At 40.2% G+C, this 68,837-nt stretch overlaps 8 protein-coding genes and 1 non-coding gene across 34 annotated transcripts in view; 5 read left to right on the top strand and 4 right to left on the bottom strand.

Annotated features, from left to right (window-relative positions):
• LOC116246701 (protease Do-like 8, chloroplastic) overlaps window positions 1-17,294 on the top strand; it is a 28,456-nt gene extending 11,162 nt beyond the window's left edge. The window contains exons 10-13 of one of the 5 annotated variants that reach the window (XM_050076458.1): window positions 16,323-16,402; window positions 16,547-16,633; window positions 16,868-16,975; window positions 17,071-17,228. In XM_050076458.1, coding sequence (XP_049932415.1) covers window positions 16,323-16,402; window positions 16,547-16,633; window positions 16,868-16,975; window positions 17,071-17,199 — 404 coding nt within the window. In that variant the 3' untranslated portion in view covers window positions 17,200-17,228. Of the gene's footprint in view, window positions 1-16,322; window positions 16,403-16,546; window positions 16,634-16,867; window positions 16,976-17,070 lie in introns of all 5 variants that reach the window. The other 4 variants (XM_050076457.1, XM_050076456.1, XM_050076454.1 and 1 more) reach the window with 4 other exon arrangements.
• Window positions 6,419-14,533, top strand: LOC116249136 (uncharacterized). 5 transcript variants are annotated; one of them, XM_031622292.2, is made up of 3 exons: window positions 11,321-11,954; window positions 12,711-12,872; window positions 13,114-14,533. In XM_031622292.2, exon 3 carries the CDS (start codon window positions 13,500-13,502, stop codon window positions 14,466-14,468), a length of 969 nt encoding a protein of 322 aa, XP_031478152.1. In that variant the 5' UTR covers window positions 11,321-11,954; window positions 12,711-12,872; window positions 13,114-13,499; the 3' UTR covers window positions 14,469-14,533. The 5 variants fall into 5 exon arrangements, with proteins under 5 accessions (XP_049932417.1, XP_031478152.1, XP_031478154.1 ...); XM_050076460.1 differs by lacking the exons at window positions 11,321-11,954; window positions 12,711-12,872 and adding an exon at window positions 6,419-6,436; XM_031622294.2 differs by lacking the exon at window positions 12,711-12,872.
• A 4,816-nt stretch (window positions 17,295-22,110) lies between the features above and the next one.
• Window positions 22,111-28,609, bottom strand: LOC116249076 (uncharacterized). 4 transcript variants are annotated; one of them, XM_031622194.2, is made up of 10 exons: window positions 28,210-28,605; window positions 28,005-28,096; window positions 27,771-27,878; window positions 27,531-27,613; window positions 26,530-26,663; window positions 26,231-26,280; window positions 25,426-25,518; window positions 24,522-24,613; window positions 23,996-24,102; window positions 22,111-22,493 (listed from the first exon to the last, which is right to left on the bottom strand). In XM_031622194.2, exons 1-10 carry the CDS (start codon window positions 28,486-28,488, stop codon window positions 22,452-22,454), a joined length of 1,080 nt encoding a protein of 359 aa, XP_031478054.1. In that variant the 5' UTR covers window positions 28,489-28,605; the 3' UTR covers window positions 22,111-22,451. The 4 variants fall into 4 exon arrangements, with proteins under 4 accessions (XP_031478054.1, XP_031478056.1, XP_031478055.1 ...); XM_031622196.2 differs by having other exon boundaries at window positions 28,005-28,110; window positions 28,210-28,350; XM_031622195.2 differs by lacking the exon at window positions 23,996-24,102 and having other exon boundaries at window positions 28,210-28,607.
• A 781-nt stretch (window positions 28,610-29,390) lies between these two features.
• LOC116247850 (putative pentatricopeptide repeat-containing protein At1g74580) lies at window positions 29,391-34,737 on the top strand. Of its 5 annotated transcripts, none has more exons than XM_050076120.1 (4): window positions 29,391-29,659; window positions 29,748-32,917; window positions 33,059-33,116; window positions 34,273-34,737. In XM_050076120.1, the coding sequence occupies exon 2, from the start codon at window positions 30,167-30,169 to the stop codon at window positions 32,456-32,458; it is 2,292 nt and encodes a 763-aa protein (XP_049932077.1). In that variant the 5' UTR covers window positions 29,391-29,659; window positions 29,748-30,166; the 3' UTR covers window positions 32,459-32,917; window positions 33,059-33,116; window positions 34,273-34,737. The 5 variants fall into 5 exon arrangements, with proteins under 5 accessions (XP_049932077.1, XP_049932078.1, XP_031476077.1 ...); XM_050076121.1 differs by having other exon boundaries at window positions 29,391-31,178; window positions 31,284-32,917; XM_031620217.2 differs by having other exon boundaries at window positions 29,391-32,527.
• A 4,946-nt stretch (window positions 34,738-39,683) lies between these two features.
• Window positions 39,684-42,870, top strand: LOC116247852 (protein FEZ). Its single transcript, XM_031620220.1, has 4 exons — window positions 39,684-39,864; window positions 40,255-40,257; window positions 40,511-40,815; window positions 42,003-42,870. The coding sequence occupies exons 1-4, from the start codon at window positions 39,684-39,686 to the stop codon at window positions 42,681-42,683; spliced, it is 1,170 nt and encodes a 389-aa protein (XP_031476080.1). The 3' UTR covers window positions 42,684-42,870.
• A 2,196-nt stretch (window positions 42,871-45,066) lies between these two features.
• Window positions 45,067-51,611, bottom strand: LOC116248817 (pentatricopeptide repeat-containing protein At1g74600, chloroplastic-like). Of its 10 annotated transcripts, none has more exons than XM_031621806.2 (5): window positions 51,475-51,611; window positions 48,230-51,023; window positions 46,018-46,752; window positions 45,495-45,534; window positions 45,067-45,406 (listed from the first exon to the last, which is right to left on the bottom strand). In XM_031621806.2, exon 2 carries the CDS (start codon window positions 50,969-50,971, stop codon window positions 48,314-48,316), a length of 2,658 nt encoding a protein of 885 aa, XP_031477666.1. In that variant the 5' UTR covers window positions 50,972-51,023; window positions 51,475-51,611; the 3' UTR covers window positions 45,067-45,406; window positions 45,495-45,534; window positions 46,018-46,752; window positions 48,230-48,313. The 10 variants fall into 10 exon arrangements, with proteins under 10 accessions (XP_031477666.1, XP_049932301.1, XP_031477662.1 ...); XM_050076344.1 differs by adding an exon at window positions 47,306-47,695 and having other exon boundaries at window positions 48,185-51,599; XM_031621802.2 differs by adding an exon at window positions 47,306-47,695 and having other exon boundaries at window positions 48,230-51,599.
• Window positions 51,612-51,684: 73 nt separating this feature from the next.
• TRNAL-CAG (transfer RNA leucine (anticodon CAG)) lies at window positions 51,685-51,765 on the top strand. Its single transcript has one exon. It is a non-coding gene; the product is annotated as a tRNA-Leu (tRNA).
• Window positions 51,766-53,186: 1,421 nt separating this feature from the next.
• LOC116248320 (uncharacterized) lies at window positions 53,187-59,975 on the bottom strand. 2 transcript variants are annotated; one of them, XM_031621055.2, is made up of 7 exons: window positions 59,374-59,975; window positions 58,972-59,039; window positions 57,314-58,428; window positions 55,506-57,202; window positions 54,968-55,381; window positions 53,958-54,175; window positions 53,187-53,620 (listed from the first exon to the last, which is right to left on the bottom strand). In XM_031621055.2, exons 3-7 carry the CDS (start codon window positions 57,466-57,468, stop codon window positions 53,366-53,368), a joined length of 2,739 nt encoding a protein of 912 aa, XP_031476915.1. In that variant the 5' UTR covers window positions 57,469-58,428; window positions 58,972-59,039; window positions 59,374-59,975; the 3' UTR covers window positions 53,187-53,365. The 2 variants fall into 2 exon arrangements, with proteins under 2 accessions (XP_031476915.1, XP_031476914.1); XM_031621054.2 differs by having other exon boundaries at window positions 57,314-57,609.
• A 2,742-nt stretch (window positions 59,976-62,717) lies between these two features.
• On the bottom strand, window positions 62,718-67,332 carry LOC116246884 (uncharacterized). The gene is made up of 5 exons (XM_031618789.2): window positions 66,880-67,332; window positions 65,033-66,753; window positions 64,513-64,926; window positions 63,497-63,705; window positions 62,718-63,148 (listed from the first exon to the last, which is right to left on the bottom strand). The coding sequence occupies exons 1-5, from the start codon at window positions 67,032-67,034 to the stop codon at window positions 62,894-62,896; spliced, it is 2,754 nt and encodes a 917-aa protein (XP_031474649.1). The 5' UTR covers window positions 67,035-67,332; the 3' UTR covers window positions 62,718-62,893.
• Window positions 67,333-68,837: the final 1,505 nt, after the last annotated feature.

Genomic DNA, 68,837 nt, shown 5'->3' with positions numbered 1-68,837 from the left:
GTATACATTTAGACATGAAAATTCTTTTTTCTCTCTTTACTCGTGGCCTCGTCCGTTCAAAGCTTATTCATGGGGATGAGCTTCTCGTTGTCCTCACCATCCACTGGGCCATCACCAGCTTCTAGTAGAAATATTAGGCCACTTTTTATTGCACGATAGTGTTCACTGCTTGTTCGACCTTCTTAAAACATTTTCTACACCATCCGTTAATCTCATTTAGATTAATTTGATTCAGTCAGTCAAACATTATGCGTGTCTATACCTTATCGTCTCTATTAGTATAATATCTCCAACAAATACAAGAAAGATTTCAATTTTGACGTTTGTGGCTCCATTGTATTCTGCGTTTTCTGAGTCCCATATACTCATCAAAGATTTAAAACTTGACAGGTCGGCATTAAAGAGTATTCTAAGGAAAAAAGAACTATCTTCTCGCGAGTTGCCAAAATAATTCATACAAATCAATCCGATTAGAAGCAATTACCTAAAGCGGAAAAAACCAGCCGAACACCTGTGCGAATAATGAATACCAGAGCATGCGACCACTCTAATACAAATACATATATATATTAATGATATAATTACATTACTCACCACGGATGTAAATTTGTATGAATGTTCAGCCATCTATTCCATTCTAATTCATTCTTCTTTTGTTCTTCCTTTTCAGAGTTCTTCATTTTTTCTTTGTGTTTTCTTTAATCGGACAGATATGCTAAGTACGCTGACGCTTCATTTTCTCAATGTAAATCTCTACAAATGACCCACTCATTGTTTTTCCGTGACAAATCTACCATGGGTATGCGTGCGATCTTTAGTCCTTCGTGCTTGTTCTGTGTAGAACAAAAACATGACCTAGCTTCGATTGTTCTTCATTACTGGAAAAACGGGTACTTGTTTTTTCTGTGTAGCACAAGCAATGCAGTGCATAAAAAATGTCGTCTTCTCTATATACAATCCAATTCATTAAATTTTTTCTTTTTCCAAGTTCGTGCCCTCGTTGGCTCAAAGTTAAATCATGGGGATGAATTTCTCACCTTCTACTTGTTACGGCAGTTTGAGTAGGAGATCTTAAAGACCTTTACATATTAACATTGGTGAAGATAAAGACTGGTAGAAGTTACCGGTCAGATCATCTCTCATTATCTCAAATATTATCTTTGAGGAAACTGTATCGATTTTTTGGGCGATAACTCTAACTCCGTTTTTTGAGATGAGTGCTCGTATCCCATCCTTACAAGGGAAAATAACAGAGCTCCCTCTCGCGCATGTGGACGTACGCATGAGAGCGGGACCATGTAAATGATACCCGTCTCTCTTTCTCTACTCGTTTCTTGATCCTTCAAATGATATCTGTACTCTTTCGCGAATGTGCCCATGAAAAGGACCCGCAGAATACGTCTATGCAAGCGAATTATATTTAATTAACATATACCAAATGTTTAATCAGTTTCATGTTAATTCATGGACATAATTTTCCGGCTAAGCATACAGAAAGATGATAACAAAGATTCTCCTTTTAGTCAGGGAGACCATCAGGAATCCTCGAAATACAGTCTCTTCTGCAACTGTCAAAGAGGAGCTAGGACACCTGTTATCCCCAACAAACATGGAGTGCTAATCGAACGACAAAAAGAGAAGGAAATACACTTATCAGAATGTTTAAGGGGTAAGAGAAAGAAATGCAGGAGGCCTAAAGCCCCTCATAATCCCCAAATAATAGCAGCAGTGTACACTCATAGGTACTTCGCTTTCTCACCTTAAAACATAGAAGCACAATGCCCACAAGAATCAAACCTACTTTCAGCAAGGTATGTTAAATCCTCTAAAACACCTTGCGTCGTTAAAAATAGTCTTCGTATAAAATATTTTTTTTACACCAATGAAATTTTTTAAAAGAAAATATAGAATTTGTTGCTGGGGCTTTTACTAGAGGCGTCTATAGAAAAACAGCGTAGGAGCAAAGCAAACACAAAATATAACGTGGTTCAGCTTAAGAAAGCCTACGTCCACGGTGAGAAAACACGCCAAGAAATTCTTTGTTAATTTAGTACAGATGGCGTGAAGGGTATATATAGCGTACTAAGGATCTACGCTATAATGCAATTTGCTACTGCCTTTGTTACGAAAGATTTCTTCCTTGTCCTGCCAAGATCTGGTTTCCTTGTTTTCAGAATTTTCCCTTATCGCTGTGATGGTTGCAACAACATCGTTGCCATCTTTATTGCTAACCAAAAGATTAGGACGTTGGCTGTTATGTAACTGATCTTCTCTACAGTCTGTGGTGATATCCTTTCCATAATTGCTAACACTCCCCTTCAAACTAGGCCGCGAAACAAGGCCGAGTTTGTTCCGTAAACTGTTGAAGACTTGCTTGGCTAGACTTTTGGTAAAGACGTCCGCAATCTGATTTTTGGAACAGATAAATTTTGTTGCAAGCTGTTTTTGAGCAACACGTTCTCGAACATAGTGAAAATCAATTTGAATGTGCTTGCTTCTTCCATGAGCTACAGGGTTTGCTGCCATAAAGAGGGAACTTTTATTATCACAATATAGCACGAGAACCTTATCTATTCGAATCCCTATATCTTTCATTAGGAACTGAACCCAAGTAAGCTCCACTGCCGTTGACGCCATGGCTCGGTACTCAGCCTCAGCACTGGATCGAGAAACAGTATTTTGTTTCTTGGCACTCCAAGTAATGCAATTAGCACCAAGGTATATACAGAAACCGGTGGTTGAGCGTCTGGTATGGGAGCAACCTGCCCAATCAGAATCTGAAAAGGCATATATATCCAAGGTACATTGCTTCAAAATTTGAAGCCCAAAATGTAGAGTTCCTTTCACATAACACAAAATACGTTTAACCATTTGAAAGTGAGAGTGTAACAGGGCTTGCATAAACTGGCTGATGTAATTGACGGCCAACGAGATGTCCGGACGAGTAAGACAAAGATACTAAAGTGAACCAACAACTTGCCTGTAGAAGGTAACATCATCAAAAGCTTTATCTTCTGCTTGTAGTTTATGTATTTTTGTACTCATGGGAGTGTTACAAGGCTTAGAGTCTTCCATCTTAGACTTTTTCAAAATATCTTTTGCATACTTTGTTTGACAAAGTATGAGGCCCTGATTTGTTCAGGCAACTTCAACGCCTAAAAAATAAGTTAGGCGACCAAGAACCTAAACAGGAAACTCACTGCAGAAAATATCAAAGAATTTTTGCAAGGCTAAAGCGCAGCTCCCCATTAGAATCATATCATCAACATATATTAAAAGTATGAGAGTAACAGGTCCTTGATTCAAGGTGAACATGGAGGGATCGGCAAAACTGATAGAAAACCCATAATCAAGGAGAAAAGTACTTAACCTGGCATACCATGCTCGTGACGCTTGCTTCAAACCATATAAAGCTTGCTGTAATTTGCAGACATGATCAGGTTTGGATTCATCTATGTATCCAGGGGGTTGCCGCATGTACACGTCTTCACGAATCATCCCATGCAAGAAAGCATTTTTAATATCCAGCTGTCTAAGAGCCCATCCTTTAACAAGAGCAACGGTGATAACCATTCGAACCGTGGTTTGTCGCACAACCGGAGAAAAAGTCTCATGAAAATCTATACCCTCCTTTTGAGAGAATCCCCAAGCAACAAGTCTGGCCTTCAGTTTGTCTAGGGTCCCGTCGGATTTTAACTTGGTTTTAAACACCCATTTGGATCCTACCAAGTTCATCGTGTGGTCATAAGGAACTAAAACCCAAGTTCTATTTTCAATGAGAGCCATCATCTCATCGTCCATAGCTTTCTTCCATCCAGCGTGATGCAAAACTTGATTGACATTAGTGGGTTCTTTGGGAATGTTCTCATATAAGATATGAAGATTAGCATACCTTGGATTAGGCTTATATGTCCCCACCATTGATCTGGTGGTCATGGTTCTCACAGGACTAGCGATAGAATCCGTAGAAGTCTGAGTTGAAATATTTGCTTCAGGGCATGCAAGGTGGTTTGTCTCCAGTGGCACATTATTGACGTCTTCATGTTGATCCACATGAGTAGATCTATCTGAACTTATATGATTGACTGCTGCTATGGAAAAGAGATCACCACAGACTGTAGAGAAGATCAGTTACATAACAGCCAACGTCCTAATCTTTTGGTTAGCAATAAAGATGGCAACAATGTTGTTGCAACCATCACAGCGATAAGGGAAAATTCTGAAAACAAGGAAACCGGATCTTGGGCAGTGTCAAGAGGCGTTCCAGCACAAGACGCACAAGACTGTATGAGAATGTCTTGAGAGTGACCAGCATTTTGTTCATGAATAGTAGGCTGATCATCAACTACGGTGGATGGGGAATGTTCCACTGATTTCTGACTGTGTGAACCATGCAACTCAGTCCATTCATCAAAAGAAATTAAATCAGGAGTTAGTCCACGTCCATCATATAATTTTGCAGGATTCTTATAAGGAAAATACTATTCATCAAAGCAGACATGACGAAAAACGAAAATCTTCCCTGTCCCCGGATACATGCACCGATATCCTTTATGATGTATACTATAGCCAAGAAAGATACACAGAAGGGATCTGGGCTCAAGTTTATCCTTTGCATAATCCCTTAAGTATGGAAAGCAACGACAACAAAAAATGCACAGGAAATCATACTTAGGTTGCCGACCAAAAAATTTCAGGTATGGCAAATCCATATTCAAGGAGGATGAAGGCAGACGATTTATGAGAAAAACTGCACTGCTAAATGCTTCGAACCAAAAACGTTTAGGAACTCCAGAATGAAAAAGCATAGTCAAGCCTAACTCAGTAATATTTCGATGTTTTCTTTCGGTCATGCCGTTTTGTTGTTTCGTATGAGCACAAGAAAATTGCTGTTTGATGCCAAGACTGCCCAAAAGTTGAGTAAATTTTGAACTAGTGTATTCTCCTTCCATATCTGATTGAAAATTTTTTATTCTTGTATTGAACTGAGTTTCGACAAATGTACGAAAGTGATCAAAACAATCAAAAAATTCAGACTTTCATTTTAATGGATACAACCATGTAAATCATGACCACTCGTCAATGAAAATAACATAATAGCGATACCCAAGATGCGATGCAACATGTGCCAGTCCCCATAAGTCAGAATGAATTTTTCCAAAAACTTCCATAGCACTATTATCTCTTTCAAGAAACGGAAGTTTACACGGTTTTCCTAACTGACAACTGTGACAGATGGTAGATTGAGGAATTGAAGAATTGACGTCAATTAAATTATTTTGATCAAGGTACTTGATGACGCCAAAATGCGGATGACCAAGCCTGGAGTGCCAAAAATAAGCAGAAACACGCCTAAATTTGGATGAAAAGAAAGCTTCATGGAAATGACTAGAATCTTTAACGGTGCCATTAGAATATCCAATGACATAAACTCCATCTTTCTTACTGCCTTGCGCCACTGTCTTGCCCGTTCTCCTGTCCTTCAAGCAGCAAGATGAAGAGGAAAACTCAAAGGTATAAGGTAAATCTGTAATTATTTGATTTACGAACAACAAATTTTTCTTCAATTGAGGAACGTATAACACTTTAGAGAGAGGAATATAAGAACCATGACCGACCAAATTTCCTTGACCAGTATGAGTTATGGGCAGAGATTTACCATTTCCAATAATCACACGATCAGAACCATGATAAATAGACTTGTTAGAAATCTTACCCGCATCGCCAGTCATGTGGCTGGAGGCTCCCGAGTCGGCTAACCATTCAGCGTTGTTTCCATCATCAAGAGATAGAGCGGTCATGGCTTGTTGAGCGTCTTCTGCTTGATAACCATGATTGAAACGTTCAAAACACTTAATAGCGGAATGATATTTTTTTCCGCATATTTGACAAACAACAACACTTTTGTTTTTCTTATCATCAGATTTGGGAAAGTAGGAATCGTTGATTTGAAACTGATTGTAATTGCATCCTCTATTATTATTGCAGTTGCGACCGCGACCGTGCCCGCAACCATGACTATGGTTAGGTTGATGGATTCACCATAGCCATAAGAGGAGGCGTGGGACTTTTGAGGGGAGTGAGTATCAAAACTTTGAAGGAGTGGAACAACTTTTCATAGGATGGAGAAGGAGGTCGAATCATGGCAGCGTCATTGCCCCCAAGCTGCGTCAATCTTTATTCATCACCGAGTTTTCAGGAACTATTGTTTTTATTGACTATTTTTCAATCCAAAACTCTGGTTCTGCTGACTGTTGGACGTTTTGCGTTACAGCAGAAGAGTCCCTTTTGTGGATGCAGCAAATCTCCAGCATCCCCTGTGAAGAACAGCAGACAAGAGCAAAAGGACAAGGAAGAGGAAGATAACAAAGTCAGTTTTGGGGTTTTCTTCCAAAGGGATTATCACGGATTAAAACCTCTCGAGAGTTATAGCTAGGTATTTAATGCCTAGCCCCTTAGGTTTTCCCCAAACCCTAGCTGCGGTTACTTGGGAGATATTTTAGGTTCGGATAGGGCTCAATGGCCACTATCCAACATCTCCCACTTGGCCATGAGACCGCCAGTTTTCTTCCACTATATGTGGGTTTTCTTTGCTCAGTTTGTTACGTGGTTTTCCTTAATTGGCTTATCCAACGTAATCCAAACCTTTTCAAGGTTTACAGCGAGGTTTTCCATTCAATGGTTTTTCCTTCGCAACCTTCAAATATATCTTAGCCCCATATGGGCTACATGTTTTGAAAACAAATCTTCAGATATCCCCTTAGTTAAGGGATCAGCCACCATATCATTGGTAGGCAAGTAATCAACCGAGATTTTATTTTTCTCGATCATTTCATGAACATAATGGTATTTCACCATTATATGTTTACTCTTTGAGCTAACAACTCCATTTTTCATCAGAGATATTGCTGCCTGATTATCACAGTACAGTTGGACCGGTTCATGAGCAAGATCTAATTTCAAGTCTTTCAAGAACCGATTTATCCAGACAGCAAAAGTAGTTGCAATATTGCATGCTACATACTCTGCTTCTTGTGTGTGCTGAGCAACACATCCCTGTTTCTTACAGGACCAAGCTATCGCCCCACCTCCAAAGAGAAAAACATACCCTAAAGTGGATTTACTATCATCTTTACAGCCTGCAAAATCTGCATCAAAATAGCCAACTAAAGTTAGCACATCTGCTTGATAAGACAATTTCAGTCCTTTTGTTCCTTTGATATACCGAAAAATTCTTTTGACTGTTTGCCAATGAGGCCATCCAGGATTACTTTGATAACGACTTACCAGACCGATAGGAAAACTTATGTTCGGTCTGATACAAAGCATTAAATACATCAGATTACCAACTGCTTGTGCATATGGAACATTTAATTTTTGTTGTCCTTCATTGGAACAATCACTCCTGCTTAAGTTTGCTCCTTTAGCTATAGGAGTCCCAATTGGTTTGCAGTCTAACATACGAAATTTCTTCAAGATATAATCAATATACCGTTCCTGGCTTAAACTCAGGATTCTTGAGTTTCTATCTCGAGTGATTTTTATTCCTAATATATAGGATGCTTCACCCAAGTCCTTCATTTCGAAGTTTTTATTTAGCAAAGTCTTCGTTTTGTATATCATATCGTTATCATTTCCTGTTAATAATATGTCATCAGCATATAATGATAGAATACAGAAAAGACTCCCACTTTTCCAAACGTATACACAGTGGTCTAGTTGGTTTGCTACAAACCCAAGTTTTGTAATTGCTTTGTAAAAAGTAAAATACCACTGTCTTGGAGACTGTTTCAGTCCATATAACGATTTATTCAACTTGTATACTTTGTCTTCTTTTTCTTTGATGACATATCCTTGTGGTTGAGTTATATATATAGTTTCTTTCAATTCACCGTTCAGAAAAGCAGTCTTCACATCCATCTGACAAATATCCAGGTCATAGAATGCCGCGATAGCCAAAATTATTCTGATTGATGCGAACTTTGCAACCGGTGAATAGGTCTCTGAGTAATCAATTCCTTCATTTTGGGAAAAACCTTTCGCTACCAGTCTGGCTTTGAATTTTTCGACTGATCCGTCTGCTTTATATTTCTTCCTTAGTACCCATTTACATCCAATGAGTTTTCTGTCATTAGGAAGATCTACTAATTCCCAGACTTTATTCTTTTCTATGGATTCAATTTCTTCATCCATAGCATTCACCCAATCTGGCGATTCATGTGAGCTTACCGCTTCATCATATGTCAGATTGTCAGACATTTCGTCAATGTCTGCTAGGTAGCATAGCTCCTCTGCCAAATATACATAATAATCATTTAAATATGAAGGAGGAGCTCTAGGCCTTTTATGACCTGATAACGTCTGAGATGATGAAGTATTCATATCAATTGGTTCATTGCCTAACTGATCTTCAGTCGGTTCATTTCCTGACTGTTCCTCAGACGATTCTTGTTCAGTTGGTTCATTGCCAAACTGAACTCCAGTCGGTTCATTTCCTGACTGACCTCCAGTCGGTTCATTACCAGACTGTTCATCTGAATAAATCAGATCATCCAGTGTATCATTTCGATATTCCACTGGATCATAATCTTTATTATTGAGTTCTTCTATGAACTCTACATCTCTGCTTTCTATAAGTCCCATAGATGAATGATATAATCTGTAGCCCTTGGATCCTTTTGGGTATCCAATAAATATACATCTCACTGATCTATTATCTAGTTTATCCAATTTTGGATCTAGAATTTTCACGTGTGCTACAGATCCCCATCTCCTTAAATATCTCAGATCTGGTTTTATACCAGTCCATCTTTCATAAGAAGTGGTTGGGACTGCTTTGCAGGGCACTCGGTTTATTGTATACATAGCTGTCAACACAGCTTCTCCCCAAAAAACTTTTGGTAATTGTGCTCCTGCCAACATGGATCTCACCATGTTCAAGAGGGTTCTATTACACCTCTCAGCCACACCATTTTGTTGTGGTGTCCTATGCATTGTCTTTTGCCTATTAATTCCAAGGTCTTTGCAGTATTTGAGGAATTCACTAGAAGTGTATTCTCCTCCTCGATCAGACCTTATAATTTTGATATTCCTTCCAAGTTGTCTCTCAACTTCAAATTTGTATTCCTTGAATTTCTCAAGTGCTTCAGATTTATATCTGATTAAGTATATGTAACCAAATCTTGAGAAGTCGTCAATGAAAGTTATGAAATATAACTTGCCACTATGAGTTTGGATCCTAAAAGGTCCACAGATATCTGTATGAATTATCTCTAATAATTCAGTGGCCCGAATTACTTCAGACGGAAATGGTTTCCTTGTCATTTTTTCGTATACACATGATTCGCATTTCGCAAAATCATTTATATTTATGTTAGGTATTAAACCTTGTTGTGCTAGAGTCTGCATCTTTTTGATGCTTATATGGCTTAATCTTTCATGCCATAAGTTTACATTCACACTCATTGCACAATCGAAATAAGCAGAACTTGAAGCTTCATTCATGTCATTCAGTTTGAACATACCATGTTCTTTTACAAATTTTTCACTAAACATGAGCCTTCCATGTTTTCCCACTGTTACTTTTCCTGGAATAAAACGTACTTCAAAAACTTTTCCTGTTAGTGCAGGAACTGACACTAGATTCCTCCTCATGGAGGGGACATACAAAACTTCGTTAAGTACAACACTTGTACCCCCAACATTTAAACGATATGCCCCAATTCCCATGACATCACAATAAGAATTGTTTCCCATATAGACTTTGTGGGTTCCCAGACTCAGATTTTTCATGTGGATCACTCCTTCTTTCGTCTTCGCAATGTGACGAGTTGCTCCTGAATCGACCCACCATCCAGTTAGATCTCCATCTGCAAACAGACATTCTGATACGACACAAATGACTTCTCTATCAGAGTCTCCTTGAGGCTTCCTTCTGTTGTAGTTGCCTCGACCAATGTTGTCTTTCTTACTCGGGAATTTTGTCCTGCAATTCTTCTTTATATGTCCAGGCTTCCCGCATCTGTAGCATTTCACTACAGTTCCTTGAGATTTCTTAGTACCTGCATAATTGCTCTTGAACTTGCCATCGTTTCGATTTTTAAATTGTTTTGATTTTATAGGCACATGACTACCAGTAGGTTTTTCCTGGACTGTCATCAACTCTGTTCTATTTTTCTTGGTCAGTCGTTGTTGCTGTAGAGCTAACTGTATAGGAATCTTTTCTAACGTAAGGGTATCAAATTGAACACTCAAAGCAGTAACTGCCATATCCCAAGAAGGAGGTAGGCTGTTCAGGATTGTGCTGATCTGCATATTGTCAGATATGACATTGCCTACCATGGCTAAATCTTTAGCCATGACCAACATCTTATTGACATGGTCCATTACATTATCTGACTCTTTCATCCTATAGGAATTGTATTGTTCTTGCATTAACTGTATGTGCATCGCAGTCATAGTATTGTATTTAGAAGCGATAGTATCAAACATATCATTGGCAGTTGGACAATCCTCAAAGACTCTGATTTGATCATCTTCCATGAAGGCTAACATAATAGTTTTAGCCATTAGATCATCAGAAGAAAATGACTCATATATCTTTTTCTCTTCATCTGTGTGTTTGTCTCCTAAAATTGGAAAAGGCTCGTTGATCAGATAAACGAGTCTTTCTAAAGTCAAGGCCAACATTATTCTACGCTTCCATGCATGGAAATTTGTACCATTCAGTTTCTCAGTCTTAGCTAATTTAGAAGCTCCGACTCTTGATGTCATTTCTAAATTAATTTCCCATGGCAAGTTAAGAACAACAATAGCAAAGGGAAATAAAATTTACAATAAATATCACATCAAGAGGTCTTAAAATAAATATGCATATACATCAATCTCAAACAATATTCTAAAGTAATATTTAGAATAAGAGAATTATAGTTTAAATTTAATACGTACATAACTCTTTTCAGAGTTATTTTCATTTTTAGAACCCTCTTTCTCCACTGTTTAACACGCTAGAGGGTGCCATACGTAATTTCGTATAAGAGCAAGGTTTTCCGCTAAAATTGCTAAATAAATTTTTCGGAACCCTTTATAGCAATTTATAATAACTCTGAGGGTCCCCACAAGCAATTTCTTATAAAGTTCCAGGTTTTTGATGCAAATAACTTTTGCGAGCCTTTTTTGAAAAGTTTTCAGCAAAAGTGTTGCGTCTTTAATTTTAAGAAAATATAACAGCTTTGTGAGAGAAACTAACGAAAGATATGGACTGTTTTCATAATTTTCAAGTTTAAGTATAAATACCCCTTCGAATGTGTTATTTTTTCATTTCACCGGTTTCCTTCTCTCTCCTCTTAGGAGCTTCTCCTTCCTCTCCAGAGAGCTCCGCTGGATTTCTTCCGTCACAAACGCAGGCTCTACACACGTCTCTGCCTGTCCCTGGACAGGGAGGGCGACGGAACCCCACAGCAGTACCTTGTTCCCAAGGCTGCAATTTCTGCAGAAGTGGCCCGGGGACTTTCCTCAGTCGGAAGAATAAATTGACCAGCGCACTCCATCCCGTGTCCCACAGTTTTGGTCACCAGAAGAGGTAGATAGGAGAAAGGAGTGGCAGACATCAGGGAAACGAGAGGGAGCGTGCGACAGAAAAGGAAAAACGCGTGGCAGAGGTGATTCGATTTACGAACCATCCAGAAAGGGGCCAACTTTCTTCTTGCTCCGTCGGTGTGTAGGCGACAGAGGGAAAAACCCCAACTTGGGAACCTGCTGTCGACGTCTGTGACAGAAGCAAGAGAGTCGTGGGTTTGGGTATCCACGAAAAAGATGACTGAACAAGGGTATTCGTAACAGTGTTTTGAATCGCCTGCGTTCTAACGCGTCTGGATGTTTCTAGAACAGCAGAGGATTTTGATTAAGTTCAGAGAGTCGGTTTAAATTCAAAAAACGCAGAGAACTACACGAAGGTAATCTTTCCTCGTTTCCTTTTTTTTTTTTTTTTTTAGGTTTTTAGGGCAGCAAGTGGTCAAAATCTAGATTGAAATTTTGTCAATTTGGAGTGTACCAATCTGATTTTGATCCAACCTCTAACACATTTTGCTGCATTCAATCCGACCTCTAAGATCCCATTGAACTATCACCTCGTCATCGAAGAGATAAAGGTAAAATTTGTTCCCTGGCCAGACCCTCGATGAGGGTCGAAACGGTTTCAATAGACTGGTAAAAAAAAACTTGACGTTGTACATGCTTAGGTCAGAGTTCGTCTCTGACTCTGTCCCCTTTGGGATACGGGGGCACAAAGAAACAACCATAGAGCAAAGGGTAACAGAACTCTATGACAAATTTCTAACTAGCATGCTTCATTCATTAGAGTAGCAGGTTCAAGCGTGCTCAAAATTTACAATCTGTAAGGGAAAGGGGCATGCTAACATAACTTTGAACTCTTAATTTGTAGACAAAGTATATATCTATGGCACTGCTATTTGATACCACTTGAGCATGCTTAATGCAGAATGTCTAATTGTTCAATATTATCTAGTAACTGCGTACTCATTAGCCATGATAAGAAGAATATCATGATAGACAGACGATATTCATGCCTATGTAGGTAGCGTCCATTTGTATACTTCACATATACCAACAAAGCCCGAATGTACTTACTTGGTTTCGAAGTCGAAGGGCAACCTGTCTCTGATACCAATGTTGGACGTTTTGCGTTACAGCAGAAGAGTCCCTTTTGTGGATGCAGCAAATCTCCAGCGTCCCCTGTGAAGAACAGCAGACAAGAGCAAAAGGACAAGGAAGAGGAAGATAACAAAGTCAGTTTTGGGGTTTTCTTCCAAAGGGCTTATCACGGATTAAAACCTCTCGAGAGTTATAGCTAGGTATTTAAAGCCTAGCCCCTTAGGTTTTCCCCAAACCCTAGCTGCGGTTACTTGGGAGATATCTTAGGAGATATTTTAGGAGCACTTCTAGTAACTGCTTTGCAGTTACTAGATATTCGGATAGGGCTCAATGGCCACTATCCAACATCTCCCACTTTTGTTTTTCTTATCATCAGATTTGGGAAAGTGGGAATCATTGATTTGAAACTGATTGTAATTGCATCTTCTATTATTATTGTAGTTGCGACCGCGACCGTGCCCGCAACCATGACTATGGTTAGGTTGATGGATTCACCATAGCCATAAGAGGAGGCATGGGACTTTTGAGGGGAGTGAGTGTCAAAACTTTGAAGGAGTGGAACAACTTTTCATAGGATGGAGGAGGAGGTCGAATCATGGCAGCGTCATTGCCCCCAAGCTGCGTCAATCTTTATTCATCACCGAGTTTTCAGGAACTATTGTTTTTATTGACTATTTTTCAATCCAAAACTCTGGTTCTACTGACATTACTCTGGTTCTACTGACATTACGTGAGCGCGAAGGTAGGAGGGTGTCAGAGAGGCGCGGCCTTTCCCTCCCCCGCTACAGTCGCCGCCCCCATCGCCACCAGTTGGCGGCCTGTTCGATATGCCGAGTGACGGAGTTCTGGCTGCATCAGCCATGCAGGAGAGCGAAGTGAGAGTGCGAGTGCGGGTGACGCATGCAACAGAGCTGCGTCACCGGATTCGGCGCCTCCTGTATGCCGGAACCGACTTCAGGTCACTCAAACGAGAACCCCGTCAGATTTTCCAGCAGCTGCGGCATCGGGTAGCCGCCTTGAGGCCGATGAGGAAAGAGCGGCTTCATCTCCCGCCAGCGTTGTCATGTTCTTCCTCGTCTTCGTCCTCTCCTAGTTCAGTGGCTTCCTCCGTCGGGTCGACGAATGGGCGCAGGGCGAACCCGCATGACGAGCTCCAGGTCCTCAACGGCAACCTGCGACTGTCCACGCAATGGTTTGTGAGGAAGAAGCGGAGTCGCGATCTCTCTTCGTGGAGCTTCATTTCCGGGCCGTCGTCCTGTCCGCCATCTCCCTCTTCCACTTCATCAGATCACCATTTCATCCCACTGAAGAGAAAAACACGGAGAACGTCTTCTGGGACGGCCTATTCCGACGATGCAGCTCTCTTTGGTTGTCCGTCTCTGGCATCGGTGTCGTCGGAGAGGTCCAGTTGGTCAGCCTTTTGGCCCCGAGAGTGCGTTGCGTCGAGACGTGGCCGGGCGTTGAGGAGAAAGGCGGAGAAGCTTATGTTTGTTCTGCACACTGTTGTCGGGTTGGGAGACGCTTCCTTCGCTTACTGCTCTGTCCCCGTCTGCTTAAGTCTCCTCATGTGCCTCATCCATTCATTATCCTTTGTCCGCCTTCTCTTCGTCTGCTTCATCGGCTTCATCCTCCGCCTAACTCTGTCTGCGTGTTTGCATGCCTCCATCAGACGATTCACCATGGATGTGAACTTTTTTGTATGTCAACTGACAAGTTATCTACTTCCCTTTCCTTTTCTTTTTTTTGTCTCTTCTGTTGAGAGTTGTTCTTTGTTCTCGTTGTTTTCTTTAATATGACAGATAAACCATGCATAAATCTGGGCGTCTTGCGGTGCATTTTATCAATGTGAAATTCTAAACCACTCACCGAATTACAGTGACAAATCTATCGTGGTATACGTGTGATCTTTGGGTCCTTAGTTCCCGTTGTGTAGAACAAAACATGACCCGATCTTTGGCATCAAAAGGAAAAATGAAAAAGAATGCATTTCCTCCAAAACAATCCATGGTTTTGATTACAGTTCCATTATGCACTATCAAAGAGCTAAACTTGATCCTTTTGCCTCTCGCAGCACATATCGAAATAATTGTTGGAGACCGAAGAAGTTCACGATGGATTACTTCTTTTGTTTATAGTATGTACATTCCCTTGCAATATTCTTTTTTAAATTCATGGCCTCGGCACGACAGTTGAGTTGTTTTCTTTATATACATTTACACATGATAAGTTCTTTTTTTACTCATGGCCTCGTCCGTTCAAAGTTTAATCATGGGACGAGCTTCTCGTTGTCCTCACCATCCACTGGGCCATCACCAGCTTCTAGTAGAAATATTAGGCCACTTTTTATTGCACGACAGTGTTCACTGCTTGTTTGACCTTCTTAAAACATTTTCTACACCATCGGTTAATCTCATTTAGATTAATTTGATTCAGTCAAACATTATGCGTGTCTATACCATATCGTCTCTATTAGTATACTATCTCCAACAAATACAAGAAAGATTTCAATTTTGACGTTTGTGGCTCCATTGTATTCTGCGTTTTCTGATTCTCATGTACTCATCAAATATTTAAAACTTGACAGGTCGGCATTAGAGAGTAATCTAAGGAAAAAAGAAATATCTTCTCGCGAGTTGCCAAAATAATTCATACAAATCAATCCAATTAGAAGCAATTACCTAAGGCGGAAAAAACCAGCCGAACACCTGTGCGAATAATGAACGCCAGAGCATGCGACGGCTCTAATACAAATACATAGAGAGAGAGAGAGAGAGAGAGAGAGAGAGAGAGAGATGCGCATGGAAATCGTAGTTCAAGCAACATCCTGCCTGGTCGAGGATTTTATGAGCAGAAGATATGGCTGACTGCAGGGTCCGACCAAAGCAAGAATGCAGCTCAAGAACAGGCTTCAACCATTGCTTCATGGAAACAAAAAATTGTACCATTTCTAGGGCGGCGCTTGCTGTAACTCCCTGATGTCATACCCTTGGAGCTGTGACATGAAAAAGTTAAGTAGAATGAGCAGATGCCAAGAAACTTCAACTGCTTTACGAGCTTGTCCAAATTCAAGGGAGCCTAGACACAAAATTTAGCCTAGGTTATAATGCATGATGAACAGAAGACTTGAGGTCTACATTTATAGGGCAACACTTAGATCAATGTTGGGTTGTGATCAGGTTTGAAGTTGAAACCTGAGCCATTGATGGCTTCTCCCCTCCCTCATTAAACCGCACCCGGAAAAAAGAAAGATACGGGGGATATTTGGTCAAGGATATTAAGATCGTGGCCTTGCATGTCCACAGACTTTTAGTCAAGAAACCATCTTTTCAAGTCCAATAATTCCGAAACTTTCTCAAGCGTCTTCAACTCTCCCAAACTTGCTCATCAATGTGAATCTCTTGTTTCCATCTTAATTTGGGCCGATGTTTTGGTAAATGATGCTTCCTCTTTTCTTATTCTTCTTCCTCTTTATGCCTTTACGGCAATTTTGCTGGAGAATTAAGATGGAGTTCTTTAGATGTCCCTTTTCCTCACCATGATCCATGGATGTACAAGCCTACACATCCATGTGTATTTTTTCCTTTGCAACTATTCAAATCTGTGTGCTTATTGGTCGTTTTTTTTTCACAAGACCCATCTATGTACTACAGGTACTTCAGCTGGCGTAGGCTTCGCTATACCATCTTCAACAGTGCTTAAAGTTGTTCCGCAGCTAATCCAGTTTGGCAAGGCAAGTTATTTTGACAAAGTGCTGCACTTTTTTTGTCATCCTTCCTACTTGGGCACTTACTTAACAAGCTAATTTGCTTATTAAGTTTGTTTCTTTGGTCTGTAATAGCAAAACCTCACATTCTGAAAGTATTCACTAAAACAGGCCATTCGGGCAGGTTTGAAGTTGGAGTTAGCACCAGACCCAGTTGCAAATCAGTTGAATGTTCGAAATGGGGCCCTTGTTTTGCAGGTATGTATTCGCATGTTATTTCTGTCTGTCATAGGCAGTGTCAAGTCACGATAACTTGTCTCAAACTGCAGCCTGTTCTAGCTAGCTCGACTCAAATCTGAGTTGGGAGTGACATGAACTTTGGAACCTGAAGCTATCAGGTTCCCTGTCATGCCGGTTATGTTCAAACCGACTGTAAGTTCATCGTGAATTAACGCTTGATATCACATGAACTAATTATTTGGAATTCTTTAGGTCCCTGCAAACAGTCTTGCAGCAAAAGCTGGACTCTTACCTACCAGGAGAGGATTTGCCGGTAATTTAATCCTCGGAGACATTATCGTGGGCGTTGACAACCACCCTGTATGCTCTCTCTCTCTCTCTCTCTTCCCACACACACACACACCCCTACAGAGAGACAAAACAACAAGATTAAGATCTTATTGGCACGTTTACAGGTTAAAAATAAAGCAGAGTTATCCAAGGTTCTTGATGATGATTATAGTGTTGGGGATAGGGTGCTCTTGAAGATACAAAGAGGTGATGAAAAGCTAGAGTTGCCCATAGTATTGGAGCAGGCTTCTTGATTTGGCCCAGCTCAGGCAGAATTTTGGTTTCTCATGTTCTGTGTCATTGGTTGAAACCGTGCAGATGATTGTGTATGCCCAGACTTTGATTTCTCAATTTCTGGAATTGTAAAATAAAGAGAATCTCGTGCAGATAGTGATGCGACGCTTAAATCATCGTTTTCTGCATGATTAGCATCTACCAAAATCAATTTCCCAATTTTGATGAACGACCCTACAAACTTGGCATATAGCGTCTTTTGGAATAATCTGCCAAGTGACAGTTCCACTTCATATTGCTAACTAAAAAAAAAAGGAAAAAAAAGTTTTTTTTTTTTTTTTTTTACAAAAGCATGCTTAAGTTTAGATTTCTTCGTGTAACTGCTTGTTCGACGTGTAATTTAGGCAAATAAATGACAAAATGCAAACTTACACGTTTTTCTGGTAATACTTTCAAAAGTTGAATGGTTTTTCCAAATTTTTTGAAAAGTTTAGAAAAATCCGCACATTTAATCCGTCGGTTTTTCTGAAAATTAAGAAACTGTACAAAGAAAATAAAAAGTAGTTTGGTTTGTTTGTTTTTCGTTTTTCCTTGTGAAAACGGAATGAGTTATGATGTCTAAATAATACATATTTATATTATTTTCTAGGGTCTCAAGAATGCAGATTTATTACCGAGAATAAAATAACAAAAAACCAATGATTCATTGTAGATTACAGACCTAGAAAGATTACAAAAAATCCAGTATTTAAACGGTTTCCATCTAAATCGGCCAAGTATCGGGCAGGTTGAAACTGGCCAGCTATTATCTCAAAAAAATATGTTTATATGTGAAAGTTATCGATTGGGTTGGGATGAATATAACATTTACCATGTCACAATGTATTCCGCAAAATCTGAATGAGAATCGGATATATAATAGGAGTATAAAAAACACAAAATCATACAATCTTTCATCTTGTCACTTTCTTTTCCCCAGTCTCTCTCTCTCTATAAAGGCAAGATTCTGAATTTTAGGAGATGAACTAATAAAGATAAAGATAGACACTAAAAAGCTGTACCAACGAATTTTGATATTATCTTTTATGAATTCTCATTGGATGGGTAAAAGATATTTCTCATTTTCATCAGGATAAACATGAAGAAAGCCCAAGACGGATGAATTCCTATAACTATTATTATTATGGTATATTGTTCTTCCGTCTTTATATAGCAGCACCCTCACATTTGGCCGAACGATTTTTTCCTGAGAAAGTAGAAAGTATTCAGGGCAAAATCTAGCGCTCTAATTACGTGCACCCGAAGATTGGGAGGGTGTCCGAGACTCTGCCATTCCCTCCACCGCTACAGCAGCTGCCGCCGTCGAAGCAGAGGATCCATCTTCACCGGCTGGCCGCCTGAGGAGCCAGTACGAGATGGGGAGATGCGGAGTTTCCATGCGGGAGAGAGAAGAGAGAATGCGAGTGAGGGTGGAGTGGGCGCAGGCAACGGAGCTGGGCCACCGGATTCGGCGCCTCCAGGAAGCCGGAAGCGACGTCGGATCACTCAAACGAGAACTCGGTCAGATTTTCGTGCACCTGCGCCATCGGGTAGCAGCCTTGAGGGCGATGAGGAAAGAGAGGCTTCGTCTCTTGCCAACCTCGTCATGTTCTTCCTCGTCTTCGTCCTCTCCTTCAGTGGCTTCCTCCGTCAGGTCGTCGAAGGAGCCCCGCGCCACCGCGCAGGACGAGCTTCAGGTCCTCAACGGGAACCTGCGGCGGTTCGTGCAATGGTTTCGAGATCCGGCGAGGAAGAGGCGTCGGAGCGGGGAGGAAGAAGCGGAGTCGCGATCGATCTCTTCGCGGAGTTTCATCTCCGTGCCATCGTCGTCTTCCTCTTCCACTCCATCAGCAGTCGATTACATCCCATTGAAGACGAAAACAAGGAGGACGTCTTCTGAGACAGCCGATTCCGACGATGTAGCTCTCTTTGGTTGTTCGTCTCCAGCATCGGTGTCGACCAAGGGGTCCAGTTGCCCGGAAGTTTGGCCCCGCGAGTGCGTCAAGACGTCTCCGGGCGTTGAGGACAATGGAAGAGAGGCTTATGTTTACTCTGATACACTTTTCTCAAGTTGGGAGACGTCGCCTCCTTCGATCTCTGCATTGTCACCGTCTGCTTCAGTCTCCACTTGTTCGTCCTCCATCCATTATCGTCTGCCCGCCTTCTCTTCTTCTGCTCAATCGGCTTCATCCTACGGCTAACTCTGTGTTAGGCCGACCAAATGGAAAATCATCAAAAACTTGGTGGCAAAGAAGTCACCGTAGTTCAAAACGTCAAAAGCGAAGAAAAACAGGAAAAGCAAAATGGAAGAAAAGAAAAGAAAAAAAAAGTGAAGAAAAGAAAACATCAAAAAAGAGGGAAGATGGAGATGAGGAAGAGGGAGGGGGAGGAGACTCAGCCGAAAAACAAAAAAAAGAGAAGTATGAGATGAGGAGGAGGGAGGGGAGGAGAATATCAAAGGAAGGGCGTTACCACATCAATCTAGATCCACAAAATCAGCCAAGTGTAAATGCTTGCATATCCAAAATATGTACTGAGCATAGAGGAATCTCTATCCCTCTCTCTCGACAAAGACGCTGTTGAAATTCAATATTGGTGAAATAAAAAAGAGGGAGAGAGGTGTTTATGATCGTGGATGTAGACTCACATATTGTGAGTTGAACCACGTTAAATCTGTTCTTAATTTTCTAACCCTTTTCTTCCACTTATACGCTCCGTCTGTCGTCGTATGTGCATGCCTCCGTCATATCATATGATTGATAATCTTACCGACATTTTTTCGGGTGAAGTTAAGAAGACGCAAATATATATTCGTGATATAATTACATAACTCACCATTCCTTTTCTTTCTTATTTTGTTCTTCCTTTTCAAAGTTCTTCTTTTTCTCTTTGTGTTTTCTTAATCCAAAAAATATGCTAAATATGCGAATCTGACGCTTCGTTTTCTCAATATAAAGCTCTCCAAATGACCCACTCACTCATTTTCCGTGGCAAATCTACCATGGGTCTGCGTGCGATCTTTAGTCCTTAGTTCTTGTTGTATAGAACAAAAACATGACCTGGTTTCGGTTGTTCTTCATTACTGGAAAAATGGGTACTTGTTTTTTTTTGTGGAACACAAACAAAAATGTTGTCTTCTCTTTAATATATATACAATTCAATTCGTTGATTTTTTTCCCCCAAGTTCATGCCCTCGTCGGCTCAAAGTTAAATCATGAGGATGAGTTTCTCACCTTCTGCTTGTTACGGCAGTTTGGGCGAGAGATCTTAGAGAGCTTTAAATATTAACATTGGTGAAGATAAAGACTGGTAGAAGTTACCGGTCAGATCATCACTCATTATCTCAAATATTATCTTTTAAGAAAACTGTACCTATTTTTTGGGCGATAACTCTGTCTCTGTTTTTTGAGTTGATTACTTGTGTAATCGTTGTATCCCATCTTCACAAGAGAAAAATAACATATATCTCTCTGGCGCATGACGCATGAAAACTGGACCGTGTAAATGATATCTGTCTTCCTTTCTTACTCTTTTCTTGATCCTTTAAATGATATCTGTACTCTTTCGCGAAAGTGCCCATGGCATTGCAAAAAGAACCTAAGCGAATTATATATAATTAAAATATCCCAAATGTTTAACCAGTTTCATGTTAATTCATGGCCATAATTTTCCGGCTAAACATAGAGAAAGATAAAACAAAGTTCCGCCATTTAGTCAGGAGATCATTAGGAATCCTCGAAATACAGTTTCGCCAGCCAAACCATTGCCACCATTGGCGGCCTGTCAGCCATCATTTGAGTCAATGATTTTTTTTATATTAAAAAAATAATATTTTTTAATTAATATATTTTTTGTATTAGAATTCAATTTGATCCTACCTGAATCTAGAGATCAGACTGAGCTTAGATCCAGAGGTCAGACTGGACCCACGGGGCGCCCGGAGGACGAAGCCACTTCCCTTTTCTTTTTCTTCTGTTGAGAGTTCTTCCTTGTTCTCGATGTTTTCTTTAATCTAACAGATAATAACCAAGCATAAATCTGGCGTCTTAATGTAACACTCTAATCCACTCACCGAATTACAGTGACAAATATATCGCGGGTATACGTGTGATCTTTGGGTCCTTAGTTCCCGTTGTGTAGAACAAAACATGACCCGATCTTTAGTTTCGAAAGGAAAAAAAGAAAAGAATGCATTTCCTCCAAAAAAAATCCATGGATTTGACTACAGTTCCATCATGCACCATCAAAGAGCTAAACGTGATCCTTTTGCCTCTCGCAACACATATCGAAATAGTTGTTGGAAACTCAAGACGTTCACAATTGGATTACTTCTTTGGTTTAGTATGCACTTTCCCTTGCAATATTCTTTTTTAAATTCATGGCCTCGCCACGACGATTGAGTTGTTTTCTTTAGTATATACATTTACACATCATAATTCTTTTTTCTTTTTTTACTCATGGCCTCGTCCGTTCAAAGTTTAATCATGGGGACGAGCTTCTCGTTGTCCTCACCATCCACTGGCCTACCACCAGCTTCTGGAAGAAAATAATAGGCCACTTTTTATTGCATGATAGTGTTCTCTACTTGTTCGAGCTTCTTAAATCATTTTCTACACCATCCGTTAATCTCATTTAGATTAATTTGATTCAGACAAACATTATGGGCGTCTATACCATATTGTCGCTATTAGTATACCATCTCCAGCAAATACAAGGAAGATTTCAATTTTGACGTTTCTGGCTCCAATGTATTCTGCCTTCTCTGATTCCCATATACTCAGCAAAGATTTAAAAATTGACGAGTCAGCATTAGAGAGTATTCTAAGGAAAAAAGAAATATCTTCTCGCGAGTTGCCAAAATAATTCATACAAATCAATCTAATTAGAAGCAATTGCCTAAAGCGGAAAAAACCAGAGAAAGGAGTTGACGGAAGTTAAAAGACTTCCCTAATAAGAGAATTTAGGCTTTATCCAAAATTTTCTAAAGTAAAACAGCCGAACACCTTTGCCAATAATGAATACCAGAGCATGCCACGGCTCTAATACAAATACGGAGAGAGAGAGAGAGAGAGAGAGAGATGCGCAAGGAAATCGTAGTTCAAGCAACATCCTGCCTGGACGAGGATTTTATGAGCAGAAGATATGGTTGACTGCAGGGTCCGAACAAAGCAAGAATGCAGCTCAAGAACAGGCTTCAACCATTGCTTCATAGACACAAAAAATTGTACCATTTCTAGGGCGCTTGCAGTAACTCCCTGATGTCATACCCTTGGAGCTGTGAACATGAAAAAGTTAAGTAGAATGAGCAGATGCCAAGAAACTTCAACTGCTTTACAAGCTTGTCGAAATTGAAGGAAGCCTAGACACAAAATTTAGCCTAGGTTATAATACATGATGAACAGAAGACTTAAGGTCTACATGTATAGGGCAACACTTAGATCAAGCCCATGTATAAATGGCCCTCTACGACATTTTGACAAAGCACAATCTCATTCTCATAATCTAAGTAAGAAAATAAGTGCCAGATTTATATAAATCGAGGCTGCAATTCACTCGGTTCTCCATATCTCCTTTATTTCATTTCAGAGTCAAGAACCCCTGCGACTGCACAAACTAACTCCACTTCAACTGCATCTGCTATTGAACCCACCAGCTGAACTTCCTATGATTCTATACTTTCACAACTGTAGAAACTTGAGCTCGCCTAGATCAAACTCATAGACAATAGACTTGGCCGTGCCTCGCATTCGCAACTCATTCCACTCGAACAATGAGAATGCAACATCAAGCACCGTGGTTCAGGTTGGTTGGGAAAGAAATGTGGGCAACCTTCTTCCGCCTGAAGGGACGAATGAGGTTTGAACCCATAACTTCTGACATTCTTGGGGAGGGAATCAAGTCTACGTACTTTAAGTTTAAGCTATTAAACCAATTTTTGAATTCTACGTTGGATCCTTAAGAAATACCAAATCCTCTTGAATTTGTCATCAATTGGTTTATTTTCCTTAAAAAGTATGACACTAAGGAGGATGAGTGACATTAGATAACCTGCTTGCATGCTCATTTTCCGAAACGGGAAGTTTCATATTAAATTTTTATACCCAATTAATCAACTCAATATATATAACAAATGAAAATTTGTCCTCATGAACAGCAAAACACCCACATAAAAGACTCTGGCATTGTCAGTCCAAATAACCTACTCTAGTTCCTCCACCACCAGAAACCCAAATTAGATTCAGACGTGATACACCTCTAGCTATTCAGAGGACCCAATTACTCTCTTCTGAATCAACAACTTAGTTTTGAGGGGGAAATCACTTGCTGCATCGTACCCACAAAAAGGTAGGTTTGCATGGCTAACCCTCAAATAAGAGAGACCAAGACAGGTAAAGCCACAAAGAAATCCTCAGTCTCCATATCAGGTTTCCGAAAAGGCACCAGGTCTTGACTGCCCCATGGCTATGCAAACTATATTAATAGTTCGGTGATTGGCTGAAGACTTACTGTCAAAAGTAAATAAACTGGCTCCAGCAAGCAGACAGGTCACTAGGTCTAGATCATTTACCAAATTTGAGCTGCATGACATTGCAATGATAGCAACATTGGACAGCTGAATACATCTTGCTCCAATAAATAAGCTGTCAGACCCCACCCAGAATGGATTGGTGACTGGAGACTTGTACTCATTTATTGACCCATCCAGAGTCAAACAGAGACTCGATTTCGAAAAATTGCTTCTGTAATGATGAAAACAATGTTTGAACTAGTAAATACCTGAAGAAAGGACAACAACAGTATAACTCCAGAGTTCCAGAATGCATGAATAGTGATGGGTGTGAGAAGATTTCTTGTTTGAGCATAAGATAGTCCAAGCGCAACCCCTGATCAACAACACATGAAATGAAGGAAAGGCAACAGTGCCAGATTCAGCTAGGTTCAGGTAGGTAATTTACTAATATAAATCTTTTCTTTCAAGACTAGAAAAACACAGGCAGATGCCCATATCAATGGGAATGGAAGGAAATGAAAATCAGGCAGGTTGGTGCCAACACCTTTCCAATTGGCCAGAAAAACTGAGAAAAACCACCTTCTCCTGCCACTTCTTGTCCCCTCCCTTATCTTCAGGAACAGAATGAGGGAGAACAAGAGAGGTACTCAAAAGAATTTCTCAGTAATAAATAGATACCACAGGGTGGATACTATTTGGAAAACCTCACAGAAGAATTGACTCCATCAAGCTCAAAGATTGAACCTATACAGAATTCCAAATGCCACATGGATAATTCAGTGGTAGCCTTACCAAGCACAAAAAGCTGGGGGAATTCCCCTGGTGTCAGATGTGCAAGGGCAAAAACCGCAGCACTTGAAATGACAGCAACTGGAGTGGGAAACCTTCATGATAAAGGAAACGCAAAAAACTCTATCAATACAATATGCTGGATGATTCCACAATTGATCAAAGGTACTACCCCTAAACATCAACATCGACAGGGGAGGGAGGAAGGGGGGAGAGAGAGAGAGAGGGAGAGAGAGAGAGAGAGAGAGGTGTGGGAAACCTTCAGGATAAAGGAAATGCAAAAAACTCTATCAATACAATATGCTGAAAGATTCCACAATTGATCAAAGGTAATGCCCCTAAACATGTATTTAAATTCAACATCGACAGAGTTGAAAGATATCTACTTGCTGTATGGAGGTGGTTTTTCGTGTATGCATGTGTTTTCATATATGTCTGTGCATGTGCACCTTGGCGACACTGCTTTGAAAAGCAAAAGAAAAAGAAATTCCCTCCCACCACATAACTCACACACACAAATACGTATCAGTGTGCATCAGGGGGGGGGGGGGGGGGGAGAGAGAGAGAGAGAGAGAAGGAGTTTAAAATTGGGAAAAGGACATTTCAGGAAAGTGAAATAGAATTTATTTAAACAGAAAGTGAGACATAAAGACCATTGTGCACTTCAAAAATGTGAATGAAATTTAAATTATTCAAATAGAATAGGTGCAATTAACAATGTGAAGGAATACTTTATTGGTTTAACCAGTGAAAGTGCTCATGACATTGCAAAAAATGACTTACAAGATATGAATATTGGTCTAGATTCCTTTTGCTTAAGAGACAACAAATGGTTAATCAGTCTACATATTACTTCGTGGCCATAATTGCTACTGTACGCGTATAGGAAGATGAGAAAAAGATATACCATTTAGTTAGGGAGACCATCAAGAATCCTCGAAATACAGTCTCTTCTAGAACCGGAGCCAGGACACCTGTTATCCCCAACAAACATGCTGTGCTAATCAAACAACAAACAGAGAAGTAAATACATATCAGAATGTCAAGGGTAATAGCAAGAGATTAAAATTCTTCTTCTTCTTATTCATGTGTGAGTTAATGTTATTCAAGTTGGTCCTATGGATTTAACCTCAAGAGTATCTCTAAAGATGGAGGCATTATGTTTCAGAAGCTACACCACTCAACATCACATTTGACACCACGTCTATAAACAGAATGTAGGCAGGAAAGCTGCTTGCTGATATTTTGAAATACCAAAACATTTTCCAACAGCAAAAAGAAGATGAGGGATATTGCTCTATTTTCAAAATATCAGCTCCAAGATAAATATCACAATACTGTTGCAATAGCATCAGTATATTTTGTTAAGGCTCCTACTTTATATATGTTTACGTACATATTGTTATTTACTATTTGTTTTATTAAAAAAAGTATAGACTTTCCATGTTGTTATAAGAAATATTGCTAAAAGTCTAAAACATATGATTCTTACGCTTTTCATTTTCCTTAACTTATATTTTGTGATACATATAATATCTTCCAGGGAAGACAGCCACTTTATGAACAATTTCCTGACAGAAGCTTCACCTGAGAAGTTGAAGCAAATGATATTTATTTGTCATCATGAAACAAACTTGATATGCAACACCTAAAGCTTTCCATTACAAACAGTGAAAACAGAAAATTGTTTATACATGGCAATTGATGCATACCTGACATTTGACGAGCCAATCAATGGTAATAAGCGTACCAATGCATCGGTCTGAAGCCAAAAAAAAAAAAGGGAAACAGCAAAGATTTTAACAAAATTTGATTGGTCATCGTACAAAAGAAAAAGTTCAAGACATGTAATGGTACCACATTGGTGATGAGTACTTCACACTTTGCTAGAAGGCAAAACTAGGACGACCTTCAAACTTAATATTTTATGCAAAGTGAAGATCTCTCATAGAAAAAGCTACGATTAGTATCATCTATGAGACTAAATTTAGGTAAACAACCTTCACCTAACCTCTCGTTGTGGACTTTCCCCATTCAACAAGGCTTGGACAGCTCCTATTGCTGCAATTGCACCAACTGCACCTAAGAGACCAATTCCAGCCCATAGGATCCAACCATTTTGTAGGTTGAATGGTTCTTTTGGTCCTGAGACATTAAAACTACACCAAGGTGAGCATATTCTTTAGCTGAATAAGCTGGTAAAGTAACCAACTAAACCTTGACCAGTTTGAGGGTCACCATTATTGAGATGATGATCTTTCACCCCTTTTTCTTGTGAAATATTTCATAATAATTATGCAATTAAAGAGTAATAAGCGTTTGCATCTTTTGTAAGGTTTCATGATGCATGAAACATGCCAAAACATTAGCATTTCGATTATTCTTGCATGCTTTAACTGTAAGCAGAAAATGGATGTACTGTCTCTAACAGCTACCATCAGTATCTAATCTGCATTAAAAACATAATATCGACCTCTTGTTCAAGATTAGCTAGAATCGACAAAATTTAATACCATCAAGATAATAGTTACTAATTCATCCAATTTAGACATTCATGGAACCTACTAGAATGAACTTGACTGCACATATTGTGCTGTAAACTGCAAACACGTTTTAAACTATTGACTATGTGGTCAAACTTTAAAAACAGCAATCAAATATAGGAACTCTGTATACTGTGAAGCTTTTATTTGTAACTCACACACATATGGGCATATGAACAGTTCCAGATCGGTAGCAAGATTTTCATCCTAGAAAATCTGAAAAGGAATGCCCAAAAGTCTAATGGTAACATGTAGATATTTAGAATGCGGATAGAAGACTGCAAGGAAAGATCTTCCGTTAAGCAAGGCTATCAAGCATACTTAAGCTAAAAGTAGAATATCTCTGAATAAAGTTGCATCTTTTTCTTTCCAAAACAAGCGGATGCAGCAGCTTTATGCGTAGCTGAGAAGTTCTAGACATATCTAAGGACTCCGGAGTTCTTCAGATTTGGAATCAATGCATGCTTACTGTAGCAAAAGATATCTTCGGGAAAGGGCTTGAATGTGCTTGTGATTCCATATACCACTCCAAGTACGATGGCTGTTGCGATGCTGCAGGAGAACATGTAATCGATGAGTAAAATCTGAAAATTTATGCAACAAAAGGAATCCCGCGAACGTACTTAAAAATGTGACCGGTGAACAAAAACCGAAACTTCTACATCAAAATGAATCCACCAAACCCACAGACAGTAATGGTTCCTCTTACAACTGATCCACAAATAAGATTTCTGCTTTCTCATCTAGGCTCAGCTTCCCAATGTCAATACCAAGATATGGTATTAGTGATGCTTCTACTAACCCTGTAAAAAAAAAACTGCCAAAACAATTGTCAATTGCATGATATACGGTGCCATTCTGAATAACAAGATCATCTATTCCAAACAAAAACACATGAATTTATTTCCTTTAATTGCATTTGCATGAATTTAACGTTTTCTACCTCAATCCACACCCAAACATGGTGAGAACAACTGTTTGCCATTTCCAAGGGACTTCCCATCTCCTAAATATTCGCCACTCTGGCCTCGACTCCTGATCGTGATAAACTGAGATGTTAATAACAAATCAAGACTTCCCTTCAGTCGACGACCATACAGAAAATCAAGTTATGCAATTAACACATCAAATTAAAAAAAATTAAGTACATTTTCAGAGGAACCGTAGTTTGGCCTTCCCTTGGAACCACTAAAGCAGAGAATTCTTGGTTTACTGAAACCATGCTTTCCGGTGTCGACTCCGGGCAGATTTCTGCTTCCGGAAACATGAGATAGGAAACCTGCGGTCGCTTCTCTGATTGCCGCCCTCCTCCCTCCAAGAACGAGGTTTTCCCGTCTTGCCGTGCACAGATTCGGCGGAAGAAGATGGGAGCAAGTGAGAGGAGACTGGACGAGGAGGAGAGGCATGGAAGATAGCATCATCATCATCTTCCTTTCTTATCTGAACGTAGAAAATTCTCTGCTGTGAAATTTTTGAACACTCTGAGCGGTGGCAGGAGGGAGAGAAGAGAGGCGGGTGAGGGATAAGGTGCGGCACGGGAGGGGGCCCTACTCTGATCAAGGCCTTTTTTTTTCTTTTCTTTTTTGGCAGATCAGATTATCCGCTTTTGAAATATTTTAAGGGTTTGAATGATTCATACTTATTTATAAATATAATTTAGAAAAAAAAGTAATCACCAGTTAAAATTTTAGATTAAATAACCTTCTCATAAACCAAGTAATAAAAAAAGAAAAAATTTCGAAATTAAAGTTAAGAAACAACCCTATAATTATATATATAAATATATAATATAATAATAATAAAAATATATAGTGGTTGGTAGGGACCAAACCACTTGAGTAAAAGAAGAAAACTAAACTTCTTAAATTCATGTTGAAGTGTTTTAATCAAAATATGTACATTTTAATATTTTTATAAACACTAATTTAATATAAGTCTTGCTTTAATTATTTTTGTAAAATTGATTTTTATACTACCAAAATTTAGATGTTGCAAGAGCCGATCATTTTTTTATTATTAAAAAACATTATTTAAGTAAAAAAAAAACAACTAACTCAATATATGTTTCTCATTGAATCATTCTTAAAATCATATCTATAAAAGTTAAATTAAAAAATAAATAATAATTAGTTTTAATAAAACTGATTTTCGTCTCTTATCCAAACAGTTTTACCAACTTTCTATAAAAAATATATACATGCGCCTTCAAAATCACCGCAGCTGGCATCTAAGTTTGTTGGGGACATGGACATGAGCTTCACTCCTTACAAACATGAACCGAGCTCTACCTCTTATGAACGTGAAACCGAGCTCTTGTTCGGACGAAGAAAATGCACAATGCGTTCAGCATTGGACCTTTCCGAACAGACCCGGTTCGTTCGAAAGGTTAGGCTCTCTCGATCTCGCTCTGGCTCTTCCAAATGTCGCAGGTTCCACCCGTCGGTGTCGCCGCTCGAGTTTTGCAGCACGGTTCACGCTCAGATTGGAAGTTGGAGCCGGCGGTAGGTGTTCCAACTGGTTGAAGTGATCTGAGATGAAAAATAGCAGCATGGATTCTGATAGATCAGGGTTACTGTACTGATGTCTCCATTCGAATTGGTGAGGGTCCTTCCCTATTCTTTCAATCTCCCGTCTTTGCTAAGAGGAACCGTTCTCTGGGGATTGATTCGTAAAAGGTGAATGCAAGGTTGATTGGTTAGGGGAAGTCTATCAGGGTCGCCGTCGCTTGTGGGTGAGTGTGTGTGAAAGATAAGAGTTCTCTAGCGCTGCTGCGAAGGAAATGAAGACCAAGAAAAGACGAGATCGACCTTCGGCCCAACGACAGATAGAGAGGGAGTGACCAGAGGACCAATCTTCATTCACTGCAAAATCATGCTCCAAAATTCAAAATCGGGATGGAATCCAGAAAAAAGAAACCCTTGACCAATAGGAAAAATCAGCCGATTTCACCAGAGAACGGGGTACGGCGGCCAGTTCTTTAGTATATGATTGATCAGAATGGAGATGCCAATTAGAAAAAGTGGAGAGACAGTGCCTTCTCAAAATGGGAGTCTGACAGTGAGAATCGAGAGATTCAGTTGGTTTCCAAGTTGAAGTTTTTTTACGATGAGAGCCCCCAGTTTACTTCCAAAGCATGTAGCCGCTGTCGTGAAATACCAGAAGGATCCCATTAGGGCCTTGGAAATGTTTAATTCAGCTTCTAAGGAAGAGGGCTTCAAGCATACGCTGCTTACATACAAGTGCATGATGGAAAAACTGGGTTCTACTGGTGAGTTTGAAGCCATGGAGCAGCTTCTCTCAGACATGAGGATGAATGTTCCATGTACCGACGGTTCACATGAGTATGTTTATGTTGGCGTCATTAGAAACTATGGAAGGCGAGGAAAGCTCCAAGAGGCTGTTAATGTATTTGAGAGGATGGATTTTTTTGGATGCGAACCACAGGTCAGGTCCTACAACGCGATAATGAATGTTCTCATCGAACATCGGTATTTTGATCAAGCCCATAAAGTTTATCTCAGAATGCTGGATAAGGGTATAAACCCTGATGTATATACTTTTACAATTAGAATCAAGGCATTTTGTAGGACTCAGAGACCCCACGCTGCTCTCAGGCTTCTCAATAACATGTTAGAGCAAGGTTGTCAAGTAAATGCAGTAGCACACTGTACTGTGATTGGTGGTTTTTATGCAGAGAATTACAAGATAGAAGCCTGCACTTTGTTTGTCGACATGCTGGAGCATGGTCTCTGCCCAGATATAGCTACTTTTAATAAGCTGATACACGCTCTGTGCAAGAAAGGTGATGTTTGTGAAAGTAGTAGACTACTTAATAAGGTCCTCAAGAGGGGCGTGTTTCCTAACGTTTTTACATACAACATACTAATGCAGGGCCTTTGCAAACAAGGTAATATAGCAGAGGCTAGCAGTTTACTTGACAACATGATTGCAAATGGACTGAAACCTGACGCTATTACGTACAACACGATTATTCTTGGCTTATGCAAATCCCAGAAGGTTGAGGACGCGGAGAATTATCTGCACAAGATGTTGAAGGAAGGATGCAATCCTGATGATTTTTCATATAATACTGTTATTGATGGTTATTGCAAGATGGGTATGTCTCAAAGTGCTTTTAAGCTTCTTAAAGATGCAATTTTCAAAGGCTTTGTTCCTGATAGGATAACATACTGTTCTCTGATTAATGGCTTATGCAATGAAGGTGATCTAGTTTGGGCAATCGACATATTCAAGGAGGCAGCTGGTAAAGGTTTGAAATCTGATGCAGTTGTCTACAATGCAATTGTAAAAGGTTTATGTCAACAAGGATTTGTACTGGAGGCAGCTCAGATGATAAACAAGATGTTAGAGAATGGTTGCGTTCCTAACATCTGCACCTATAATATAATCATAAGTGCATTGTGCAGAAGTGGGGATGTTAACCAGGGTAACTGGCTTATGAATGAAGCTATACTTAGAGGCTGTCTTCCTGATATTTTTACATTCAATACTTTGGTAGATGGATACTGCAAAAGGAGGGAGTTGGACAAAGCTCTGGAGGTGGTTGACAGAATGCGGAATCACAATATTACTCCTGACACAATCACATATAACTGCATTCTTAATGGACTCTGCAAGGCTGGGAGATCTGACGATGTTATGGAAATATTCAAAGAAATGATAACGAGAGACTGTGCTGCTAATGTTATCACGTATAACATTTTGATTGAGTGTCTTTGTAAAGGATCGAAAATAAATGAAGCTTGTGAGCTAATTGAGAAAATGGTACATAATGGTTTAAAACCTGACGCTGTTAGTTACAGCACACTAATCCATGGACACTGCAAGAATGGTGACCTTGAGAGTGCCTATAAACTTGTCAAGGAAATGGAGTCAAGTGTTTCTCCTACCACTTCTGTATATAATATAATGATCCATGCATATTCTGAAAAGTTAATGGTGCAGAAAGCAGAGAAGATTTTTAATAAGATGGCTGACAAGGGGTGCTCCCCAGATAAGTTCAGTTACCGAGTCTTGGTTGATGGGTTCTGTACGATCGGTGAGATTGATAAAGCTCACGGTTTCCTTGTGAAGATGGTGATTGATGGTTTTATCCCAAGTTTGACCACATGTGGTCATGTCATCAATTGTCTCTGCATGAATCGACAAGTTAATGAAGCTGTTCGCGTCATTCATCTTATGGTTGGCAAGGGCTTAGTTCCTGATGTCGTGAATACAATTTTTAAAGCTGACAAAAAGGAGGTTGCAGCTCCGAAGATACTTGTGGAAGAATTATTAAAGAAGGGTCATATAACTTATAGTGCCTATGAGCTTCTTTATGATGGTGTTAGAAACAGGAAACAAGTTAAAGCAAAATCTCGTCCAAGGATGGGGTAGACTCTACCGTATTACTTTATGTGTAAATGATTGATGTTCTTTTGGATTTTGATCAGAACTGCGACTAAGGTAACACCACTGCCTGATAGTGTTTGCCATTCTCATGTTTGCCATTCTCAATGATTATGGTTCTGTTTGCAACTACTCCTAGACCTATCTGATATTTGATATATGTTCTGAACGGGTAAAGAGGCAGTATCACAAATCACAAATGATATTTTGACTTTTAAATTTCCACGGACAGCCTACAGTTCATGGTCCTACTTCCTAGGCGTATTCACTTGTTTACCCTACGTTGTAAAGTTGTGCATCACAGGGGCGTTAACAATTTCTAAACTACTGCGATGCCGGCTGCATCTACATACTCTAGCTGATTCTTAGTAAGCCATCAAAATGACGTCTTTCACCAGAAACCATTGAAAGCATCAATGTGGACACAGAAACTTTGCTCTTATGCAGGTCATTTATTTGCAGAATTACATAAGATATTCAATACTGCGTCATTTTATTCATGTTTCTGAGATTTATTTTGTAGTTTATCTTTTTGTTATAGAACTGATGTGCCACAGTTTGATTTGTGGAGCCTCGATTTTTATTCAGGTTACAAACAGAATGTGGGCAAAAATTGAGTTTGATTGGTATCAGCGTAAATATGCAGGTGTTATTCTTATTTCCTGTTCCTAGTTACCTTAGTTTGTTGTGCAAAGTGCAGACCAACCTGTATATGTGTGAGCTTGTGCGTTTTGTCTGTGTTTGCACCTGTGTGTAAGCTATTGTCAATGAATTGCACTACAGTCATCTATTACTGCTTGCTTCACATTGGACCCACAGTTTCAGACAAGCAAAATACGTGTAATCCTTTCACCCTGGCTGTACATGTGCGCGCGTGTGTAGGTGACTAGGTGAGTGGGGACTGGAGAGGGAGGAAGGAGGGGGAGGACGTTTTATTCTCAGTATCCTTCTGTAATTGAGGACATCAATTCTACATGGTGGTTGATGCAAATAATCTGGGTCTTAAATTTTAATCAATCCTGAACGAAGAGAAGCTTTATTTCATGCATGAATAAATCCCGTAATATTTTTCTAATTGTATTTGAGTGGTAAACAAGTCAGTTACATATGTTAATTCAATTGGCGGCGCTTTTTTCATGAGATAGACCGATCACTGGTCCAGAAGAATGCTATTTTTTTCATGTTTGTAAATTTGCAATTGATTTTCTGTATTGGCTGAACTTATTGTGGATTCATCTTAAAAAGATTTGGATAGCTGAAAATCTTCACCTTTATAAATTTTGTGTGTATTCCTATTGGTGCACATCTGTCATTCTTTGAATGCATTGTTACTTTTCGTCACTGCCACGAGCTCGTGTGAACTGCTAGTTGGAAATTTTTCTCGTTTAGCACCGTACACTGATGCTTGGAAGTTTTCTTCTGGCAACAGTTTTTTGGAAGAATAATGATTCCACTCCCACCAACTATGTTACACTGGCACACATGTAAGATTTTAGGGCAAGCACATATATTCATTATTTATATTCATGGAATATAAATTAATAACTAAAACATACCTAAATAGATCAAAAGTACCAAATATCATTTTGCCGTGTCCCATGTGTCCCATGCCTGAACCTGTGACCAGCTGTGTCGACACAGGTGCTCCACTCCTTTGGGGTGAGTCTGTGTGGCAGCTAACAATGGTCAAGTGCTTGGTTTGCAATCCGACTGCCACATATTTTGGTCGTTGACTCATTGGTTTAACACATGATTGGAATTCAAAAGATTACTGATCCACTGTTTCTAACTTTCTTTCTCAGGGCCTCTCACGAGAGGATTACTTTGTTATTCCCTAGCACTAGGAACTGGACCTTCAACAGTGAGACAACACAATGGCTTATGAGCGCTTTGCAGCCGTCGCGAGCTTGAAGAATTCATCTTGTGGGGTGTGAATGGTCTTGCGCAAGGAGCTTTTACGTGGATTTCATCAGTTTGTCATGCTGCTGGCAGACAACGCTTCGTTATCCTAGGGTGGCATGCATGAAATGGACGAACTTTTGCTGTCTGGATTGAAAATTCGTCAAAACATTTGGGATCTCAAGGATATATTGAGACCAAGAACAAATGAAGAAGGCGGCAATTACAGAGGGAGAACTGGTGGTTTGCTTTGCGTTTTTCTGATTTAGTTCATTGAGAAAGAGTGACTGGAAGATCATTAGATTAGCTCTTGCACATGTTCTTGTATTTATGTATAAAAGGAATGAGTTTATGCCTTGGAGCGTAAACCACCATGTCAGATCTTAGGTCGGAATATCTTGTCACAGTTAAAAATTAATCGAATGCTGGGATATCTTTTTTTCTTTTTCTGCAATAAATACGCAATCTTTTAAAGGCACTTAACCTTTAACAAGACAACAAAAGAACGTGCTTAAGTTTGAAAACTTGCACTAATTGCTCAATGCAAGCAGCTAAAGCCTAAAAAAAAGCTTTATTTTTGAAAAAGAAAATTCATTAATTCAACTGCCTTTCTTGAGATACTAAATGTAAAATATTCAAACGCAAGCTTCTTGTTTTTGTTCCTTCAAAAGGTAAACCTGTAGACGAAAATTATTCGTAAACACGCGAAAACTGGGCAGTCCTATGGGATCTGAACATGAGATCCAACGCCATCATATTTAACCGATTTGAGGAAGACCAGTTTTAGTTTCTTTTTTTCCTACTTCTGAAACAAGGAGCAAACTTTAGAGAATTGAGCACTCTAATGGTGCATTTAAGATCGGCCTCGTGTCTGATGTGGTAGGAGCTGAACACCGAGATTCATGGCTTATCAAACTGCAAGCTAATATTTCACTTGAGATTTACACTTTCTCAGTTTTACATTGTTTACAATCAATGATCACATTTACGAGGAGAGGATGCGGAGAGAAATTAGACCTTAAATTAAGTCCAACCATGTACAGTTCTTCTCTTAAACAAATGGAAAGCTCATGATTACTGTAATAACATGAACAATCATACACATGCCACTTTGCACCTAAGCCATGTCCATGCAGCTTCAAGTATGTAGCCATGACAGTGATCAATTTAAACTACAGAGTGACTCCTGAACTTGACGAGTTTTTCTGGAAGAACCCAATTCATACTTATTATGTAATAAGTTTTGATTATTTTTCTTACCCACAAGAGCTCCATCCACCAGGCTCGAATTCCAACTTACAGATCCTCGAGTTGAATGTAGTCAAAGAGTTAAATGCTCAAAGTGCATCTCTTGCAAGAATCTGCCTAATCCCGGCTTGCTAACAAGAGAGGAAAAAAAAAAACTTTATTTTTTTTATCTTTTTTTCTTATAAGGACGAGTGCTAATTGGTTCAAATTATGGGCCCACGCATCCGCGGGGTAATTGGATCCATCCACCCTAACATGAGTCAATACCTAATTTCCAACACTTAATCAGGGCACTCATTGGAGTTCGTCCTCATTAAAAAAAGAAAAAAAACTTGTAGATCTTATTGCAGCCCTCGTGTGCAATTATTTGAAAATAATAAGTCTTTAAAAATTTATAAAGCGGCTTGATGAGGACGAAACAACAAAGGATCTCATTAATTGAAGTTCTAGAACAAGTTAAATACCAGTTAAGAAGCAGAGAAAATTAGTCGTTGGAGTAGGAACACTTGACTGTGGCTCAAGTGACGTTTGAGTGATTTGAAAGCAATCTCACTTTTTTCTTGTTTTCCTCTCGGATCTTCTTGGAATTTGAGATGATAGTCCAATAACAACTGCACGTTTTCATTTCGCACCGTTTTGAAGACCATTAATGGCGGCATTTTTCCGAGTAAATTTAGTACTCGAATTCTTGTACTGAAAGAAGGTTAAATTACATGAGCACATGTTGATCTTTACCGAGGCCAAGAACGAAACCAGGTCCCTTGTGTGATTATGAAGGCCCCGTTTGGACGATGGTGGCCGAGATCCTGATATTCTGCTAGAGTAATTAGGAACTCCAAAGTTTCTGTCACTGGGGATCTTCATGCAAGTGTAAGCCTAGTTCCACCTAGTTTCTTGCTCGTTTGTGAAGTTCTTAAAACAGAAGAAAGCGACTCTTTGCATGCTTCACTTTTGTTTTTAGTTGACTAGGTGTGCATCCAAGACCATAAAGCCCGGCTCTATTGTGATCTATAGGTAGTTAACCATGGGATGGGTCCATCTCGGCTGCGGATTTTGAACCTCGGCTCGATCCGGATCTCGCTAGGGTTCGTTCATGGCACCGCTAGATAAGCATGTAGTCCAGATCCTTGGGAAGAATAGTTCTGGATTCTATAACTACGATCGGATTAGGTGGTCCTAAAGCAACAAGTGGGACTAAATTGAAAAAAGGGTCCCAAATCCCATGCTCCAATTTGCATCCCTGGCCATTATGAGGACTTTGGGGACAATGCTAGACAACCTAACTCATTGAGCCCCAAGTTCACTTAAGATGTCCAAATCCAAAATACTCACTCATGTCATTTCCACTTGTAGATAGTGATTGGTGCTTGCTTTCAGGTCAAAGTCCAAAATAGTCCTCTTGGGTGTCTTTGACTATCCATTTTTGTGGTGGAAAGGGCACCAGAGTGTGTGTGTGTGTGTGTGTGTGTTGGGAACATGTACAGTTTTTGGGAGTTCAGATAAGCATAGAAAATGGAACACAAGGGGAATGAAGACTTGGGTTTGAAGCATTTGACTCTTCCTTCCTTCTCTTTGAAAGGAAACAATTATAAACTTAGGTTGCACGCTTGGAGTGGCAAACCCCAAGGTCAAGGAGAAGAGACAAGAGTTGGTCCAAACGAGGGCTCAATTTTGGGGAGTCATGCTAGGTTGGTGTTCCAAGTGGGAGATTTTGACTGTGAGCTGCTGTAATTTATGAGGGGTTAATTCTAGTGTTCTCTATACAGCAGACACACTTGGAGGACTTAGAATTAACAAATCTAAAGGAAGTACCGATGCCCAGTTAAGAATTTTCCCTTTTTGTTTCTTTCAAATCTTGTTCATGCCTTCTTGTGATTTACATACTTCCCATTTTCTGATTGATGAGAAATCTGGATGTACTCATGCTTTTCAGTGAGTTCAAAATTTCACATACCTTTTTCTTGATTTATACCGTTTCATTCCTTAAACTTGGACGTTACTTGGTTTTAATTTATTATATTGGGAAGCTTTCATTTTCAGCTATACCCTTTGCTTGGAATTCTTGGGAAAGAACTAACCTTTGTGATTTTTGTAATAAGGGCTTCACCTTTTATGAAAACTGTCAAATAAGAGCTTGAAGTGAGATTCAAATTTTGTTAGGTTGAGAAAATAACAAACATCAAGGGCATTCTTTTCCAACAGTAAACCTTCTCTCACTGAATTACATTCTTATAGTCTTAGTAAACATTGATTCAAGTCCTTACTCGACAGTTTCCAGAAAAAATATAGCTCCTAATTGCAAAGAAATATTTTTGAAAAAAAAAAAAAAAAGATTATGGGCCAAAGGCAAGTCCGAGGAAGTAGATTTCCTCATTAAATCTCAGTCAGAGTTCTGATTCATGTCTTTTACAGCGTGATATTCGTTTGATACAAAAGGTTACCAAATTTATTATGCTTCAGTTAAATTCAGTTCTTGTGTTTGAATGAATCTAGGAAACTGTCTGTTTGTCCTAAACAATGTACATTAAGATTTAGATTTCTTTCTATAATGCACCATTAATGCGGTCATGAACCATTTTTTTTTCTGATCTACCCTGCATTAAACCATCAACTGGAGATGGAGGTTATCACTTGAACTAATAAGAATATGAAGTATCAAAGGAATTATAATTAGATAAAGCGATCGACGCTCCGCCAATAAACATTTTTAGCTTTGTTTATTACACAAAGAAATTGTGCGGGAGAGAGAGAGAGTTTTCCCTGAGCGCTACCAAGAATATCTGAAGAAGCCATAGCCCCATTAGATTATTTAACCATAAAGAATTCTCTTGTCGACCCTGGTATCGCTGGAAAAGGCTTTTCTGGAACGAGTGGCAGCGATACCAGCCGTTGGTTTTCAAAATGGACGGACATAATGAATTGACATATGATAATAATAGATTTTGAGGGGAGAGAGTGGCGACACTTGTCAATTCTATTTATTTTAAGAACTGTTAGCATTAAAACAATCCCAACTTCACCTGATTTTCTTTTGTTTTCTTAGCGTTCCATGAGCATTGAGTTTACAAGAATCGTCCAAGATCCCGAGAAGGATGAAATATCCCTCACACCAAAAGATATATCATTGACAAAGAAATAAGAATAAAGATGAAAGGAAGGACCTTTCTGAGGCACCCTGCAGCTGCTCGCGATGTGACTTTTTGGATCAGGAGAATATGAAGACACAGTAAAAGAGAATACAGAAAAAAGAATATGCGGAGGATGAGCAAATCTTCTCACAAGTAGGTATATGAGCTTTCCTTGTGGAAACTGATGAATAAAAAAAGGTTAGTGCATGTGTTTGAGAGAAAGAGAAAAAAGTGACAGATCTCTTCTAATTAGATAATACCAAAAAGTATGTCCCCTCCACAAAAAAAAAAAAAAAAATACCAGAATTGAATTTCACCTTGAACCCTGCCATATCTTGGTTTCGAAAGGGATAATGAGGAAACCCAGAGCATGATCAGTGTGAAAAGTAAATATTTGGACATCCCCAAAAGGGCTGCTGAATTTTTAGGCTCTCTTGAGATCTTCCTCATTGGATTTAAGAAGCATCTGATTTCAAGAACAGCTGCATGCATTGAAATCCGGTGTCTGACTTGGGCTGATTTCTTGGTAGTTGTTTATAGTTTTGTGTGTTTGTGTGAGTGTGTGTCTTGTTGTATGGGGGCTTGCTTCCATTACCAGACTCCCCGAAAGATCGGCCTAAGCTTCGGTCTTAGCCTCCTTAACAGGAGGCATATAATGCCATTGAACTCACCAATCAACTTGCAATTTGAAGTGGTCGAGAAACTCTCTACTTCTGTGAATCTCCTCAATAAGACTGCTTCATTCTCTCACAAGCATCGAAACAGTATGCTTGGTTTGTTCTCTTTTTGAACAAGGGAGTGCAGCAGGAATTCTCTTCTGTGGTTCTGATATTGCCGCCGAGTCTGGCAGTTGTGTGAGTTATAACAGGTAAAGGTTGTCAAGTATTCAAGTTGAACAAGGCAACCGACTGAAACTCGGAAAGTTTTCATAGAAAGATATGGATGAGAAGAATGAGGTAGAGAAGATCGATGAGATCATGCTGCCAGGGTTTAGATTTCATCCAACAGATGAAGAGCTTGTAGGGTTTTACCTCAAAAGGAAGGTGCAACAGAAGCCGCTCTCCGTAGAGCTCATCAAGCAGCTGGACATATATAAGTACGATCCATGGGATCTTCCAAGTAAGTTTGTCGCTTCTACTCTTCACGTTTGTCGCTTCTACTCTTCACGACTTCACCTCGCACTCTTTCCTCCTCCTGTGAACAAAAGTATATGCTTTTCCTTTTGTTGGTTATTATGAAGAGAAACTGCACCCCAGATTGGTAACTCTCTACCGCTCCTTACCAGCTTAATTTACAGTCTACATCTTGGCAGTGGAAAACTAAATGAGAGTCTCTTCCTATCACTGTTCACTATTCTATCAAGGGCTGAGCATTTTTTTCTTATTTCAGCTGAAGTTAGTTAGCTTTTACATTGTCAACAACAGTGTTATTTTTCAGAATAATGCACCAGTGTCAAACGTCTTAGACATTCTTTCCCTCAAAAAAGTTCATATTCAGTACACCCAACAGAAGGTTTTACGTTTCTTGGCATAAAATTTGGGCCACTATTTGTTGGCCTTTTAAAGTTTTATTTTACTAACTTATTTCATCAATGTTTGGTAATGTCTCAAAAGTAACTCCACCTTAAAGGCATCACTCTGTGGATGTCCTTCATCTCTTACTCTCAACAAGTAAAAACTAGAAGAGAACCTCTACTTCTATTTTTCATGAGTTGCTTTAGTCTCTGAGATCTAATGAACTATTCTTTCCCTGCTGCTACATGAAGAGCTGGCGACCGTCGGCGAGAAAGAGTGGTACTTCTACTGCCCGAGGGACAGGAAATATAGGAATAGCGCGCGGCCCAACAGAGTTACAGGAGCAGGTTTCTGGAAGGCCACAGGAACAGACAGGCCCATCTATTCCTCGGAAGGAACCAAGTGCATTGGGCTCAAGAAATCACTGGTTTTCTACAGAGGGAGAGCTGCAAAAGGAATCAAAACGGATTGGATGATGCACGAGTTCAGGCTGCCTTCTCTCACCGACTCGACCTGCACCCCCAAGAAGCCACTCGACAAAAGCATCCCACCAAATGTGAGCCATTAACTCATATATAGATTTCATGTTTACCTTAAATGGGCTAGATTGTGGATGATTAGAAGGTCAGTGTTTGGTGCAATGCTAAATTATAACTCCAGTTGCCATGTGAGAGATCAGGAGTTCAAGCTCTAGGGTGGCCACTTCCTAAGTCTGCCGTTGATCTGAGCGCGAGATTTCACTCGACATGGCTCTTTTGAGACAATCAAAATCTCTTCATACCTATTTTTGTTCTTTATCTTTGCCACCAAACACATTTTGCACCATTTCGTGGGGTTCATCTTCAGTTTCATGAGTCCACAGTAATATTCATTACATGACGAATAGAGTTGAGAACGTGAAAGACTTGAAGGCTTGATCTCATTTCTCCTTAGGGTCACTGCAGGGCACGAGTAAAATAATTCCATCATGATCAAACAACCAAGGGAGGAGGCTTCTGTATATACTCCAACCGAGTAGACCAATTTCTCTTCCTCCTCTAGACACACTAGATCAACAGGTGGGTCCTACTAGTATTTGGTGGGACCCACACCACGTTGATGGGTTATTATATTGAAGAATAGAGCAGAGTACGCAGCTGCAGCGACGTGGTCCAAGTAAGAGAGAAGTTGCACTACCAGAGTCAAGTAATTCATTCATTTTTCCTTCAGTAGCAGTCCCACCAAGTACCGTGAGTCCCACGCTCTGTACATTATTTTGATGAGGAAAAGGTACTTGAATACTCAGTTCAAGTACTAGAATAAGTACATGAATTTATATAGGAAGGAGAACTTCAATAAGTTAGATCACTAGCCTTGCCTTCAGCATTGAGTCTTGGAGTGGCCCACTTCCTGTAGAAAGAGGAAGGTGGTCGAATCTTAGAACTGACCTCACTAAAACTACTAGCAGGCACTTGAAGCAGCTCTTATTTAGGGCCTACGAGTGGTTAGGTGGAAGCATCCACTCACTTTTCTGGTTAAAAGTAGACCCTGTACCTTAAAGAGACAAGTGATTTGATGAAAGCATCTCCTCACTTTTAAGTGGTAGGATAAATTACTTCTGCTCATCCAAAAAACGCAAGAGCTACCAAGTGAGAGATCACAGACCCTATTAAAGCCCAAAGCACAGATTAACACTAGGAATTATATGGCCTTTTTCTCAAGATCTTGTGAACACTGACTTAATGCTATGCTTCTCTTGTTTAGGATTCATGGGCAATCTGCAGGATCTTCAAAAAAAACAATCCCATGTCTCAAAGAGCATTCTCTCATTCATGGCCATCTCCAGTGCTGAAAACCAGCATTGATTCTGATGCTTTCCTGCATACTATAGGCTCAGGCCAGTTTACTTCAGAGAACATCTCTTGCACCACGGAAACTGGGTCAGCAATCCATGCCTGCAGCAACAACGAGTTGCAAACGTCTGCTACTGAGGACTTCTCATCTCTAACTTTGCCAGCCTACAGCAAACCAAATATTCCACAAGCTTGCAGATCTGCTACACTGTCAGTTACAACTACAGATGCACCTCTAAGCTACACATACTCACCACTGGATATGCTTATAAACCTTTCCTCCGGCATGGTCGGAGACATCAACAAGGGGGCTGTGAGCATTGATTTTGGACAGCAGCAGCAGCATAATGCCAGTTTTGTAGAGAATTTGCAGCAGCAGAATGGAGAAGAGGTGACATACTTGCGGAATGCTCAGAACGATTGTGTTGGAAATGCCCAAGTGACAACAGTTAGAGCAGCAGCTGCGTTCCCATTCAACGTCCAGTCTAATGCGTTTGATGCATTGAAGGCTAGCTTATCGTGGGATTCTTCTACCACAGTATCAACTGAGATGCCGACAACTTACTCCACGAACAAGATGTGCAGTTGGTAGGAAGCAGTATCTTGTAATACGTATAATTTCCTTCTGCAGCAAAAAAGTGAAGAAGAGACATAGTAACACCACTATCTATCGACTAACTGATGTATATCATCTATACTTACAGAGTAGAATGAACACCACTACAGCCAAGTGTTCCACCTTGAACTAGCTTTTAAAGATCTTAGGCGTTAATGCTTGTTTTTTTAATGCAAGCATGTTAAAAAGGAAAATGCAGTAGCAGGAATTGCATGCTGTCCGGTGTTCTCTCTCTCTCTCTCTCTCTCTCTCATGTGAATCTGTGCACTGAAGCACCGTTATAAGTTTCACTTGATTTCTGATCTAACTGCATCTCTTAACATACAGAACCGTCGTAGCAAAGAGCAGGTTGCAGTAATCTTCCAAGCTTACATTCGTAACATGCTTTCCACGTCTATAAGTCCCAACGTGAGGAAGACGTCAAATGATGGTTTGATGAGGCCACCATTAGTGTCATGTCCCGATGAAAAACATTGCTGCAAGAGTCTGTGTTTCAAGATATTATTCTGCTGGTATCTCGTTAAATAGTAAGGGAACAATTAAACACAAAAGAGTGATAGAGCGAAGCTGGTTGATTATTGGCACTGAATTTTTCTTCTCCTACCTTCCTTTCTTGTCCAGAGTGAAGAATAAATAGGCGACCTATATATAAATTACAAGAAAACAAATTTTCAGTTGGTTTTGGACCTTATTTTTGGATTTGGTTTTTATTTCCATGTACTGGATCATATCAAGTCTTGGGTACTTTCATGCGTCTGTGATCACATAAAAACATTTTTAACCTTTACCATGATAGAGTAATTTCCTTGGACCCCCTTCTGTTCATTTGTACCTACCAAAAGAGCAGGAAAATTATTATTTGCAAGCCCATATATTAATAGTAATTCCAGAATCCTCTTATGATTCTAAATGTTTCAATATCATGATATGGTACTGATTTTCTCTGATGACTACCATACGACATAGTTTAAAGCAATTCCCATTTTGCAAATATGCATGAAGCTTTTGCACTTTCATTGTGTTTTTTCCAATTGAAATCAAAGTGTTTGAAGTGAAAAATTAGGCCCAGTACCTTTATTTCAACAAAATGGATATATCCAAAGAAAGGCCAATACAACCTAAACACTAGACAAAAACAAAGGATTGACCCAACCCTTCACCAATGAAACAAAGTGTTTATTTGTTATCTTTTAAAAATGAAAGGGGGTTTATTAAATTAACCGGACTAGTTTGTAAATTTCAGTTACGCAGTACAGGCTACAGCCATAACAAGCAGACCTATATATGAAACTTGTCAAAGAGGATATATCACAAATCTAAAAAATGAGGCCTTCTCTTTGAGATATGTTTACAGATTAGGTCTGAAAATGGAAATTCCATAAACCTACAATAATATTTAGTTATTCCAGGACAATAACAAGTTAGATGCATGTTTTCATCTGCACTTCGTGCTCATTTTGCAACAAGAATCTATTTGCACCACACGTGTGAGAACTTAAAAGAACAGTCATATTATTAAAGATTTTTGAGAAATTTCCATGAGTTTAGATACTTAGTCATACTATTTACTTTCTTGGTTCATGATTTCTTATTAAGGTGTGGATCAAAATCGAGTGCTAATTGAGTTGGGATCTACTCAAGCGGGTTGTGATCCAACCAACCAGACGCATAAAATAAGTGGATTTGTATGTTTAAGATTTTGAGATTTCTTTTTAAGAGATCAGATACTCGTATCATATTAGCAGTTATTTTGGTTCATAGCTTTTTACGATGTGCACCGAAGTTGGGTGACGATGAGATAATTGACTGTATTTATCATGAAATTTTAATGCCGAACCTCTTAAGGTCTCAAACTTGTCGTAGCCATTAAACCTGTTCAAAATTGATACTTAATGGATACACATGAAAGGGAAATTACAGATCACCTGAGCAATTCTCGCATTTATGACAAGCCAAAGCTAAGGGCCCATTTGACGGCCCTAACTAATTGTTTTACAATTAAAATGTTTGAATAATGATCCTAAAGCAAGGTGGAAAAGGAAAACTATTATTCTAAATTTAGTGTGTTTTTGGTTTTCTGGAACAATTAGTGCAAAAACTCTTTTCTGCTGTTTGATGAGGAAGCTGGGGAAAAAATATTGACCGTTGGCACTAGTAGTCATGATCTCTTAAACCCGGAACAGCTGAAGGTTGCAAAATCATAAATAAGCCATTCAATTTACTATAATTGTAAAATGCCTAATCTGCTGATCAACTGCATCGTTGTTCTTGTCCTCCGTGGTAAAATAAGGGCCATAAACAGCAAAAGGTACTAAGAGAAAGCACACAAAGCTCATAGGTATCTGTGGCTGCTGCAGTGTTTGGAGAATTAGCTTAATCATGACTTACTAAAACGAATCAGTATCAGAGGCTCATACAACTTCCAGAACCTGTTTTACATTGACTAATGGACAGAAACTGCATGAGAAACAGACAAGGTCACAATGTTCCATAACAGGTGGACCTCAATCGAACAAAAATGCAGAACAAACATCAAAAAGGGAAATCGATATTTAAGTATCTTTTGAATTGTGATGGTATGCAAGCAGTGAAGAAGACTCAAATAATGCGTAAGAAGATGCTGGGGCTAATGTCTGGATAGCATCGTTCTTCAACATGAAATGCCCATATACCCATATTAAGAAGCCCAAGAAGCATCACTGCAACGTCCACACAGAAAAACATCAGCCAAATGAGGCAAGTTAGGTGAAAAGAAACTGAAATTTTAGCCACAAGTGACAAGATTACCTGAAAGGATGCCAGAAAAGCATGTGATTCTTTTCAGTTCCTAGAGAAAAAAAACACCAAAATATCAATAACTGCCAAAGAGTGAAATTTTTTTGTATCAGCAAAAAAACTTATGGAGCATTTTTCTATGTAAAATTGCATAGTTGTTGCAGCATTATTGAGCTGCTCAGTATAAGGTAAAATCATGAAACATCTAAATGGTGGATTTGGATCAACATTTTAAAGCTAGAAGAAAGATCTGTAGCATACAAGAACTACAAAGTACAAATAAAACCTAATAAAAATTTCAAGCATCGCAGTGCATTGTTGCCAAATTGAAGATGATATTAAGCATAACTAAGGACAAACTATTGCCTTTCTAAATTCTAAGAAAGCAAGAGTGTCTCCAAATCACCGCACACCACAATTGAGCACCCATCCAGAAGGAACCCTAGTTCTAGTTACCTTTTATCCAAAAACCCAATAAACTTGGTTACCTATCAACAATACCACCTAGAAAAACAGGTTGCATTGATTAGCTTACCTTTCAGAACAGATTGCGAGGCAGCAAAGAAGAGAACCGTGAAGCTGTTGGAACCACTGCAGATAGTTGGAACCCTACTATTCTTCTGTTGCAGCTTCCGACTTCCCATTGTCTTCGACAACAATATTTGAGTCATTTGTAAGCAGTAATATATTGAAGAATGGGTATTTTCTTTTGCCATCCTGGAAAGTGAATCCTTTAAAACATTGGAAATGCCTACAGGTACTAGTAGACAAATGCATCTCAGAAATTGAAATGCAACAATTAAAAACAAGCAAACACAACATAGGTATAGGGCCATAGCTGAGGAAAAAATAGCATGCGAAGTTGAAATGCAACTGAAAAATGTTCCATTAAGAAAGAATGAGCTAATAAAGAACTTGCCCATGGAAGAAAGCTTGCATGCCTTGCATTGACATTACATTTTGTTGAGGTATGATCAGGCCAAAAGTATAGGTGCTTAAGATCATATATGTGTATCCAGAAATAGAATTTAGTTACTGGAGTTGTAATATATTGGTAGACTGATATGGCAAACAGCAAAGTACTACATCAAAAATTCTGCATTCTGGACTTCTCATGATAGAAAATGAGAGAATAGTTTGAGAAACTCGTAGCCTCAGATATCCCATAAGTCGTCATTGTGCATGATCTTCAACCACACGACCAGAATACCAAGATCCATCCTTCATACTCATGGCTCAATTAGAAGCTAAATGGATAGACCATCAAAATCTGTAGATCCAAATGGACATCATTTAGAACAAGAAACTTTCAGCATCCAATTTACAGATAACATATTTTTATCTAGAGAACATAATATATAACATGCAAAATAATTGGTATTCTGAACTGCTGCTCATGAAGATGTGCTGGCTTCGCACCAAAAAACAAAAACCAGAAGAAACTCACATTGTTGCTTTGAAACATAGTTGAAAGCAATAAAATGAGTGAAGACATGAGAAAACAGTAAAAGACAGTACTATTGAAAAAAAAATGAGGAAGTCACTAGTGAAGTAGAAGAGAAAGAAAAAAAGACTTGTCAACAGAAACCAAGGCTCTCGATGGGTTGGATGCAATAGAGCATCAGGATTGACATCCAGGAACTCTTTTCTAGGGCAAATGCCTCACTTCAGTTTCTACGACTGGAGATGTCACCCTTTTCATTCATAATACAACAACTTAACTTTTTGTTCCACAAAATCAAGGCCATCACTCACGCAAAATTTGTGTCATAGATAGTGTATATGTCCACTATTGACAAATGTGTGTCAGAGACCCACTTCACCTCTAATGGAGCCCTCACAAATTCCTGATGGAATGAATCCAGCATCAGAAGCTCTTGCCTATTTCTGATGGAGCACGTCTGGCAATCAAAACTATCCTCCGTTCTTGAACTCTATCTCATTTTGACATTAGGACATCTATGATGGAGGTGGCATCACCATTAAGGCTACAACCGGTCACTGATGCTCCATGGATCACTGTCGGGAAGCTTCAATAGATGAACACAAGCAATGGTGAAGCAACGACATCAATGACGATGGCAGTGATGGCAGGTCAATGATAAGAGCTGTAAGCCGTAGGTCGATGAAGCTTGCATGAGCAAAGGAATGTCGCTGGAGGAGAGTTGATGCCAAAGGAGGATGTTGCCGGTGCAAAAAGGTGAAACGCGAGGCTGCAAAGAGGACTGTGAGGCTGTGCAGCAGAGGAAGGACACAAAGGGAAGAGGATGCGGAGATGCATGAAAAGAAGCATTGACTGGCAAAAAAAAGTCCTAGGATCCAAGTAACGGACTCCTTAAAAAGATCGTCACACTCAAATCAACATGATGCAAGTGCAGGCACAGCTTGGGTGCAGCAACAACAAATTGCTTTCTTTTTTGTTGAATAATCGATGGTATCCTAGTCTGTTAGTTGTTAGTTGCTATTTTTATTATTTGAATACAATTATATGGAACCAACCACTCTCTCTCTCTCTCTCTATATATATATATATATATATATATATATATATATAGTTGGACTCCTCTAGATCCCACTTTAATTCTGAATTCTTATTCTGGAATCGTCGGTGAATTTTCGGAATAAGAATTACATGTTTGCTAGGCGAGTTTCACTTTCTAAATTTTGAGAAAAAGGTTCTGGCTGCACAGTGGAATTCTCACCAGTACATGACCCCTAAGGAAGCCATTCATAAATATAGGACGTACCAGCCACAATCAGCAACTCTCTCTCCTTTTCCCCTAATCAAGGAAACTTAACAGGTCTGACGTTACTCTCATCACTTGAACTTGTTATACTGAGCTCCACCCTGGTTCCTTTTGAATACCAAAATCATTCATCAGATTCCTTATCATTGTAACATCTCCCCAGTTGCCTATCTTCGCAGACATATTGGACAATGACACATAGGCTCCTGAATCACTGGGAGCCAGCTCTAGAACCTTGTTCGCTACCAATTTTCCAAGCTCAACATTCTCATAGAGCCTGCAGGCACCAAGAAGTGTTCCCCAAACAAGCGCATCTGGCTTGAGAGGCATTGCATCTATGAACTTCACTGCTTCTTCCAGTCTGCCAGATCGGCCAAGCACATCGACCATGCATGCATAATGTGGAATACCTGGTTTGATACTATAATCTTTTTCCATGGAATCAAGATAGCCATATGCTGCTTCTGTTAAACCATTGTGGCTGCATGCAGTCAAAACCCCAACAAAAGTCACAGCATCTGGTTCAATATCTTTCTCTAGCATCTGCTCAAACATTTGAAGAGCCTCAAGACCTTGTCCATTATGAGCATAGCCAGCAATTATGGCAGTCCAAGACACAACATCTGTTGCACATAGAAGATCAAATACTTTCCGAGAATCTTCTATGTTTCCACATTTTGAGTACATAGTAACCAAAGAACTGCCTACAGTAAGGTCGAACTCCAGGCCTGTTTTTATGGTTTGAGCATGAAATTGCTTGCCCAGTTCCACGTACGTGAGACTTGAGAGCACCCCAAGAAGCGATGACACAACAAAACTATCTATTTTCAATCCATCCTTCAGCATCTCATGAAATTGCATCAAGGCCTCCTCACAATACCCATTTTGTGCCAAACCTGAAATAAGAGAAGACCAAGAGAAGTGATCCTTTTCTGGCATCCTATTGAATACTCTGAAGGAAGAAACTGTGTCTCCACATTTGGAATACATATTAACAAGAGAACTGCCTACGAGATTTTGTCCTTCCATGGCAAAATGAAGAGCAAAGCCATGGATTTCTTTTCCTTTCCTCAACGATTTGCAAACAGAACAAGCAGTGAGGAGAGCTGACAGAGTGAACACATCAGGGTTGAGTCCTTCGAACTGCATTTTTCTGACTAGTTCAAATGCCTTTTCTGGCTGGCCATGATCTGCAAATCCAGCAATCATGGATGTCCAAAAAACAACATCTCTTTCAACTGCTCCCTCGAACAATTGAAAAGCTTCATCTAGGCTTCCACATTTGGAATACACTGTGGAAATTGAACTAGCGACAGAAACATCACAAGATAATCCTGTCTTAACAGCAAAAGAGTGTATCTGTTTCCCTAGTTCTTCAACGTCCACTACACTCAAAACACTTGATGTTGCATATTTGTCAGGTCTCATTCCTTCATGAAGTATCTGCTGGAACAACCAAATAGATCTTCCAGAATTCTGGCTTTGAGCATAACCAGCAAGCATGGCTGAGAATAAGGAGATAGATATCTTATCACCACTGACTCTTTCTTCATGAAAAACTTTCTCACACAATTCAATGTTCCCACATTTTGCATATGCATTTATGAGGGCCTCGGAAACCACAGTGCCTGAAAAAAGACCATTCTTCAACATCCAACAATGAAACTGCAATACCTGTTCAAGTTTGGCTATTTTAGCACAGGCAGAGAGCATACTTGTGAGAGTGTATATATTTGCACCAACTCCAAAAGTTCTCATGTTGTTGAAGAACTCAAAAGCAGAAACAGCATCACCCTGGCGAATATAACCTGAGATTACAGCTGTCCAGGACACAACATTACGTTCGGGCATTCGCTGAAACTCCACAAGGGCATCCACCATGCTTCCACATTTTGCATACATGTCAACGAGGCCAGTTGCAACAAAAACATCATCTAGAAGATTGCATTTGATTATCCAAACATGAATTGATCGACCCAAGTCCAATTCTTCAATACCAGCACAAGCAGTTAAGACACTTGAAAGTGAAAAAGAATTTGGTACATAATGAGAATCATACAGCATACTTTTGAAGAGAGAAAGTGCCACCCAGCTCTCTTTGTGCCTCACGCTACCAGCAATAACAGCATTCCAAAGAACCACATTTCTATGAGGAATGTCATAAAAAGCCCACATGATGTCGTCAAAGCTTGCGTTTTTGGCCAAAAAATCAATCAAGCTGGTTGCCACATACAAATTGGACAAATACCCAAATTTGATAATATGCACAAACACCTGCAACCCTCTTTGCCAAGATCGGTGCAAAGAGCACGCTGACAAAAGCCGGCAATAGACAAAGGCATCAGGGATAGAGCCTGCCAAACGAATCCTGCAGAGGAGACACCACAACTCTTCGAACTGAGAATCATAAACAAAACCAGGGGTGAGAGCACGCCGTGAGGCAAAGTTTGGGTGGTGAGTTTCAACAGACAGCGGGAGAGCAACATGGTTATATCTGCAAATTAGAAATGAACTGATGGAACTGTTAGAGAAGTGAGCACTGCGATGAATCCGGAGGACGTTGGACTGGAGAAAGTGGCAGCCAGTTGGTATGGATTCAGAAGGCAAGAAGTTAAACGTAGAGCCAGAAATCCATCGAGAAACTCTACCAAATGCTTCGTGAGCTTTGCTAACACTAGTAGGAAGGAATGAATGAAGAGGCTTCCTTCTCGTTCTCAATGAAAGACTTTGATGAAAGGGCATAACTCGAAGGGTTGTGTACCGATGTTGCTAGCAGCATCAAGGTCAGATAAAGCTGCACTACGTCCATGAAACAAAAGTTAACATTTCAGAGTTATGAAGCATAAGCATCATGGTTAAACATTAAACAATTTATGGCCTTGTGCAGAGAATAGAAGCATATGACATCATAAATTTTCACATGAGAACTTGACATGGGCAAAACAACGATCTACAAATACATTCTTCCCACATACAATGATCCTAGATCCTTCATTTAACGTTTCACATGGAAAGCCTCCTCGAACAACCAAATTCGGGTATGATTCTATTTAAAATCCTCAACACAAAAATGGCACCCAGTCGTTCGGCGGTTCATGGGAGAGGGCAAGGACGACTCTCCAGCTGCCCAACAAGGAGATTGGGAGGAAGAAAAAGGTCACCAGTGAATGGAAGGTTGTTCTCTTATGCAAGATTGGAGAACAAGAAGAATGTGAAAGAAACCTATAGGAGGACCTGAGCCTGACATTTCCATCGACGGAGAGTGGTGCGCTCATTGTCCGCTCTCGAACGGATTCATCAGCACCGGCTGCTCACTGTAAGCTTCGATTGGAGGTTTATGGAATCAGAAGGATTTTGGGTGCGGGAGAAAAGCGTTACGAACGTTATTGGAGCTCAGAAAGACTAAATGTTCAAGTTAGTAGAGGAAAAATAAGCCTAACTGAATTTGCACGAAGGTCAAGATGGCCGAGTTGGTCTAAGGCGCCAGTTTCAGGTACTGGTCCGAAAGGGCATGGGTTCGAATCCCATTCTTGACAAATATGTACTTCTCCCTCTCTTTTTTTTTATTCCTTTTCGAGTAATATCTTAATTTCTAGCCTATAGGAATGAGCACACCTCCCACATATTAACTCCCATTGGAGACAACACATAAATAATACGCTTCCCCCATATTAACCTTCATTGGAGACAACATCTATAAATAATTAGATTAGCTAAACTTTACTACTTTACAGCCTTGACTCTTGCCAACCCACCCTTTCTCATTTCTTTCTTATTTTAGGTTTTCTTTGTGTTTGATAGCTTCGAATCTTAAATAAAAAAATGCATGCAAAGGTGTATTTTGAGATCCTCAGTTTAAACAAACTTGGATGTCAGTAGCATAAAAAATTTATGCTAACATGTTAAAAACCATGAATTTATGGCATATTGAAAAGGGAGGGGGCTGTCCATCTCAAATTCATGGATATGAGATCCTTTAAACCACTGTGGGATCTAAGATTCATGATAAAACAAACACAACCTTAGTTATCTTTTGGTTGTTTTGTTAAGAAATCGTGCTTTTCTTTCAGATTATACCACATTGCTTATTAGTAAAAAAAAACATATGGTACCTAACCAAGAGAACTCAGAAAACTTTGTCACGAACAGATAATTGTTACCGTTGTACAATCACTATCTTTGTGTGGAGCACAAACTGAGGGATTTAACAATCTCATAATATCAGAATGTGTCAACTTATTTGCGCTACACTCAAACACTCTTCCCAAGGGAGTGTCGCCCCACAAAGACGTCAGCAGTTGTTTGAACGTCTGTAAGAGGCGGCACCAAGACAATTGTACAGGGCAAATAAAATTAAAACCAACATAAACAGCCATGAAATGTCGTCAAAATGCAAAGCTGCATATAACTAATGCATTTCCAACTGTTGTCTGAGAAACAAATAACTCGTTGCAACACTCATCAACACCAAGATGTTCGCCGTCAACTAAATCAAGATTTCCTACCAACTGGAAGTGTTAACTCTTAGCAGCCTGTTTTTCCTTCGCTTTTTGGATCTTCAGGAACTTCTAAAAGATTTTCTTCTCTCCAACCAAAAAAGCCAAGGCGATCATTGCTAATTTTGGGCCAAATTCTTTTGGAGAAAAAGTAAATATCTATTTGCAACCGCAATGAATTAAAGTTATAGTCAGATGTTGGTATAGAAACTTATGATGCAAATAGTAATTAGTGTGTGACAATAAAAGAATTTTCAGCATAAGAAGAAGCCAGCACATCCTATATGTCATAAAGATACATATTTTTTATCGATTGAAAAATAACAATGATCATTGAAAATTTTTGTCTGCATAGTGCATACCATATAATATATAGATTGAATAGTCGTCCCTTTGGTGAAACTGAAGAAATGAGAAGCACTCCTCTACTGCTTTCTGGAATTGATGCATGGGAAGAAGTGTACCATAGATAATTGCCATATAATTAAAAAAAAAAACACATATTTTTCACTCTCCGTATAATTATTTTACTACTTAACTACATCTAAATACATTTTACATTCTGCTGTTAAAAAAAACATCCTCTACTACAAAAAGAAACCATGCATATATGCATGACGGATGTGGTGAACAAGTGGGATCAACTGGGGAAGAGGAGGAAAGAAGGGTCTCTCACTAATTTCCTTCCCCTGAACGTGACCTTGAGTAGCTTGCTCTGGCACCACTCTAGATGGTCGCTGCTCACTCTCGACATTCTCAACACTCTGCCCACCAGCTTCATATCCACCAGGGAGAAGAAGAGAGACTCATCCATCCAACCCCCTTGCTGTTGCTTCTGCAATCTCTTCACCAGACAGTTCCCTGTCCTCTGCAAGTCCTTTAGCCTCTTCTCTTTCTAAAAAATTTCAACCAATAAAACCAAAATCATCAATAATCATATTTCCAATTTGTTTCAACAAACACACACACACACACATCCTCTATATATATATATATGAACATGTAGCTAACCAACCCTCATATACCATCCATCATGAGAATTATTTAGGTCATGAATTCAAATAAAATCAGAGGTAGAAACTAAATTGCAAAGAAACTTCAAAAGAGATGAGAATATCATTTATGGCAACTTATTTGTTTGATTATTACGAATTATTCTTATCAAAAGTTTGATATATGAATGTCAGATAGCTATATGTTTGACAGCAACCAGATGGGGGGTCAAAGACTACCTTGTGAAAACTAGCTTGAATGTTTGCAAACAGCTCTGCGTCGGTCGGGTCCTGCAGCTCTGTCTGGGAGCCGATGAGGCCCTTAAGTATGGTGCCGGCTTCGTCCCTGTCCCTTCTCACAAAATCCCAAAATGTTCTCAAGCATTCTTCCATTATCTCCACCAGATCGTCCACAGACGTATCTTCCTCCCCTTCGTCAAGCTTGCTAGACTTCTCCTCTGCAAGCGTAAGGCGAAAAAATGATCACGAGAGCGTTTCCGGAAGAATGCTTGAAAAAATAAGCATGTTATATATCGTCATGCTCATGATTCCCAATTTCATATTTTAGCATGAAAATAACGTTAGGTTTTTACTTAATAAACAAAGTTCTAAACGAATATTAGGCCCTAAACATGAACTGGAAAATAGATCGACCCTCTACAAATAAGACTGAATCTAAAGAGAAGTAAGGTCATTGTTTAATTAAATTAGCTACATAAGAGGTATATCCCAAAACCATGAATGAATTATGGTGAAACCCTGGTTTAATGGTCAGGAAGAGCTATTTACAACGTAAAGATGCCTGGTGAACCATTTAGAAGGCAGCAGCCGAAAAAAAAATACAATAAAATAAAGCGGTTGGTTTTAGTTGCCTGGAGTTGTCTACTGCAATTTATGTCACATGGTACGGTACATATATATACATATCTTAGTTGAATTTATTAGTATTATTTTTTATGAGCCCAAAAGTACAAATATGTTTTATGGGAATTGTTTGGTGAAGAGTAACTTTCTGATCACATTATTTAACACATATCATGTGAGGTTTACTACTAAACATACTTTATGTTCAATGTTCACCTACTCTCATCTGTATCCATCTTTTCACACTTACCATTTTCTTAAAAAAATAAAAAAGTTTCCCCACGATCAAACAAACAAGTTCTTAAAATCTTAGATAAAAACAGAGAGACGGATCATCTTCACCCAGCCCTGGGACAAAGTGATTTTGGCGCCAAAAGTGTACTAACCTTTTATCAAGGGCACCAGGAGAAGGCTCCGCTGGACGCACCGGTTCTTGACGTAGTTGTCCACTCGCGGGCCCTTGAACTTCTCGTCCTCTATGAACCTTGTGAGAAGGACCTGGAATGTCTGGAATTCGTCGGCGGCCCGCCTGAAGTTGCCCCGGTAGTCCGGGTTGGCGTCCAGCATGTCCCGGAACCGTGTGTACTGCCAGTGCAGGTACTCCCACGAGAGGCACAGCTGGCCCACGTACACCGTCTCCAGGTCGACCCGCAGCTCCCTCATGAACTCGGGCGAGGGCTGGATTTCGGATTTCTTGGCTCGACTTCGCCGGAAATTCTGTGACAAGACGGAAGTCAATGCCGGAATTGCAGCTCTAAGGGCCGAGCCTGACTGGATAGGGTCTGTCAACTTCAGGAAACCTATAAATGTTACAAACATGTCATTAATTCCCTGAATTGCATAATCAAAACAAACACCTCTCAAAAGTATTCTCCTGCCACACTTTCGAGAGGCACAGAGAGAGAGAGACAGAGAGAGATTCACCAATGGAGGACGTCTTTTGGTGGTTGAGGATATCAAATTTGCGCATTCTGTCTGTGTAGCTCTTATGGAACCTCTGCATCTCCCCCAAAGGGTCCTCCTTGGCCGCTGCCATCAGCTTGCTGTTGTCCATGCTCCACGGTTTGAGATCATCCATCACCTTGGGCCACTCAGACTCCTCGAGTATGGTGGGCAGCTCCCTCCCCCTCGCCCTCCTCATCTCCATCTTGAGTTTCTCCACCATCTTCTGGTGCTCCAGCAGCGCCTCGAGTTCGTCCAACTCCTCATCCTCATAGTCCCATCTTTCCTTCCAGCGCTCTGATATCGATTCCGCGGAGTTTTGGAGATGGTTGTCATCGTTTTCCCCAACGGAAAATGAAGTCTCGAGGTGCACGTCTTGGGGTTCAGTCAGCGGATCAGGAGTTGTGTCGTTGGTGTCTTCAGATTTCAGCAAATCATGGATGATGGGATCATTTTGATCCGAAGTCGACTCCAGTGGGCCCTCCGAAACATGGTTTACAGTATCTTCCACCTGCCCCACAATGTTGAGATGGCTTTCGTCTTCAGGGTTCACTTCATTTGAAGAATAGGTGTGGTCAGGACGATCTTTCTGAAGTAATTGAGGACTCTGTCCTTGGTTTTCAGGTGAACTCTGATCATGGGCGCCCTGGTATTGCAATGAATCACAGGAATTAGGACAAGTATAAAGGGCATCTTTAGCAAGTGTGTCGTGATTTCGGATTTGACCTTCAGAGATTTGCTTCAGAGGAAAGTCAAATCCATGAATGGTGCTGGAGATGGGTGGATCATCATCAACAACAAGATCAGGGATACCCTGATAAGATTGCAAAATTAAACCGCATCCTTCTTTTGCGTCGAGAACGTCAACATGCTTCGGTTCTAAATCAGATGTATCTAGAATCATACTGCCAATGGATATTTCATCATCACCATCTTCTTCTTCTGATTGAGTCGTTGATGAAGGCACGGAAGGAGCATGAACAGACAATAACTCAAGTCTTTCGTAGGCCTCATCCTTCTCCCCCAGGAACTCATAGCTAAACTCGAGCTCTTTGTCATCAGAATTTTCTAAGTCCGACGACTTGGATTCTTCACGAAGATCTTGGGCAAGTGACAAATAATCAGAAATTGGTCTAGGCTTAACACAGATGAAATCTTTCTCAGTTAAGAAGTCATCTTCCTCGAAGCTGCTATCTGATGTATCCCTGTCACTAAACATGTCACAGTTTGAGCCCACAGAAGAGGAAAAGTCTGTCGGTGAATCCCAATTTCCTCCCGCGTTAATGTCCAAGTACGCCGTGGGGCTTCCAAAGGGTCTGACTTTCAGAAACCTACCACTGAAAGAGCTCTGCCATTTCTCCTTGTTGCTGCTAAAAGCTTCATCGATGCCACCCTTCCCTCCGAAAGCCTTCATTTCGGCGTTCAGTCGAGAATCGTTATCTGAGTCTGTCTGGTCGTCAAAACTGAAGTCAATCACCTCCGGCTCCACGGCCGCATGCCGGAAGCCCTCAACCGGCAGTAATGCGGCGTCTTCCTGGAAATCCTCGTGGCCTGCATTCTTATTATCTCCAGCTCTTTCATCAAGCGAATCTCCTGCTTTCTTTTTATCTCTTCCTTTCTTGTCACATATTTCTTCACAAGGGACAACCTTTTCTAAGCATCCTCCATCTTGATCAATCCTATTGGAGAACGGCAGCAACAAAGTTCAAAAAAACACCAAAATCATCTTTCGCCAACCAAAAAACAAAAAGGTGACAAATCAATTTAAAAATTAGATCGTTTTTGTTTACCTCTTGAAACAATAGCCCTTGAAGAAGCTGATTAGACCAAAGTAGGTGGTACAGAGCAGAAACCATGATGAAGCTAAGAGATTCAATATCGCACAAACCTCTGCTCGAAGCACATCCCTTATCAGAAATAATTTGGCTGTAAAACCTTCCGCCATTGTTTCAACCTTGGAGGAGAGGATTGAGAATCCTCAGTAGTTTTCTTTTTCGCATATATAAGATTGGGAGATACCAATATGGCTTCCTATCAGCACTACCCCATGAAACACGCGAAAACAAGATGAATAATGACTCCCCACCTGCAAAAAAAGAATATGACAAGAGACTAAAACTAAGATTGATTGAAGCAGGTGAACATTTGCTTTGTAGGGATGATTACTCCTGTCTGCATGTGATGCAATGACAGGACACCACAACTTGATTCCTACACGGATGATCAGATTTGGTAGCACTTTCATCATCATTCGTCCCATTGGGAAACTTGGGGATTTTTGACATTGTATTTAGGAAGGATTTCGAATAGAAAAAGTAATATCTTTTTGTTTTTGGGTGCATTAGTCTTTCGTGTGAATTGAATACTAAGCAAAGGGGGTTAGTTTCTTTTCTTTCTGAATTAATTTTTCTAAACTCTCTGCAGGGCATGTGGCACCATGTACCTTTCCGGGAGTTTCACTTTTGACCTGGTAATTTTTTTTATTTATTTTTGTGGATAAAAAATTTGAGTTGAATTACGCGGCATCAACGCAAAGGCCGCGGGATAATTGACCGGATTTTTCTCGGTTTCCACCGTCGGATCTTGCCCTTCAAGCGTTCTTTGTCCCTTTTAAATGTTCAAGTTCTCAACATGATTTTGGAGCCATCCAACCAAACGGGGGACCGGCCGGCGAATGGGTCGGCGATGGCGGTGGCTTTTTCAAGGAAGTAGGCATCGTGTGTGGGCTAGACGCCGGCACCGCCGGACAAATGCACGTCTGACTGAGTTGGGCCCTTGGAATAAATGCAAGCATCCGGCCGGGTGTACCTGTCACGTTGCACTTTGTCTTTTTGGTGCCAAGTCCACTAAAAAGTCGGTTTTGAGCTTGACCACTTAAGCCCCGGCCATAAAGAATTAGTGGTACCTGTGAATTGCATAGATATCACGACTAGTTAAATTCTGTTCCCATTAGTGGTGTCAAAATCGGCCAAGAATTAGATCATTCAAATGGAACCAAAAATCTTTTTGACTTGTTATGCGCTCCGTTCGATGTCGACACGCACCAAAAAAATTTCTTTTGATTTGTCATTACTTTTATAAAAGAATTAATTTGGTGTATGTGACTTCATATGGGGTTTTTCCTGGTTGCTCGAATTCATCTAAGAACTGATTTTAACAAGATTGGTAGATACTCTGGTTGGCAAGCAAATGGGTCGACCCGGGTCAAATTTACAGGCTTCACCAACTTGGTCGACAGTGAGTCCCGCCGGGATATCGGTGGCTGGTGGAAGCGGGGGAGGCCGTGCCGCCGGGCGTCGCGCGGAAATTGTTTTTTAACCAAAGCGGGCGCTCTGCTATCAGACGTTTGGTAACGAGAGTAAGGTAGAAAATAAGGTAAAACGTGTCAGAGATCTCTGCAGGCTCACCATGTCAGTTGTCTACAAAGTTGGAGAAAGAAAAAACTAACCTGTGACTTAGCATCTCTCAAAATCCGCAACTCATACATAAGTTTCTCTTTCAGCATCACATTTTAGCCTGATCAGATGTTCATTCAGAATCAAACAACACATATAGTGACAAGTAATTGCTTACACAACATCCATCAAAATCTCCAAGAAGCAAAAGAAAAAAAAACAAGATGAAGGATTTACATAGTAACCAACATTCCAGAGAAATAAGTTTGAAAAATGAGTCTTCCATCAGAATATTGTATTGTTTTACGGTTTGCTACCTTCTTCTCATTTTGCTTCCCAGAGATTGTCCGAATCTCACATCTCAACTCAAACACAAGAAAATTCTTCTAGCCTAAAGATTCTTATAGCAAAATCTCTCCTTAGCAGGTGCCGGAAATAATAATAACTTAGGGTACCTGGTGGAACGTCCGCCGGAGAATCGAGAAGACCGATCCGAGCAGAGGAAAATAGCCTCCAAAGGCTGCAGGAAGGGGCTGCAACCTTGGCTGTCACGAGACGCTGCAGAAATGCCCCATGTTTGGTCGCTACTTACAGGGGGGCCGGTATTAGATTGTGGAAACGAACGGCGGATGGGAGGAACAGCGAGGGGGACTCAACCTCCGGCGACGATTCAGGCAGCTCCGGAAGGGGCTTTCGAGAAGAGGTGGAGGAGAAAAGAAGGATAGCAGGTTGAGAAGAAGAACAATCGGGTGAGATGGGGAGACACGTAGCTGGGGCTTAACGCCGGCCGGCGAATGGGACGAAAGCCGACGGCGACGACAACTGCCGCTGCAGCGGGAGGAAGGGGGAGAGAGGAGAGAAAAAGGGCGTATTTGGGTGGAGAAGGGATGGGATTTGGAGGGAGAGACAGGGAGGAATGGGAGGGAGAGAAGGAGAGCGTTCGGGGAGAGACGCCTGCGCGCGTGTTCTTTCCATTTCATAGAGAGTAGTCACTTTCCTCCTTATGCAAGCAAAATTCGTTTGCCAATGGAAGCCATGAATGTAAGTATTGCAGCCTGAGGTCATCGACATGTTTGACAAAACTCTTTAGAAAGCCCACCAGTGTTGGCTAATTTTGAAACAACTTCACTTCCTTGCTTCAGATTGAACCTTGAATTGATTTCCCGTAACCGTATGAAGAAACGGTGGTACATTCAACTTCTTACATGAATTAAGAGTTGATATTTAGATGCAATCTCTTTTTTCATGTTCAACTTTTTGTTGGACTTCTTTTAATGTTATTTTCTTCTCTCTCACACACAATCAGACGTCCGACTTTAGAATCTACTCAGTCCGATTCAGTAAAAACAGAGTGGATCTGATTACTAATTGGATTCGGCATGCAAATTACGTAATTGAGTTTAGATTCAACTTCAGTTGAATTTTGAGAAAGATCTAACCTATATAGATGTCATGTTTTTCTGTTAGTTGGAAAATATGGATTAGTATTTAAATTGTAGACATCGAGTATTTGGAGAAGAGATCCATTTTAATTGCAGACTCTTGGAGTTATTTAATTGCATGACCTCAGAGAGTGGACATTGTTTCTTTTAAGAAATGTGAACGGTGGGCAAGGACCATTAAAGAACTCACGGCACAAGTGTTCTTCAACTTTCTGCATCTCTTATATCTAAACTGATCCAAAAATGATGCAGCCTAATTTGGATCTAGATTTAAATACACAAATTTGATTACTTCTTGTACGTCAGCACCTTTAATTCGTTGTCTAGAAACGACATATCATAAGATTTTAGTTTGATATTATTCTATACTATTCAACAACTTATTTTGCTTTCCTAAGATCGGGCCTTATAAAAACCAAGATCAATTCGTAAAGGGAGAAAGTGACAAAAAGAAGTTCAACTCCAAGCCGTTGAATTATCAAGTCCCAACCTTGCCATTAATATTGCGAGGCCAAACTATATTTTTCAAAATATTTAACATGAATTATTACAATCTTTTTGGAGGCCCAAATTAAAATTTCAACCCTTTCTAGGTCCCCTTGGCCTGCTTTCTAATCGTGCTGGCGTTTGTTTACAATCGGGTTGACTCGACAGACCCGACCCGAAGTCTCACCAGCGAATGCTCAAGTTCCCACCAGACTTTTCTGCACAAGTGACGTCGAATCCACCGGTGCTGGTGTTGTCACCTCAGAGATTTCTAGAATCTTGGAATTTTTTTTTTCTCACAAAATGAATTTTAATTGTTTCTTCCAATTAGGAAAAATTACCGAATGACAACTGCAATTTAGCTCTCGATTCTGCGGCCAAAAAATTCTTCCGGTTAATCGGAAAGGTCCAAGAGGACCCGAGGCCCGTGAACGGATGCGTTTTACCATCTTACCCTTCATGAAAATGCAAAGGAAACATTTACTCTGCAAAGTATTTTAGTTGTTTTAAAAATTTTTTACTGAGGAGATTTTGTTTCTAATTACGAAGTCACTCACCAGGTTAGCGTATTAACATGTAACAGCCTATTCTTATTAGTTTCATTTCTATAATTTCCATAAGCGAGCCACTCTAATTGATGGGTATATTGTAGGTCCACTCAAATTTGAACAAGGAAAATAAGAGCCGTTCGGCCGTTGTTTGTTTGGATGACTTCCACCCGAAATCGCGATTTCTTAAAATTGTGCCATTTAAGTGGAGTCTAGAATCAGATCTTCTAATCTCGGATCCAAGTAATTCAACAACTTTTTAATTTTCAAACTTTTGATCCAGCTCGTTCTCTAACAGGGTAATTGTTTAAAATACTTCGAAACCGGATCACTGTCTACTAAGGACTTGAACGTAGGCCTGATATGATATGTGTTAGTAAGTCAAGTGCGTATTCGGACCAAATTAATTTGGATCCGACCTAATCCAAATTTATAGCGTGTGCGCTTGATCCAAACCAATTCACAGTGACTCAAACCATAAGAAAGCACATAAACGTAATTAAGAATAAGTAAATCCTTAAAATGCTTTTAGAAATGGTTAAAAATGGCATGTGGCAGTCTTGAATCAGGCACTGAATTAAACAGGTTGGCCACTCATTCAATTCAAATTGGTCGGTTCAAGCATATTCTTGCTTATTATGAAAATATTGGCATACTTGGTTATTCCCTTTGTTTCCTTTAAATGTGCGTCTTCATAACATTTTCATGAATCTTAAATTTCAGTTCTTACCTTAAGTGATCCATATAATTCTCCTTAATCTCTTAATTCCTATTGAATGCACATTTGAAGATATTTTTCCTTAAATTTGAGATCCATTTGGGTCTTGCATTGGACCCAAATTCGACGCATATGCATAGTCTTTAATTGTGACGAAAGAAGCTGAGAATAATTATGATTTTGAATTTGATGCATAGGCTTCAACTTGGCCAAACAAGTTGATAGCGATATGCCATCAAAATTGATGCCACAGTTTTCCTAATCCTTTTTTTTTTTTATTGAACATGGATCCACTTAAGCGCCATATTTCCCTATCAAATCTGGCTTCATGCCCCACTTTTTGTTTTAGATCGATGTTCTATTTGGGAAAACTCTGTGCCTTTCTATTGATCAATACCAACCCAATCTGAAATGCATGTGCATTATTATTTTTTATCTTACTTGATCCAAATATAAAAACTCTTGCGGCTTTTCGCCCTTAATTTGAAATCACCATTAGTTTACAGCAGGCAAAACCAAACACAATTTATTTTTCAAACTTTGCATGTTTTCGAACTCAGTGAATTGCAGACTAGAGAAGAAGAGAATAAATGAAGAGGAGAATGGAAAGAAATGGCTCTACCAACATAAGTTGGACACAGACCTTCCAACTGCAACCAACTTCTGATATGATGTGTGATAAAAAAAAAAAAAGATGCATATAATTATTTTACTACTGAACTGCTTTATACATTCTGCTGCTAGAAAGAAACGTCTACGAAATAATGGTGAGGAAGTGGGATCAACAGGGGAAGAGGAGGAAAGAAGGGTCTCTCACCAGCTTCCTCCCCCTGAACGAGACCTTGAGCAGCTTCCTCCGGCACCACTCCAGATGGTCGCTGCCCACTCTCGACATCCTCAACACTCTGCCCACCAGCTTCATGTCCACCAGAGAGAAGAAGAGAGACTCATCCATCCAACCTCCTTGCTGTTGCTTCTGCAACCTCTTCACCAGACAGTTCCCCGTCCTCTGCAAATCCTTCAGCCTCTTCTCCTTCTAAATAATTTCAACCAACAAAACCAAAATCATCAATAACATTCACTATATGAACTTGAAAGTTCTATGCTAAAAACAGTTTTTTCTGAATCTGCATGAAAAAAAAGGTGTGTGTTGGGAGATCCTCAGTTTATTTAAGTGTGTGTGTTTTGAGAGAGATCCGCGCTAGGTATTAAAAACCATGAATTTAAGGTTAGATGAAAGGTGCGGCCTTAAATTCATGGATTTGAGATCCTCAGAACCCGGGATGGAGACGGGATCGTGCATGGGAAGTGAGATGTTTAGTTCAAGCAACTCAAAATGCGGTTGAATTTGGAGTTCAACCAGATGGGGGAGGAGAAGACTGACCTTCTGAAGACTGCTTTGAATGTTGGCAAAGAGCTCAGAATCAGCCGGGTCCTGGAGCTCGGTCTGGGACCCGATGAGGCCCTTAAGGATGGTACCAACTTCGTCCCTGTCCCTTTTCACAAAATCCCAAAATGTCCTCAAGCATTCCTCCATCATGTCCACCAAATCGTCCACGGACGTCTCTTCCTCGACCTTGCTTGCCTTCTCTTCTGCAAAAAATAGTAGCCGAACAAAAGATCTAAGGAATACTATCGTCATGCAAATGCTCTATCTTATTCCCAACTTTATACTTTTAGCATGAAAATAACCTTATTTTTTTAGTTCCTAAACGAAATTTAAGAGAAGAAATGAACCTAAATGTGAATTGGAAAATAGCTCGAGCTCGACCCTCTACAAAGAGATGCAAAATCAGAGTGAATCTAAAGAGAAATAATTAACATATATAATATATATAACAAATATAACAAGGACCAAAACTTAATAGATCGTTGGTATTGTCCAACACGTTTTTCTTTCTCAAGGTATTAGAGTTTAAAATCTATAAAGTTGTGTTTGTTTTACTATGGATCTAAGATTTAAAGTGATTTGAAATTATGAGGTCCATGAATTTGAGGTCGCAACCCTCATCACCCTCTGGTCTCATTTCACTTTAAGTTCATGGTTTTTTAACATATAGCGTATGAACTCCATCTTCACTTTGTTTAGTCTATGATCACCCAAAACACCTTTTTTTTTTTTTATAGAGAAGATAAAATTTAAGATCGGATGGGTCTCGTTTTCTTTATCCACTTTCTCGTCAAAATTTATTGTTTGATCAACAAAAGTAGCAATTTAATAATTGTGTGAAATAAATATAAGAAAGGCAATTCAATTTTTCGCACTCAATACTTTCATTTAAAAAAATGTTTTAGCCCACGATCAAACAACCAAACAACGCGTGAAAATATTAAAGAAGGACAGAAAGACGGATGATGTTCACCCGGAGAAGGTGGTTCTGGTGCCGAAAGTGCACTGACCTTTTATCAGGGGTACCTGGAGAAGGCTCCGCTGGACGCACCGGTTCTTGACGTAGTTGTCCACTCTCGGGCCCTTGAACTTCTCGTCCTCTATGAACCTGGTGAGGAGGACCAGGAACGTCTGGAATTCGTCGGCGGCCCGCCTGAAGTTGCCCCGGTAGTCCGGGTCGGCGTCCAGCATGTCCCGGAACCGTGTGTACTGCCAGTGCAGGTACTCCCACGAGAGGCACACCTGGCCCACGTACACCGTCTCCAGGTCGACCCGCAGCTCCCTCATGAACTCCGCCGATGGCTGGCTTTCAGGTTTCTGGGCTCGACTTCGCCGGAAATTCTGCGACACGACGGAAGTCAGTGCCGGAATTGCAGCCCTGAGGCCCGAGCAGGATTGGAAGGGCTCTGTCAGCTTGAGGAAACCTGTAAACGTTACAAACATGCCATTAATTCCCTAGCATAATCAAAGCAAACACCTCCCCAAAAGCAAGAAGTATCCTGTTGCCACATCTTCGAGAGAGAGATTCACCAATGGAGGACGTCTTCTGGTGGTTGAGGATATCAAGTTTGCGCATTTTGTCTCTATAGCTCCTATAGAGCTTCTGTATCTCCTCCATGGGATCCTCCTTCGCCGCTGCCATCAGCTTGCTGTTGTCCATCTTCCACTGCTTGAGATCATCCATCACCCTCGGCCACTCCGACTCCTCGAGTATGGTGGGCAGCCCCCATCCCCTCGCCCTCCTCATCTCCATCTTCAGTTTCTCCACCATCTTCTGGTGCTCCAGCAGCGCCTCGAGTCCGTCCTCCTCTTCCTCCTCCTCCTCCTCCTCCTCCTCGTAGTCTCGTCTTTCCTCCCAGTGCTCTGATATCGACTCCGCAGAATTCTGGAGATGGTCGTCATTGTTTTCCACAAGGGAAATTGAATTCTGGGGGTTGGTATCTTGGGCTTCAGCCAGTGGATCAGAAGTTCTGTCGTTGGTATCTTCAGATTTCAGCAAATCATGGATGCTGGGATCATTTTGATCTGAAATCGACTCTAATGGGCCCTCAAAAACATGGTTTAGGGAATCTTCCACTTGCCCCACAATGAGATGGTTTTCGTCTTCATGGTTCACTTCATTTGAAGAACAGATGTGTTCAAGGTGATCTCTTTGAAGTACTCGAGGACTCTGTTCTTGGTTGTCTGGTGAACTCTGATCATGGGCGCCGCGGTACTGCAATGCATCACAGGAAGTGGGACTCGCATGATGGGTATCTTTAGTAAGTGCATCGTCATTCCGGATTTGATATTCATCGATTTGCTTCTTCGGAGAGTCAGATCCATGAGCGGTGCTTTCCTCCTCAGAGCTCGGCGGATCATCCTCAAGAGCATGATCAGGGCTACCTTGATTAGATTGCAAGATGAAACCACAACTTTCTTTTGCATTGACAACAACAAGAAGCTCCGCTTCTAGATCAGAAGACTCCAATATTATACTGCTAATGGATATTTCATCATCACCATCGTCTTCTTCTGATTGCCTCTCTGATGCAGACAAGGGAGGAGCATGAACAGACAACAACTCCAGCCTTTCATAGGCATCATCCTTCTCCCCCAGGAACTGATAGCTGAACGCAAGCTCTTTTTCATCAGAATTTTCGCAGTCCGATGACTTAGAATCTTCACAAAGATCATGGGCAAGTGACAAATAATCAGAAATTGGTCTAGGCTTAACACAGATGAAATCTTTCTCGGTTAAGAAGTCATCTTCCTCGAAGCTGCTCTCTGATGTATCCCCTTCACTAAACATGTCACAGTTTGAGCTCACAGAAGAGGATAAGTCCGTCGGTGAATCCCCATTTCTTCCCACGTTAATGTCCAGGGATGCCTTGGGGCTTCCAAAGTCTCCGACTTTCAAAAACTTACCATTGAAAGCGCTCTGCAATTTGTCCTTGTTACAGCTGAAAGCTTCATCGATCCCACCCTTCTCCCTGAAAGCCTTCATTTCGGCGTCCAATGCAGAATCGTTCTCAGACTCTGTCTGATCGCCAAAACTGAAGTCAATCACCTCCACCTCCACGGCGGCATGCCGGAAGCCCTCAAAGGGCCGTGATGCGACATCTCCGTGGACATCCAGGGGGCATGCATCCTTATGAACTCCAGCTCTTTCATCAAGCACCTCTCCCGCTTTCTTCTCATCCCCTCCTTTCTTGTCACGCAGTTCCTCACAAGGTCCAAGTTTTTCTGAACATCCTTCATCTTGATCAATCCTATTCCAAACGGCAGCAACAGAGTTCACGAAAGAAAAAAAAACAAAAAACAAAAATCAGCCTTCACCAACCAAAAAGCAAAAAAAGATGCAGAATCAATTCAGAAATTAGAATGTTTTCCTTTACCTCTTGAAACAATAGGCCTTGAGGAAACTGATTAGACCGAAATAAGAGATGGAAAGCAGAAACCATGAGGAAGCTAATATACTCACGATCCAACAAAACTCTACTAGAAGCGCATGCTTTATCAGAAAGAATTGCGCTCTAAAACTTTCAGCCATATTCTCAAACTTGGTGGAGAGGCTTGAGAATCCTCAGCAATTTTCTGTTCCACATATATAAGACTGAGAGAGACCAACCGATGGATTCCTATCAGTACTACCCCATGAAACAAGAGAAAACAAGAACAATAATGACTCCCCACCTGCAAAAGGATGACAAGTGACTGAAACTAAAATGGATTGAAAGAGATGAAGGCTTGCTTTGTAGGGATGATTTCTCCTGTCTGCATGTGATGCAATGACAGGATACCACGGGTCGATTCTTGTACGGATGATCAGATTTGGTATCACTTTCACCATCAATCGTCCCATTGGGAGACTTGTGGGGGTTTAGACATTGCCTTGACAAGGATTTTTAGTGTGAATGCAATACTAAGCAAAGGGGATTAGTTTCTTTTTCTTTCCGAATTAGTTTTTCTAAACTCTCTGCGGAGCTGACAGTTTGCGTTTAGCATGTACTTTTCCGGGATGTCAATTTTTTACTTGGTAATTTCCCCTTTTCTTTATTTAAAATTGAGTCGAATTACGAGTCACCAACGCAAAGGCCGTGGGATGATTGACCGGATCTTTTCTCGGTTTCCACCGCGGGATCTTGCCCTTTATAAGTTTTCAATGACCCTAACACCCTTTCTCATATATATATATATATATAAGAGGATTACCAATCGAATATGGGTAGGCACTGGTTCTTTTTTTCATAATTTTTGGAGCTTAAAGCTAAAATACTTCATTATTTTGCACATTTTTACAAGATCATGGCAGCCATTGACGGGTTTCTCTCTGCGTCCTTGATGACTGCAGAAGCCGTTTAAGTTCACTGGTAGTTTAGCATCAAAACAAGATGTTCTACTTAATGTAAGTTTTTAACATAATTTCGGAATCATTGAGGCGGTGATCATGGGGAATGATGTCAAAGTTAGGATGGGTAGTGCTCATCTATGTGCATAGACATGAACGGATTGGACGGCTGAGATTCATCAGTACGAACCTGCGAACAATTGATTGGACGGCTGAGATAGAATCGAAAATCATATAGGACAAGTATGTCCCCTGTAGAATTTGGTCACCGTGGTCACGGTCGCACGATTCCGGCAGGGCATGGGGCCCGGCCGGCGAATGGGTAGGCAGAGCGTCCGGCACCACCGGACAAATGGACGTCTGACTGAGTCAGGCCCTTGGAAGAAAGGCAAGCAAGCGGCCAGCCAGACATGACTATGCCCGTCATGGTTGCACTTTGTCTCTTTCGTGCCAAGTCCACTTAAAGGAGGTTTCGAGCTTGACTACTTAAATCCCGGAGTCTTAAGCCTCAAAGACTTGCACTAGTCTTCCCTGATTCTAACCGAACCCAAAACCTTTTTGACTTGTTAGTGGACATGCACCAAATTTTCTTTTGATCCTATAAAAAGAGTATCTATGAAACATCTAGAATATTTTAGTCATGCAATATAATATGCATCTGCGTGTGTGAGTGTTGTCACTTTCCTCCTCATCTAAGCAAATTCGTTTACCAATGGAAGTCATGAATGTAACTACTGTTTGCTTTACTTTGACAAAATCTTTACAAAGCCCTCAAATATTTAGTCAAGTCTGGTGAAATCAGGTTTTGATTGGACCTCAGCTACATATTTGGGTATGAGTTTTGAGAATAATATCTTGTTGGAAAGGCCTGACTTGATTATAGATAACATGAGAATTTTTTGAGGGATGGACCAGAATTGAGACTTACATATTAGAGTTTGAATCTGAGCCGCTCTGTGACTTAAATTATACACAAACCAATTGAGTAAATGCTCAATCTGACCT

The sequence above is a fragment of the Nymphaea colorata genome, chromosome 2 (genome assembly GCF_008831285.2).
Source record: "Nymphaea colorata isolate Beijing-Zhang1983 chromosome 2, ASM883128v2, whole genome shotgun sequence".
NCBI classification, from domain to species: domain Eukaryota; kingdom Viridiplantae; phylum Streptophyta; class Magnoliopsida; order Nymphaeales; family Nymphaeaceae; genus Nymphaea; species Nymphaea colorata.
Note: the sequence above shows the minus strand (reverse complement) of the source record. Positions and strands in the feature narration are given on the sequence as shown.

Coding starts and splice junctions, on each gene's coding strand:
- LOC116249136 (XM_050076460.1), top strand. CDS start 13,500: ATGCCGAGTGACGGAGTTCTGGCTGCATCAGCCATGCAGGAGAGCGAA.
- LOC116249076 (XM_031622194.2), bottom strand. CDS start 28,488: ATGATGATGATGCTATCTTCCATGCCTCTCCTCCTCGTCCAGTCTCCT. Junction 28,097..28,209: donor ACTACGGTTCCTCTGAAAAT/GTACTTAATTTT, acceptor TATCACGATCAG/GAGTCGAGGCCAGAGTGGCG. Junction 26,664..27,530: donor CGAAGATATCTTTTGCTACA/GTAAGCATGCAT, acceptor TTAATGTCTCAG/GACCAAAAGAACCATTCAAC.
- LOC116247850 (XM_050076120.1), top strand. CDS start 30,167: ATGAGAGCCCCCAGTTTACTTCCAAAGCATGTAGCCGCTGTCGTGAAA.
- LOC116247852 (XM_031620220.1), top strand. CDS start 39,684: ATGGATGAGAAGAATGAGGTAGAGAAGATCGATGAGATCATGCTGCCA. Junction 40,816..42,002: donor ACAAAAGCATCCCACCAAAT/GTGAGCCATTAA, acceptor TCTCTTGTTTAG/GATTCATGGGCAATCTGCAG.
- LOC116248817 (XM_031621806.2), bottom strand. CDS start 50,971: ATGCCCTTTCATCAAAGTCTTTCATTGAGAACGAGAAGGAAGCCTCTT.
- LOC116248320 (XM_031621055.2), bottom strand. CDS start 57,468: ATGGCGGAAGGTTTTACAGCCAAATTATTTCTGATAAGGGATGTGCTT. Junction 54,176..54,967: donor CCTGGTGCCCTTGATAAAAG/GTTAGTACACTT, acceptor TTACGCTTGCAG/AGGAGAAGTCTAGCAAGCTT. Junction 53,621..53,957: donor TTCAAGCTAGTTTTCACAAG/GTAGTCTTTGAC, acceptor GAAATTTTTTAG/AAAGAGAAGAGGCTAAAGGA.
- LOC116246884 (XM_031618789.2), bottom strand. CDS start 67,034: ATGGCTGAAAGTTTTAGAGCGCAATTCTTTCTGATAAAGCATGCGCTT. Junction 64,927..65,032: donor CCAGAAGACGTCCTCCATTG/GTGAATCTCTCT, acceptor TAACGTTTACAG/GTTTCCTCAAGCTGACAGAG. Junction 63,706..64,512: donor CCAGGTACCCCTGATAAAAG/GTCAGTGCACTT, acceptor TATTTTTTGCAG/AAGAGAAGGCAAGCAAGGTC.